At 42.6% G+C, this 61,360-nt stretch overlaps 4 protein-coding genes and 1 non-coding gene across 6 annotated transcripts; 3 read left to right on the top strand and 2 right to left on the bottom strand.

The window, feature by feature from the left end:
- Positions 1 to 11,109: 11,109 nt before the first annotated feature.
- dnaja3b (DnaJ heat shock protein family (Hsp40) member A3b) lies at positions 11,110 to 29,141 on the bottom strand. 2 transcript variants are annotated; one of them, XM_063198525.1, is made up of 12 exons: positions 28,890 to 29,139; positions 28,215 to 28,351; positions 27,576 to 27,659; positions 24,930 to 25,142; positions 23,667 to 23,819; positions 19,491 to 19,638; positions 18,832 to 18,896; positions 18,242 to 18,370; positions 16,261 to 16,376; positions 15,510 to 15,601; positions 14,339 to 14,460; positions 11,110 to 11,755 (listed from the first exon to the last, which is right to left on the bottom strand). In XM_063198525.1, exons 1-11 carry the CDS (start codon positions 29,131 to 29,133, stop codon positions 14,348 to 14,350), a joined length of 1,494 nt encoding a protein of 497 aa, XP_063054595.1. In that variant the 5' UTR covers positions 29,134 to 29,139; the 3' UTR covers positions 11,110 to 11,755; positions 14,339 to 14,347. The 2 variants fall into 2 exon arrangements, with proteins under 2 accessions (XP_063054595.1, XP_063054604.1); XM_063198534.1 differs by lacking the exon at positions 14,339 to 14,460 and having other exon boundaries at positions 28,890 to 29,141.
- Positions 20,374 to 22,912, top strand: LOC134448912 (complement C1q tumor necrosis factor-related protein 3-like). The gene is made up of 4 exons (XM_063198622.1): positions 20,374 to 20,584; positions 21,236 to 21,355; positions 22,026 to 22,151; positions 22,535 to 22,912. Exons 1-4 carry the CDS (start codon positions 20,413 to 20,415, stop codon positions 22,813 to 22,815), a joined length of 699 nt encoding a protein of 232 aa, XP_063054692.1. The 5' UTR covers positions 20,374 to 20,412; the 3' UTR covers positions 22,816 to 22,912.
- Positions 29,142 to 31,371: 2,230 nt separating the features above from the next.
- Positions 31,372 to 32,970, bottom strand: LOC134448866 (heat shock 70 kDa protein-like). The gene is made up of 2 exons (XM_063198542.1): positions 32,206 to 32,970; positions 31,372 to 31,759 (listed from the first exon to the last, which is right to left on the bottom strand). Exons 1-2 carry the CDS (start codon positions 32,968 to 32,970, stop codon positions 31,502 to 31,504), a joined length of 1,023 nt encoding a protein of 340 aa, XP_063054612.1. The 3' UTR covers positions 31,372 to 31,501.
- A 14,501-nt stretch (positions 32,971 to 47,471) lies between these two features.
- LOC134448844 (heat shock 70 kDa protein) lies at positions 47,472 to 49,893 on the top strand. The gene has a single exon (XM_063198516.1). It carries the CDS (start codon positions 47,644 to 47,646, stop codon positions 49,618 to 49,620), a length of 1,977 nt encoding a protein of 658 aa, XP_063054586.1. The 5' UTR covers positions 47,472 to 47,643; the 3' UTR covers positions 49,621 to 49,893.
- A 3,082-nt stretch (positions 49,894 to 52,975) lies between these two features.
- On the top strand, positions 52,976 to 53,047 carry trnaw-cca (transfer RNA tryptophan (anticodon CCA)). The gene has a single exon. It is a non-coding gene; the product is annotated as a tRNA-Trp (tRNA).
- Positions 53,048 to 61,360: the final 8,313 nt, after the last annotated feature.

The raw sequence follows: 61,360 nt of genomic DNA, 5'->3' as shown, positions 1-61,360 counted from the left end.
CGTGAGAGCATCTGCTAGTCCCATCTGGTTATGTCTGGTGCGAGTCGTGTTTACCAGAAGCACTTCCTGAAGGCCAGATGCCGCTATAGGGAAGATCGGCCATTACTGGTGATAGCAACATGGCACTCTGACATGCAGGGCCGGATTAAGATGGTGCGGGGCCCCTAGGCTACTGGCTGCCGTAGGCCCCCACTAAGTGGGGTTGGGGAGCTGATTATTTACGTATGTATTCTTTGGAGGATGCAACGCAGTCTCACCCCAAGTAGTCAATTTCTGACTACCTTGGACCAGACTGCAATTTTTGACGTCTTGGGTATTCCTTCCACGTCACATTTTGACTATGTGGCCTAACCCTAAACCTATTCCTAAACCTAACCTCAATGACGTTATGCTACCACAAGGGGGCGCCTTTGAGGACATAGTCAAAATGTGACGTGGAAGGAATACCCAAAGGAATACCCAAAGGTACTCAGATATTGACTACTTGGGGTGAGACTGTGTAGGAGGATGCCAATTAGGGCCTCCTTGGCAGATGGGGGCCCCCTAGGCTGCAGTTATGTCTTGCCCGTGCTTTAGCCTGTGTGTTAATCCAGCCCTGCTGATGTGCCATACGCCCTCTCTATTAACCCCACAAGGACATGCTTGACGTCGTCTCATATTACGACCTCGGGTCTTCTGGGAGGAGATTATTCTTGTTGCCAGATAGCAACCGATCAGCGGGCAAGCAGGGGACAAAAGATGGGGATGATTAATGATGCATTACATCAGGGTTTCCCAAACTGGGGTGCGTGCACCCCTGGGGGTGCGCGGCCTGCTACAAGGGGGTGCGCGAGTTGAATAGGGCAATGGCTGAGATGTGGGTTGTTATACAAAATTAAGGAACATTACGTAGTTTGTAATTGTTTTTTGGTGAATTGTATGCTGGAAGGATCCATCTGAAGTGTAATTTATAACTCATAGACTTGTCATGCAACAAGTTCCATTGTAATAATGGCAAAAAAACGTCAGGTCTATTGGAAATGAGCATTGCCCAAAATGTGCGGCTGTGCAACATTTGCTTAGGGGGTGCGCGAAGCACATTGAAATGTAAAAGGCGGTAAAAGGGGGAAAAGTTTGGGAACCCCTGCATTACATGATATGAGCAGGTTGTAATGTCGTGTCCGAACATTAGAAGTTGGGTAAAATTAGATCAATCAATCAATCAATGAATCAATCAATACATGAAAATGTGTTTGCATAGCATAATATCACACCTATACAGTCGACTTGAAATGCTTCCAAAGACACAAATACAGTACACATTCTCAAATTCATAGGAGCAGATTGCAATCTCACAAACAAAAATTACCAGCTGAATAAAATCAGATGCATTATGTCAAATTTTTAGCAGAGTTAATTCCTCACAGCAAAGCGGTGTCTGAATTCAGCCGTTCCAGACTGGATTTACAATGGAATAATTGTGAGGCTATGGTAAAACCAGGCAGTGGCCTTCATAATTAAAAGTAAGTAAGTTGACAGGGCCTAATGGCCGTTTGAGGTGAAAGGTTCCTCGGAAATGACTCAGTGTTAGTTCTTTCCACCAATGAACCAGTCATATCGCTTGTATCTAAAAGAAACTTTTGTGTGCTGTAACTACTGAAAGAAAATGGCTGATTTGTTTTATGGCACCCATTTCTTTAAAAGTATAGTCAGAGGGTGGAACAGCCAGTTCACTGTGGCTACGAAAGTGGTCAGGGTTTCCATTCATAAATGCACTGATATGGAACGGTGATTGAGAACTTCTCAATGATGATCGTGCTTCAAACATAGCAAATTCCCACAGTCATCAGCCAATCAGAGAAGAGAATACCGTTACTTATGAGTTAATAATAACTACGGTGTGGGCTCTGTTCGAAATACAAGGCAGATGCCTCCACGGCAACAAACTGCATTAAAAAAAGTCATTTTCTGAATTTAAATCCTTATTTCAGTTTCAGCTCATCAGTTATCACTTTGCTTGAACAGTACAGCATGTTCCTGTAGAGCTGCCCAGCTATCCAGGGTGCACTTCAGCAACTTTTTTGGTTGCAATGCTATTTCCCATTTATCCCATTTTATTCCAATTGGAAACCTAGTAGGTTGCTAACTGGTTAGCGACGATGCTTTCGAGAAACGGGGTCCAGAGTAACCGTGGTGGGAGTACTAAAAAGCTGTTGTTGACGTTTATGTTTTAGAGCTACTGTCATATTACTGGATTTATTATCCATCAATTATTGCGTCCATTATTTCTCAGTATCTTCTGAGTGTTGCTTCAGCCATAGCCAGAGTCGGTACAACTGTGCACAGGGCCCCCAGCACAAAACACTGATAGGGGGCCCCCCCATACGGCCTGCCAAAGTCATAATAAGGCCCCCTCCATTAATACGGGAGGGCCCTGGGTTCAGGGGCAAATGCCCTGCTCGCCCCTCCTACAGCTCCGTCCATGGCCAAAGCCATGCTTTTTGAAGACCTGAGTGGAGTAGGCTACAGTGCGCCCTTCTCCACAAAGGGAAATGAATATCGTGCCCTTGGGGCGCAGCACAGGAGATTTTCACATTGGCTCAAGACTCCAAGGCTTTATATTCATCCCCCTATCTATCTCTCTCTCTCTCTCTCTCTCTCTCTCTCCTTTTTCATTCATCCACCCCCCCCTTTCCCCTTTCATTTCATTTCATATCTTGGCCTTACTCGGACGTCTTTTTCCGAGTCAGCACTTCTGCTCTGTTCTTAACCTCCACCACCTGTGAATACTTGTCTTGTCTAGTCTCTCCTTCATGCTCACCTTTCTTCCTCTCTTCTCTTTTCTGTCTCTTTCTCTCTCTACCTTTCATTTCTTCATTCGCTATTTTTTTTTTTTGATCATCACATTTCCTCTTGAGCTTTAGTGTGGTCTTCACTCTGGGATCCCTCCTCTCATAACTTCTGGCCGTCCCCTTTTGCTGTTCTTTTCCACAGGCTTGTACGAAATTCCGAATGGAAAGAATTTCAATTCAAAGTAATGCCATAATACGAACACTAGGTGGTGGTGTTCTATATACTTTCAATGGGTGGTGTAGATTAAATTCAAAGAAATTCAAGGTAATGGTACCACCTAGTGTTTGTATTATGTCATTATTTTGAATTGAAATTCTTTCCATTCGGAATTTCGTACAAGCCTGCTTTTCCATTATCTCTCTCTCTCTCTCTCTACTCTTCCCTCTTCTCACTGTTCCCATCACCCGCTCCTCTCTCCCTGTTTTTCTCTTTCTGAACATGCCTTTGACTTCTTCTCTTTCCCTCCCCTGTCCACTCTTCTTTTTCCTCTCATTCTCTCTCTCCTCTTTCTCTCTCTCTCTCCATCTTCTTCACTCTCAATTTTTCTTCCCCTCTCTGTGTACAACTATCTCTCACCCCCTCCTCTTCTACCACGCTGTCTATCTTCCAATTTCCCCCCAGGGCCCTCTGCTCCCATCCTCCTGTCCATGCCTTATCTCCATCTATCTGCATCCGCGACGGCTTCTTCAAAGTAATATCAGCAAAAGTAGCAAAGCGCTGCAACCCCCCCACCCCACCCCACCCCTCCACCCCCTCTCCCATATGACACCAGCCATGCACCCCTCCACCACCACCACCACCACCACCACCACCACTCCACACACCCCCTCACTCACTCACGCTTTGTTTTGGAGACCTAGTTGCCAGTGTTTTGGATACAGGCTTTTGGCTGTCTGTAGTATTCACCAAAAAAAAGAAAAGAATTTCAAGGGAGAAAGAGAGAGAGAAAGAGTGAGAGGAAGACAATGTCAAAGAGAGTGACAGAAAAAAAACGTGCTCTTGTTGCTCCCTTCTTCAAAAGCTTCATCTGTAGGGAGAGAGAAGGAGAAAGCAAACAACCTGCAGTACCGTACTCCAGATCCAAACACACACACACACAAACACACACACACAATGGCAGACACTTAAGGATGTGCTTGTCAGCCACTAGAAAGGGTACTGCTCTCTCTCTCTCTCTCTCTCTCTCTCTCTCTCTCTCTCTCTCTCTCTCTCTCTCTCTCTCTCTCTCTCTCTCTCCCTCTATCTCTCTCTCTCTCTCTCTCGCGCACACACACGCACACGCACACGCACACGCACACACACACACACACACACACACACACACACACGCAAACACACAAACACACACACGGCGAGGCAGGAACTTGAGGCTGTGCTTGTCAGCCACTGGTGAGGATGCATGAGGCTCATTGAGCACTGATCTGCTCCAAGTGGCTGAGGGGAACAGCTGGGGGGGACATGACACGCCCCTGTGATGCGCACGCTGCCTCTGTGTGTGTGTGTGTGTGTGTGTGTGTGCGCGCGTGGTGTGTGTGTGTGTGTGTGTGTGTGTGTGTGTGTGTGTGTGTGTGCGTGGTGTGTGTGTGTGTCTTCCCACAAAAGCCATACTGTAGGCTACACACATTCACTGACACCAAGCAAGAGAGCCATGAGAGAGAGAGATAGAGAGAGAGAGACAGAGAGAGAGAGAGAGATAGAGAGAGAGAGAGAGAGAGAGAGAGAGAGAGAGAGAGAGAAAGCAAAGGAGACAGAAGAAGGCAGAGAGCAAGCGAGCGATGAAGCAAGAAAGAAAATACATGAAAGACATAGACAATGATAGACAGTGCAAGCACAAGTAAAAAGAAAGAGTGAGACAGAGGGACAGAGAGAGAGGGAGAGATGGATGGATTGATGGACAGAGAGAAATAGAGAGGAGGGGGCAAAGGGTTTCACCCCGAGGGGCGCTGCCATTGTCTGGTTATTAGCTTTGCACATCACTAGTACAAGAGGACACACTGTCTATGGCTCTACTTAGCTCTTTAAAGGGACACTGTGTGAGATTTTTTGTTGTGTATTTCCAGAATTCATGCTACCCATTCACTAATGTTACCTTTTTCATGAATACTTACCACCACCATCAAATTCTAAGTATTCATTATGACTGGAAAAATTGCACTTTTCATACATGAAAAAGGGGATCTTCTACATGGTCCGCCATTTTGAATTTCCAAAAATAGCCATTTTTAGCTGCAAAAATGACTGTACTTGGACCATACTGTTTAATACTTAGTAAACTTTCATGTAAAGATCAAATTTGGCAATAGGCAGCCCAATTTCAATAAGCAGCATAGTTGCAGTACCCTTTTTGACCATTTCCTGCACAGTGTCCCTTTAACAACTCACAACAACCACTATGCAGGGACTGGGGCATCTGCGGAATGCCGCTGTAGAACGGACGTAGAACTAACCAATTCATTATCTCTAGACATCCAGCACCAAAACAAATGGCATGGCGCAGTGTTCCACATAATGTTCTGATCTACTATTTCTCAACGGGGGTGCTACAGCCCCCCATGGGGTGTTGGGGAGCCCTAGGGGGTGTTGAGAAGGATAAAGCTAAGTGGGGGCGGCGCTTAGTTCCCATTGGAGAGCATTAAGGGGGATTCATACTTGGCGTGACTGGTGTAAGTCTCCTTCATACTTCACTCGCGACCTCACTCGCGACCTCACTCGCGCCGTCACGTGACCCAAAATGACGTCACACGCCGTGGCGCGAGATGCCGTGTCGCGACGTCGTGCACCCCACATTTTTTGTAACATGTCGTGCGCCACCAGCGACCATGCAGGTAGGCAGACAAAGCAGGAGTTGCGAATAGAGGCTACAACTACTGTAGGCTACTACAGAATGGATCCTGCACCATTTTAAGGATAATAAAATGTCATAGAGAGTTATTTTATCTTCTCTCTTAAATGTTGTTCAGTGAAACAATTGTTTACTTTGTTCAGAAGCACGTTGTGTTCGGCGATATATTTAAAAATTCTGCCGCCAGAACAATGCTCTCACATGGTCTTGGAATGATCTGGCAATGTAGGCTACAACAAAAAATATATGTTTCAATGTGGTAAGTCACAAGTCAGACGTTCAGTAGCCCTACAGCAGCCGTGTTTGGCTTTCTATTTTATACATCCGTAGAACTCACGCTGCGAGTTGCGAAAGAAACTGCCGTTTCTCTCATGAACAGCAGAGGGCACTTCCGACAATGCGAGCGAAAGCCTAAAATAGGGTGACTTCCTTTTTAACCCTCTATATCATTCTAAATGGACTGCATGTACACATTCCCATACACATTTCCATACTCGGCAGAAGCTCTTAAGGGTTTTTGACTTGAAAGCTTCATGGAATCTCTCTCTTTCTCTCACAAACACGCGCACGCACGCACACAGACAGACAGACAGGACCAGACAAACAGACCAGACACAGACACACGTGTGCAATCCAAGATCATCCAAATGGTTCTTAACTTGAATGTTCCACAGCATTCTTCGCTTCACTGCAAAGGCTGCCATCCATACTCGGCAGATCAGTGGCGTGCACAGACATTTTGGGGGGCAAGTGCTGAAGGGGGGGTGCTGGGGGTACTTGGAGCTTCCGATATCCTTACTAAGCTTATTAGAGGCTATACAGTATGTAATCTGGGCATTATTGTAATATGCATTTGATCGTAAAACAGTTGTACATTCTCATGTCAGTATGGACCACAGCACATAGTGACAAAAAAGTTTCTGAAAAGGGCCTTTTTTGTCCAGTAGGGCAAAGGGCAGGTGCTTTAGCACCACCTTGCCCCTATCTGTGCACGCCTATGCTGCAGATGATCCAAAGGGCTTTTGACTTGAATGCTTCATGGAATCTCTCTTCTCTCTCCCTCTCTCTTGCACACAGACAGACAGACAGACAGACAGACAGACAGACAGACAGACAGACAGACAGACAGACAGACAGACAGAGACACAGACACAGACACACACACACACACACACACACACACACACACACACATACACACACACACACGTGCGCAATCTAAGATCATCCAAATGGCATGATAACTTGAATGTTCCACAGCATTCTTCGCTTCACTGCAAAGTTTGCCATCCAAGGTGCCAATCAAGCGTACCACGAAGCGGAGTACGGGCCAAGAGGAAGGGGATTTGAACAAGCAGTCTACCGTTTGCAGGAAGACACCTCTAGTATGTCCTGAGGCCCATTATGGACAACCTACGCATTCCTTTCCAGGGGGTATACAATACTAAGAACATGGTTAAGTGATAAACCAGGCTAAGTTAACATGTAGGAAGTGGTAAACCCGCTGTGATGGGCATACCTGCAGCAGGCATCATTTAGTTAAGAAAATGAGGACTCAAGGATCTTCTATCAGATGATTTACCTCTACGAGAAGGTAAACTTCACCTGGTTTACTACATTACATTACATTACATTGCACTTAGCTGACGCTTTCATTTATTCAAAGCGACTTACAGTTATTATTTTTCAGGGTATTGGTTACAGTCCCTGGAGCAATGTGGGGTTAAGTGCCTTGCTCAAGGGCACTTCAGCTATGGATGGAGATGTAGGGAGAGGTCAGGGGGGATTCGAACCTGCAACCCCTAGATTGAAAGACCAACTCTCTAACCACTAGGCTACGGCTGCCCCTACTGAACCAGCTTTGTAGTATACAGACACAATTGACAAAATTGGGTTCTCATTACATTGCATGTATTGGGTGGGGGGTTTATGACTTTGTCCCGGGCCCCGGCCGGGCCAAGCGGTCAGTGGGCCTGCTGACTGAGGCTCCAATGGAGTCTACGGGCCATTCTCAAAACCTAGGACAGTGTCCTTCCAAGTGTATCAGCCTAATTAGTCACACTTACTGATTGGATACTCTTTATTAGTCACACCCAGTGATTGGATATTCTGTACAGTTCACCAAAGAGTATCCAGTCACTGGGCGTGACTAATTAGGCTGATACACTTGGAAGGACACTATCCTAGGTTTTGAGAAAGGCCCTACATCTCCACTGCTGTGGAGCCACACAGAACGCATTCCCCCCAGCGTGACAGGACAGGCTTAGATTCACTCATCCTACAGGACTGAACTGCCATGGGTGTCAACTGAGCTGCATGGAAGGGAAACAAAGACCCTAGAGCAGTATATAAAAGGTGCACTGTGTAGGATAATGGCCAGAGTAGGTAACTATGCCGATCATTGAAACTGTGCTGTCTATTGTCAAATTTGATCTTTTCATGAATACTTACCAAATACTAAACCAATATTTACTAGTATGACCAAAGTACAGTAAGTTATCTAAAAATGTCTATTTCTGGAAATTCAAAATGGCAGACCATGGAGAAGATCCCCCTTTTCATGTATGAAAAATTCAATTTTCACAGCCATATTGAATAGAATTTGATGGTGGGGGTAAGTATTAGTAAAAAAGGTAACATTTGTGAATGGGCAACATGAATTCTGGAAATGAAATACTAAAAATATTACCGTGTACCTTTTAAGTAATGGCGGATGATGAGAAAACACTGAAGTAATACATCATGGGTCGTCAGGCCAACGATTACCAATGCTATCTCTCGGGCTCTTTTTTGTCATGAAAAGATCATTAAAAATGAATTATTACTTAGTGCTGCTTTAATTTCCACATGAAAAGCCTGAAATCAGGCCTGCAGGTGTACAACTGTGGTTTAAGAGACCAAGCGCTCTACAGAAGAGTGGCAAGGCCCATCCAGAGGGAGGAAGTACAGAGATAATGTCCACCTGCTTTGGCTTTAACATGGCAACATCACTGCATCTCCTTTCCTGTAAATACTCCAAGAGTAAACCTTCATAACCCCCACCCCCCCCCCCACGAAAAAAAAAAAAAAAACCGTTGCAAAAATCCATCATGGACTTAATTAATTTTCTGTAGTACAAGTAGCCTTTATGTTGGGTACCTCATTATGATTATATAGGCCTACAGTAAGTAGGCTACCATGATGCAACCTGTCGGCTAGTACTACCATGCTGGTGGTGATACTGAAAAACACCACTTCATAAATAAATAACCCATGCATGAAGTCACTTTTTTAGCCATAGTAAAAGCAGGTTCATATAAGGACTAAAACACTTGGAGGAAAGTTGCTCCTGTTGTCCCGAGATAACGTCCACCTGCTTTGACAAGGTTCGTCATCTGCTGCCAGTGCTGTAGCGCGGCCGAGAGAGAGAGAGAGAGAAACAAAAGCATCGCAGGGTCATCTTTCTACCCAAGTGACGGTGCCAACAGCCAACCTTTTTTTTTTTTTAAACAAACGCTATCTTCAGCCGCACCTGAGTACTGGAGGTGCAGTGCAGTGCACCAAGTCTTGGGTTTGTTGAGCAAGGAAGACGGACATGCTCTGTGCAACACAAGGTAGGAAGGACGATAGATAGATAGATAGATAGATAGATAGATAGATAGATAGATAGATAGATAGATAGATAGATAGATAGATAGATAGATAGATAGATAGATAGATAGATAGATAGATAGATAATCTTCCGTCCTTGTGTTGCAGATAGATAGATAGATAGATAGATAGATAGATAGATAGATAGATAGATAGATAGATAGATAGATAGATAGATAGATAGATAGATAGATAGATAGATAGCAAGTGAATGACAGGGTAGAGAGCTAGACGGAAAAAGAACGGAAAGCCAGAGATAGAGTGAGATAGAGAGAGAGAGAGAAAGAGAGGGGAAAAAAAGAGAGAAAAAGACTAGTGTTTGCACTTCTGAATGGCAAACGGCAAAGGCACAGAACGACAACATTCCAGCAAGTCAAGCACAGCTGGGATGCTGTTTTGATGGGTTGCCATGGAGACGATAAGGAGCCCACTGATAGATAGACAAAGAGCAAGAGAGCGGCGAAAAAAGAGAGGAGTGGGAAAAGGAGAACATAAAACAAGGGGAGTAAAACTTTGGCTGCGGGGCGCGTAAATATTTTATAATTACCATTTTTCGCCCGCCGCTGCGGCCCTTTGTTCTTAACAGTTTGAAATGTATCATCTGAAAAATTGCTCCCATATTGCGGCTGTAATCCAATGTGATATTAATTGGGGGGACCTCCCAGTAGGCCCCCATCTGGAAAAAGGTCACATGGGGTCAAATTCCAACCCTCGCATTCCAGAGCACTCCAATCACTTGATTGTTTTATGGCTGTATCTGAAACGCTTAATTTGACTTCTCTGATCGTGCTGCTAACTGCTTTGGGCTTTGAGGCAAAACTTTCTGGAGGTTTCACGCACTGTGATGTTATGTGATCAATGGGTGCCCCCTAGTGGACTCTTGGGTGTATGGAACATATGTGCTGACAGCAAAAACTACTGCTGGCGATTATACAGTATTTTCAGGAATAAACAAGCAGTGCCCCCTCAATTACCTTTTTAATATTGTGCAAAACTGGTTTAAAGTTAAAGCTAAAGGTGCACTGTGCCTGAAATTGTCCAAAAAAAAGGTAGGCTACTGCAACTATGCTGCTCATGGAAACTGGGTTGCCTATTGCCAAATTTGATCTTTTCATGAAAGTTTACTGAGTAATAAACAAATATTTTATAGTATGGCCCAAGTACAGTCATTTTTGCAGCTAAACATGACTATTTCTGGAAATTCAAAATGGTGGACCATGGAGAAGATCCCCCTTTTCATGCATGAAAAGTGCAATTTTCCCAGTCATAATGAATACTTAGAATTTGATGGTGGTGGTAAGTATTCATGAAAAAGGTAACATTAGTGAGTGGGTAGCATGAATTCTGGAAATAAACAACAAAATCTTACACAGTGCACCTTTAATGTTGCCAAATCCTGTAGCTTAATGGGTAATGTTTGTTGTCAAGTGCCCGATACCACTTATGTAGAAAAAATAAATAAATAAATAACTTCCAATAGGGCTAATTAAAACACATGGAGAGTCATTGGGGCCTAATTTCAGTCTGCAGTATCTTCAATTTAAACTGTTTCAGACGGCTTGCACCAGCGGTATGGAGAACAAAGGCACTCCACCATTGCCTTTCTCCAACCTGGGGTTTCAAAGGAAGAAAAGGAAAACGTGGATGTGTGTGTGTGTGTGTGTGTGTGTGTGTGTGTGTGTGTGTGTGTGTGTGTGTGTGTGTGTGTGTGTGTGTGTGTGTGTGTGTGTGTGTGTGTGTGTGTGTGTGTGTGTGTGTGTGTGTGTGTGTGTGTGTGTGGTTTTTTTTTTAATCAAGCAGCAATATTGTGTTCCTCCATTTATTCACGTTTTATTCCTTTCTGTCTCACAGTGTGAGGTGAATGCTTCAATAGACATAATAGAGGATTACAGTACTGCAGTGCACACATACACACAGAGAATCTCCAGGCCACTCCAGTCATACCGTATCCAAGTTCTTCAACTTCAACTGTCCCAGACACCTACCTACTCCTTTCCATCCTCCATTCTTCTTATACAGTTTTTTTTTACTGATTTACTCTGGATCCTTTTTCAATATTGGCTAAATAGTGTCTTTCAGAGAGTTTATTGTAAACCAGTGAGTCAGGGATGTCGTCTTTTTATAGTGTTTATGTTGTAAACACTATAGAAAATGGAGGTGGATGAGAACCGATTATAGTCCACTAACTGGTTCTTGTTCGGACCTGGTCTGCCCATCATGTAGATATGAAGAGTCCCGTCTTCAACACGTGTTCAGTCTCAACCCAAACACCCTCCACCACCACCACCACCACCACTCGCTGCCTATACTGTGCACCTGGAGTGGGGTAGTTAGGTTGGAGGATGTTGGAGACCGGCCTCAAGACAAGGGGAGCGGAGAGCAATGTGTCGTCCCCCCTGTTCCATCTCCGCTACGTCTGTACGCCTCCTTTGTCACTTCGAGGTTTCCTTCCTAGAGAGACGAGACAGAGCAAGTTATATCATTCCTGTCCTCTATTTTTACGAGTCATTATTGTCAGTAGAGTTGTACAAAGTAGAAGTATTATTCCTCCAGATGTAATTACAGCATCAGGAGTGTGATATTACAAACTTGAAACCATGTAATATCATACCACTAGTGTTGCAATTAAATCTGTAGGAATACTTCTGATTCTAATACTTCCAGAGTATCCAGCTCTGACTGGTGGTGCACATAGGATGTACATAGGAAAACGATTTTGCTTTCATGTCTTTTTTATTCTAGAAAACACATGCGTTTGTAGACCTGCATAGATTTACATCCACTGACACTGACACTGAATATTGTATGGACCCTTTCAAAGTTTGACTTTGCGCTATCCAGAGGTAATGCAGGCTCTTGACCACATCCCGCTGCCTTATGCCTTGTGTACACCAAGCGCGACCTGTGCGACCCAGTTAGCTGAGGTGGTTGAAGAAGTTTTGCCATGAATTTGCTTTATTCGCTCTGGAGGGGGCATTGACGTGTTTGATTTAGCCAATCACATAACGGCTCTGGCTTGACAGCTGGGGATATTCGGAGATGGGAACGTTACAATTGGTTTTCGCCGAACTGAGTCATAGCTCATTACCGTAAAATTCGCTCTGGTTGCTCAGTTCACTTCGCTCCTATCGAGTTCGCTCTGGTAGCTTTATTCGCCTTCCCTCCATAGAGAACTAATGACTTCCGCCGCTCAGGTAGCGTAGGTCGCGCTTGATGCACACAAGGCATAACATGATACACGCGTGAGTAATGTTGCTGGGCATCAATTGTCTGGTTCACACCAAACCATGCATAAGTCGTGATCTATGGTCTAGACCAGGGATTCCTAACCTGTTTGACGTTGAGGCCCATTTTTTCCAGTGCGCAGCTTCCCGGGGCCCATAGGCTATTAATTTATATTAGGCCCTATATTACATTATATTATATTATATTAGGCTATATTATATTATATTATATTATGTTATATTATATTATATTATTGGGATAATATAATATAATATAATACCGTATATAGACCTATTATATCATGATATAAATCATAAATAAATAGGGAATTAATTAAGTCTTTTATCACAAGGGATAGAACTGTATTAATGTAGGCTGATATTAATCTCACTGAAATTAATTTCACTCCTCAAATTCACTCAGTTTAGCAAGCCAGAGTCATTCACACATTTGAATGCCTCTCTGACAGCTCAGAGCTTGTGTGACAGCTCTTGACTTGCGATTTGTAATGAGCTGATCGCAAAATCAGGACGCTTTTCTGCTGATGTGAAAACGCAACGTGAAGAGAAAGAGACGTGAAGAGAAATTCCACAGCCGGTTGGAAAACTTTCCAATATCAAGCAAAATTTGTGAAAGGACTGATGTGTAGACACTTGGCTAACTAGAATTATTTTGAGTAATCGTTGAACACCTAAGTTCTAACGACTAAAACGTCAGGACATTAGGACACAGAAGACGTCGCCAAATCAGCTGGAAAGCGGTTGGTAATTTCTCTTGTCTTTTTCCAAATAGCCTACAACGTGTGTTTCCATCTTGTTCTTGATGAATCTCCTACTCCCCCGAACACAAAAACAGCGGGGTGTGGTCATTGCGTTATGACAGAGTTGAATTTGGGAAAAGGCTCAGACTATTCTTAATGCGTCGGAAGCATTTGGGCATAATAACGCTACTCGCCCGTGCAGTCCCGCGGCCCTGTCGGCCCACTGGTGCGAAACTGAACGTTTTCTGCGGCCCTGGAGGTTGTGCGCGCGGCCCAACTTTGGTCCGCGGCCCTATGGTTAAGAATCCGTTTATTGGCCATTTCCCATGCTAGGCCATCAAGATGATTGGCTCCTAATTTTCTGATAGAATGATTGGCATAAATTGTCTGCTGCTTGAGGTCAATGATGCAGAGAAACACCCAAAAATCTCACCACACTCTGGCACGCTTGTGGGCAGTATGATTCGAAAATGGATGCAATCCAATGTGTTCATGGTACCATTGCCCAGAAACATTGCTGAAAAAAAAGTCACCTAGTGTTTCATTATCATCTTTAAGTGATGGTCATTTGAACAGTGACAGTTAGGTTGCCCAGCCTAAGTTTTTTCTAACTCGTTCGGTAACTCGGCCAATGTTTGGCCAAGGTAGAAAAAACTATGCCTGGGCTACTTAAGTTGACTGGAGACTGTAGGGTGAATCTATGACTATCTATCCATGACTTATGCTAGGCCCAGCCACTATGGACCTTACGCATCTAAGAATCCTGGTCCTAACCTACGTTGACCTTATGACTCTACAATCTCTATCTATCTCTTCTTCCTCTGCCTTCCTGCTATTTCTGCCTCTCCTCTATACCTCTCCTTTTAAATCCATCTCTAACAATGATGTTGTTTTCCCATTTGTTAAGCACTTTGAGTTACATGCCTTGTATGATACAGTGCTATACAAATACAATTATTATTATTATTATTATTATCATCATTATTATTATTATTATTATTATTATTATTATTATCATCTACTCCGAACCATCACTTTAAGGCTCTCACCTGTGCCCCTCAGCTGCTGAACATCTTCTTCAGCTTGGAGAAGAAGCCTCCCCCCTCCTCCTTCTTCCCCTCGTCCTGCGGACCCATCTGCTCTCCTGACGTCTGCTGACCCTGTGTCCTGGCTGCAGAATATACCCATGGGTTTTGGTTACTTCTTAGCTTGACTAATGTCCTTTTAATGACAGTCGCTTTGCAAAAGTTTCGGTTGAGTGTACATTTGCTATGCTAACAGTTATGCATTTCTGATGTATTGTACTTCATCCAAATCTAACAGTGGGGATCCCTTAGCCTGGCTCTCACGCAGACCCTTCGTGCTTCGTGCATCTTCGTTAAACTTCATGAGCTCACACGAGGGTCTGGAAATCTTAGACGAGCCCGAACGTTATCAGATATTTCAGGCCTGTCCAATCAGACTCGCGGGTGGGATCGCGGGGCAGGGTATATACAAGTCAGCGGTTGAAGTAGTACGTGATTCAAAGAAAGCCATGTGAATTCTCCAATCAGGTTCGAGCTGTTTTGAACACACCTACGCCTTTCCAGAGTTAAGCGATTGACAATGTTCCCAACCATCGCGTGAGGACCAGGTTAGGGATCCCCATGATCTCTATATTTGTCCTGAGCTTCCTTCTTTCTGAGCATGAAGAAGCAAGATGGGCAGTCACAAGACAGAAGATGCGTCATGAAGACTAACCTCGTGTCTACCCTCATTTCTAAAGACATATATCGGATTAGCCACAAGAATACAGCCACAAGAAGTAGGCCCCTTGGGCATTGTGAGTTAATCATAAAATCTGATTCAGACCTCAACTTGTACATTCTGGACACCAAAAAAAAAATGATTGTGAAAAAAATACCTTAGTAGTAGGAAATGGATCGCACTCAATTTTTCTTCTTTCTTGTTGTTTTCTTTTTATTTTAACATTGCATGTCAGTCCCTGCAATGTTAAAATAAAAAGAAAACAACAAGAAAGAAGAAAAATTGAGTGCGATCCATTTCCTACTACTAGATTACTTCAGAGACGCACCAACAAGACAGAAGAGCGCGGTGTGTGGAAGATAACCTTGTGAAAAAAATACCTTTCCTTCCTGGTCACATATTCCCTTACGGTCTTCTGGCTTTGTAGGTCATTACATGTTACAAAGGTGTGAATGTGTATCCACTGTACTGTACCTGCAGGGCTGACGCCGTTGACGGAGCCTTGGACGTCCACCTCCTCCTCAGCAAACTCCAACAGGAGCGACCTCTGCCTCCGCGTCAGCTTTCTACACAAGAAAGACGGCAAGTTGGAATGAATGAACAAAATGAATTGATCACAAGGTAAGAGCAAGAGGACAAATTGGAAAACTAAACTATTAATAAATGCATACTGCTAAGCTGGAAAGAAAAAAAAACAACTAAGACTTTCTAGGAGAGAGAGAGAGAGAGAGAGAGAGAGAGAGAGAGAGAGAGAGAGAGAGAGTTAATAACTATTACCACACAACAGTAGGTTTATGATAGGCAGACAGGTAGACATAGGATCTCGTTCAAGGCAACGCCTCTCATCATTTGACCCTGGGCTATAAGTGGCAAAAGAAAAAAACCCACTGATTTGAGCAATGGTTGATGAGTACTACTCTGAGTGCGGTTTAATATGCGACCTTGCCTCCTCCACTTGCGCTTGTCTCCTCGTCACGCCTCCTGGCCCCTCCTCCGTGGAGAAAACAATGAAGTTTCCCAGCTGTCAGCCTAGCCACAACAACTTTTGAGGGACTGTTTTTCATTCACCATCCCAATTGCAAATGAGAAAAAGATTCTACAATTGAGCTTTTGCAAGATATTGAAATATAATGCTGTTGTCAGTGATGTCATCATGACGAGAAGCAAGTGGAGGAGGCAAGTGGAGGAGGCAAGGTCGCATATTGCAACGCACTCTCTGACATACTTGGGTATTTTGACTTTGATGTGTACGTAGTGGTCTCCGTGGCCGAAGCTGTGCATGCGCTTGATGCCCTTCCCCTGCAGGTGGATGCGCTGGTCTGACTGCATGCCGGGAGGAATCTGGCAGGGCGGGAAGAGGGCAAACATAACATTTTTGACCCTGCTGTGGCAAAACGGTAGCACACTGGGTTATTACGCCGGCGACCTGGGTACGATTCCGGCCCGGGTCATTTACCTATCCTTCCCCATCTCTCTTCCCACACTCACTTCCTGTCAAAATTTCCGCTTTCCCATCGATAAAGGCACATGAGGCAAGATAAAAATATATTTTAAAAAAAACAAAAAACATAATTTTTAAAAATGTATCCAGGAAAGGCAGAAGCCTTCAAAAAACGAATGTGACAATAAATAAATACAAATACAAAAAAAATACGGACACGAAAATACAAAATAAAATAAATAAATGCCCAAAAATAGAATATTGCGTAAAAAGTAAAAAGTAAAAAACTATAATTCCAGCAGACACTGTAAAAATTCATAGATTATTAATTCATGGCCATCATTTTCAACTATTTCGAACCATTTAGTTTTTTAATCCACAAAGTTCAGACTGAGATCCTAATCTGTCATCTTCCAGGTACTCCTGGTCAAGATAACTTATTGAACATAAAAAGACAAGACAACGTGGTCATCTCCTACAGTATGCACCATTCTTGGCTTGGCCATTTCAATTTTTTAAGAGCCAAGTTGACAGAATTTTGCCATAGTGTACAAACCGTGCAGTCTCACAACCAATGCACAACCAAAGGGCAGTATGGGTGAGCGGTTAGGGCGTCAGACCTGCATCCCAGAGGTTGCCGGTTCGCCTCCCGGCCCGCCAGGTTGGTGGGGGGAGTAATCAACCAGTGCTCTCCCCCATCCTCCTCCATGACTGAGGTACCCTGAGCATGGTACCGTCCCACCGCACTGCTCCCCATGGGGCGCCACTGAGGGCTGCCCCCTTGCACGGGTGAGGCATAAATGCAATTTCGTTGTGTGCAGTGTGCAGTGTTCACTTGTGTGCTGTGGAGTGCTGTGTCACAATGACAATGGGAGTTGGAGTTTCCCAATGGGCTTTCTTCTTCTTCTTTTCTTCTTTATTAATGCTGTATTGTCATCCCCCCCAATATGTGATGCCAAGAGTAGGGATGCATGATGCCACATAAAAAAAAAGAAAGAAAGATATGAGTAGGAGTAAATCAGTGTCTGTACTTGCCGATTCCGAGTACCAATACCAATACTACTTTTACCCTCGACATACAATGAAAATAAACACACAGCCTTATTTTTTCCACCAGTGATATTTGTTTTATTGTCCATTTTAATGAGCAAGTATCTGTATCGGTGCATCCCTAGCCAAGGCCTTATGTCGGACATCATGCGTTAAAACTACAGTATGTGATGCTGCTATGCACTTTCAAATAAAATATGACACGTTTTGTAAAGCAATCTTAGAAATTACATTTGCAATACAATACCCAACCTAGTTCCCCCTATGCCACGCAAGTTGGATGTGAGACTATGTATGTATGAGTCCACATCATACCTCTATGTTGATGGGGCCTCAGTAAAAGGAATGTGTTACATTTTCAAGCGTCAAAGGGTATGTTGTAGCTGTACATGGTGGCAACTGGTGGCTAGCATGTGTTGAGGAATGTATGCCGTGCCCTGGAGAGGTGAAACTGAACTTCCTGCATCCTCATGGACCATCTCCATCCTTCACTTTCTCATTCAGACCAGATAGACTTGTCATGGATCATCAGGATGTGCTTCTGGTAGTGGAACCCGTTATTGCAACGAGACGTACTTATACATTATGTACAAAAGACACAGCTGCTGCATCAAATGCACTGGTGGAGTACAAAATGAGTGTAGTCATTGTTTCTCTCTTTAAGGTAAAGGGAGGATGGCACAGGTACATAGAGAAGGAGTGTTCAACATCATACCTCTATGCTGATGGGGCCGTGGAGGCCCTCCGCCCGGGCCGTGCCCCCTAGGATGGCCTGGGCCACCGAGATGTTCACGTCAGAGTGGATGTTAGGGCCGTCTCGCCGAAACAGCGGACTCCTCTGGACCTGTGAACAAGAGTGTGTGTGAACGTGTGTGTGCGTGTGTGCGTGCGTGCGTGCGTGAGTGTGTGCGAGTGAGAGTGTGTGCGAGTGAGAGTGTGTGTGTGTGTGTGTGTGTGTGAGTGTGTGTGAGCGTGTGAGCGTGTGAGCGTGTGAGCGTGTGAGCGAGTGAGCGAGTGAGCGAGCGAGCGAGCGAGTGAGAGAGAGAGAGAGAGAGAGAGAGAGAGAAAGGACAAGTCAACAGTTAATGAGTATGAGTCAAAGACACAAAAATGTCAAAACTGAATTTAGACTGGCTATTCTTTTTCAATAGGCATTATGAGAAAAAGCATTTTTCAGTTTATAAGCAGACAGTTTCTGCACTCTGCTTCTGTAGGGCAGTGCTGTCTGTGCCACGGCTCAGTGATGAGTGCCGCTACTTGATCAGGAGAAGGGTAGCAGTATGAGATCATCAGTGGCCGACTCACTTTAAATGTGATGTGGATCTCCTTCTGGCCAACGGGCATTCGCACTGTCTGTCCATCGTCCACACCTGCAGGAGCACAAGTGGAACACAAAAGACGAGTCAAGACACGAGTCAGATGGCTGCTTCAGGTGTCGCACAAAAGCTGGAATGAAAAAGGCAAAAATAATAAAAGCCACCGACTGAATGTCTGTATTTGGCTTTAATTATTTTCAGCATTTTTAATAGTTCTTCCTGGGTTGCATCCAGCTGGTGTATGAGTTCTTTCTTTTTCTCCTGCATTTCTTGTTGGAATTACACACCCAGCAAAACTCTCCAAAAGAAAAAAAGTTCGGACGCTACCTTCACCTACTGTCTATTAACAATGAATCTTAGCTAACGCTTTTATCCACACCAATTTACAAGAACATTACATTACATTACATTGCACTTAGCTGACACTTTCATTTATTCAAAGCGACTTACAACTATTATTTTTTAAGGGTATTGGTTACAGTCCCTGGAGCAATGTGGGGTTAGGTGACCTGCTTAAGGGCACTTCAGACATGGATGGAGATGTAGGGAGAGGTCAGGGGGGATCCGAACCCGCAACCCCTAGATTGAAAGACTAACTCTCTAACCACTAGGCCACGGCTGCCCAAGAACATGGCTAAGCAGCTGTACCTGCGGGCACGGGCACCATGACGGTGTGCTTCTGCTTGACCTGGCCGCGGCCACGGCACATGATGCACGGCGTGATGACGATAGAGCCTCGGCCTCCGCACCGCCGACACGTGGAGCGCATCATGAAGGGACCCGTGCTCACTGACTCCTGGAAACCACCAGGGGGGGAGAGAGGGGGAGAGAGAGAGAGAGAGAGGGGGGGAGAGAGGGGGAGAGAGAGAGAGAGAGAGAGAGAGAGAGAGAGCGAGCTTAGGTCAGTCAAGGTCAACCTGCACCTTTCAGAAGCAGTGTGGGTGATGACCTGCGTACTAGTGCTTCTACTGTGGTATTACCATATGATTACTAGGTGATCTGTATGATGCCATATTTTTGAGTCCCATTACCTCTGAACAAAGAATAAAGAACCAAATACCAGCATTTCAGGCGTTGTTCATGGCATTGCAGGCTACGTTTAGACAAGGAACTGGCCATTTTAAAATATAAGCTTTTTTAATATTCAATTTGTGTAATTTGTAGAGCCAGAAAAGAGCTTTCAAACAACACCACAGACATCTTTTCGTGAGTTACACTGACTGATATAATCAAGGCTGAATGTATAGTCTCCTACCCTCATATGTAAGCCTTTGCTAGTCTCTCCCTTAATATTGGTGTCAGATTATCACAAATGCAGTTTTGGGGTTCTACCTTGCTACTAAAAAGGCACACCAAGTACGATTGAAATCTGTGTCGGTCGGGTCTCAAAGTGTCAGATTTCACGTGAAGTGACCCCAATACAAAATAACCTTTGAAATGCACACAAGACCAAGTCCATGTCAACAGAGATTTTTTTTGCAAGTTTGTAGGGCCTACACCCAGAATTGCCCGACTTAAAACTGAAACCCTTGTCATTCCCAGTCAGTCAGGGCTGCCTTTGCTATTGAAGATGGTGTCCAAAGCAATGATTCTTGTGCTGCTGGTCTCTGTGCTAGGAGCACATGCACATGCACAGGCACCACCGCCTGAAGAATTAAATTTCGAAAAGCTCTGGAGAGAAATTCAAGGCATGAAGGCCCAGATAGCTGTTTTGGAGCAACAGAACAAAGATCTGCAGTCACGTAAGAAAGAGCTGACTATTGGAATCAAAATCACAGCTTATGAATTTTTGAAAAACCTAGAAACCTGCCTAACAGGCATTGGTGATGCAAGATAGGGTCAAACAACATGCGAGTAATTGTAACGGAGGCTAACTAGCACAGAGTTGGCGTGGAACGTTGGTAAACCTCCCTCCGATAGCTTCATACAGTCTCGTGCCGTTGGGCCGAGAGACTAGTCTCTTGGCCCAGCGGTATCGTACTGTGTCTCCCATTGCCGGACCGTTCTAGTTGACGAGATCGCACGTTCGATCCCCGAGGTGGGGTGAACAGATGCAAGATGAGCTCTGTCACATAATCAGGCAAAAATGGGTTAAGGGCATTGTGCACACTATGCACTAACTGCAAGTGCAATGACACAAGAGCGCACATTTGAGACGCCGAAACAGGAGTAGGCCTATTACGGCACTTCTGCGAATACAAAATAACCTTTGAAATGCACACAAGACCAAGTCCATGTCAACAGAGATTTTTTTTGCAAGTTTCTAGGGCCTACACCCAGAACTGCCCGACTTAAATCTAAAACCCTTGTCATTCCCAGTCAGTCAAGGCTGCCTTAGCTATTGAAGATGGTGTCCAAAGCAATGATTCTTGTGCTGCTGGTCTCTGTGTTAGGAGCACATGCACAGGCACCACCACCTGAAGACCTCAGTATCGAAAAGCTCTGGAGAGAATTTCAAGACATGAAGGCCCAGATGGCTGTTTTGGAGCAACAGAACAAAGATCTGCTGTCACGTAAGAAAGAACTGACTATTGGAATCAAAATCACAGCTCATGAATTAAAAAAAAAAAACTAGAACCCTGCCCAACAGGCAGTGGTGATGCAAGATAGGGTATGCGTACGGTACGTACATACAGTACTTCAATGATATTTTTAGTAAATACTTTTAACCAAAAACAGACACATTTAAATGTTTTTTTTTCCTGGTCTGTCTGTTGGTTTGTCTGTTGGCTTGTCTTACTACAGTGTTTCTCAACCTGGGTGCCGCACGCCCCCCTCAGGGCGGACAGTATGTGAAATTGACCTAAATGAATAAATAAATGATGTAACATAATACATATTTGTCTAAATGAATAAACTGATGCTTAGTCAGTGGAATCTTTCATCTACCATTTACGCACAATAAAGTAAATTTAGGTTGCCCCAGTATGGCCTACACATAGCCTGTCTAAGATAAAGCTGCAACTTCGAATGTAGGTTGTGTTACTTTTCTAAGCTTGTGCGCTATCAGATGGGATGCAATGCTGCGGCCTGTTGGTTTGGGGTGCCTGGAGATTTTTCATGAATTGAAAGGGTGCCGGGCTTAAAAAAAGGTTGAGAAACACTGTGTTACTACATGACATTGTTGCTAAGCAAGTTGAAAGGGAAATTATTTGTGTTCATGAAATTTTTTCTGTCACCCAGAGAAAAAGGTGGCTTTCTCAGCCTCGTTGCTATCAACTGGTCAGGGTAACACCTATGCAAATGATGGAAACCTCATCTACAAAAAAGTCTACACAAACGTTGGGGAAGGCTACAATTCTGACACAGGTACGCTGCACACACCCATTTTTGCAGAGAATTTCCCATTTCTTCCAGGAAAACAATACAGGGTTCTTGCAGGATTCAGTTGGTTAAATTTTAGACCATTTTTAGACCTTTTAAGACCATTGTGAGCAACATATTAGATCAACCCCGGCCGGGGATCACCATTATATATGAACAGCCTGACCATGCTCAGCAATCAACACTTTAGCATTTTTCCATAATATGAAGAGCAGAAATTCACAATGAATACTGCATTAGGAAAAACAAAACCTTCAGAGGATACAATTGCAAAATAAATAGGCTACTCGGAATTTGGCAGACAAACAAACATAAACAATACAACATGTACTGTATTGATATTATATCATGGCATCTTTCCTCCACAGGTGTTTTCACAGCACCAGTGAGTGGCGTTTACTTCTTCCGCTTCTATGCCCACTGCCATACTGGCAACAAGATGGCAGTCTCCCTGTACAAGGGGACCAAGGTGCAGTGCTCTGTGTTCTCTGAGCGGCCCATCACCAATGGCAACGCTGCCAACGCGGTGGTGCTAACTCTGGAGAAAGGAGAGGAGGTGTACACTCGCCTGTGGCCGGGGACCTGGGTGTATGACGACGAAAGTAGCTACACCAGTTTCACCGGCTTCCTGCTCTTTGAAGGACATTGAGGCTGGGATTTAACTACTGCATCTCATACCTTCTGATAGTTGGAATATAAATGAAATGAACAAAACAAAAATAATAATAAAGGCTTTATTGACTTTACGTTATCATTCATTATTAGTCAGGATATACTGGATTTACTAAATTTATTTACTTAATGTTTTTTGAACAGCCTGTAGTTACGGTGTATGTGACTTGGTGAAACCATGCAGGATCTCATAATACACTGTTAATTTGGGGGACTGCTGTTCATAACAGGGTTAGTTATTACTTCAAATTGGATTTATTCCGAAGTATAGTTTTAATGCAGTTCATTGTTAATCCTTCAGATCGTATAACCCATTATAACATTATTCAGAGTAATATTATGTTTATTATTTTCATAATTTGCAGTTATGGGATGATAAAAAAAATATTTGCCCAAGGAATATCACCGAGCACCCTCTTTAATCTTGAAGAAACTACCTAAAATCTATGAGATGAAGCGACAACAAAAAATGTAACCAAAATTCTGGGTTCAACCCCATGCATAATAGTGGCAACAGGTAAGCAAGTAATCCCTTAAAAATCCAGCAGGGGGCAGCACAAACAGCACCATTAGCGGTTTCGCATACATATTCCATATTTCCAAAAGTATTTCCAAAAGTATTCTTCAACCTGCCTTTACTAACATATGAACTTAACTGCCATCCCATTCCTAACTCACATGGTTCAAAATGATGCCGGTCCACGTTTTGCAACGATTACTGCTTCAACTCATGTGGGAAGGCTGTCCACAAGGTTGAGAAGGGTGTTAGGATTTGTTCATGCTTAAAATTTGTTTTTTTTGTCCTTGACTTTGAAAGTATTTACTCACCATGCCTGTGCCATTGCAGTAGTGGCAGTGTTGCACTTTGGTTCCCGGGTCGTTGCCTTTGCCGTCGCACCTGGGGCAGGTGTCCTCGATGTTGACCGTGATCTCCTTGTTGACGCCCTTGGCGGCCTGGGTGAAGGTCAACTCCATCATGAACTGGGGAACAGAAAGCAGATGGGGACAGATGCTGATAAATGGCTCACACTGTGTCAATGACATCCATCATGTACTGTATACATCAGTGGAAATGATGTGGGTGATTTGTTTCAAACACCTTCAACCATGGCTGAAGTACAGTACTGTCTGTGTCTAAAGCAATCATGTTGGAAATGTCCAAGCAATGTCAGATGTGTAGGTTCAAGGCTGATGAGAGCAAAGTGTCCTGCAGTACTTTTGACAAGTTAAAACGTTCACTTCTCCATTAATATGGACATAAAGTCCAGTGCATTTGTGGCTCATACACAGCAAAGACGTTGTCAAAACGTGCATGACCCTCACTTTTTGACAAAAGTTGATTGACCCAACGCTATAAATAACAAATGCAGCCAGCAACTCATTGACATTTAACACACAAGCAAAAGACGACGAGGAAACAGGCCAATTCAAGCCAATGTGTGTCAGGTTGCATGCATGTTATAATATCAGCCCAAATCACTGGAGATTCTAGCAGGGTATGTAAACTCATAAGAAGCACAGTATGTAATGTAATATTAGAGTAGAGTAGAGAAACTTGATCCCCAGGGTAAAATTCAGGTGTCAAGTAGCTACATAAATAAACACACAGACACACAGACACAGACACAGACAGACACACGCCAAGAGGTTTCCCGATCTGGGCCAGCTCTGGCATCTCAGGCAGTCCAATCCCCAATGATGATGTCCTTCTTAGTGTCCTTCTGTATACTGTTAAACAGTTGAATGGCCCATGGGAAAAAGGACCTCCTTAACCTGTCTGTCCTGCAAGTGAGAGCATGGAGTCTGTGGCTGAACAGACTCAGCTGGTTACTGAAGGTGGTGTGAAGGGGGTGTAGCTGATTATCCATAATACAGTCCAGGCTGTTCAGGGCTTTGCTCTCAGCTGTTGAGGTGAGAGTCTCCAGCTCCATGCCCACCACTGACCCTGCCTTCCTCACCAGTCTGTCAAGGCGTCCCGCAAATCTCTTACTAATGCTTCCACCCCAGCAAGTCACAGCATAGAAGAGCACGCCGGCCATGACAGACTGGTAGAACATAAGCATATTATGCTAAGAAAACAAAAAGACACACCTCGGGAGGCTGCTCGAAGACGGAGCTGAAGTTGCCGAAGCCCTGGGCGCCGGTGAAGTCTCCGAAGATCTTGCGGAAGAGCTCCTCAGGGTCGATGTTGGAGGAGCGGCTCCAGTGCTGCTGCTCGCGGCTGCTGCTGCCGAAGCCCCCGCCGGGGCCGTCCGCCGAGCCGTACGTGTCATACTGCCGCCTCTTCACCTCGTCGCTCAACACCTAAAGCGTACAAGACAGGACACATGAAGAATAACCTTTATTATACTTTTACAGGGGTGATGATGAAAAAAAATCCTGAGCCTGAACTTTTTCCCCTGCTCTAACGACGACAAGATACTGCATAGTGACGTAACGTAGGCCTATTTTGACATATTATTCAAACATAGCCTGTGTATGACCATTATTCAAGCCTGATAGTAGAAGAAAACCCTGAACCTGTAACACTTTCTGAGATAAGAATAACCCAATGGCTAATTATTAACAATATTTTTATTTTTGCAAACTCTGTCAAGCCTGAAATCAGGCATGGAGCCTGAATGCTATCAGCCCTGCTTTTACAAAATGGGTCTTCATCTCGTCGCTCAACACCTGAGAGGGAACGTGAAGAACTACTTCACTGGCCCCCCTACTGTGGCCTAACGGTAGGGCACTGGGTTACTATGCCGGCGACTCGGGTTCGATTTCGGACCGGGTCATTTGCTAGTCCTTCCCCGTCTACTCGTTTCCTACCTCTCCTTCACAAAAAAAAGGCACAAAAGCCCTAAAAAAAATATCTAAAAAAAAGACCTACTTCACTGGGATGAGGGGACAGTAATGGCAGGTATTTAGCTAGGGCAGGGGTCAGGAACCTATGGCTCTAGAGCCACATGTGGCTCTTTTGGGAACTGTATCTGGCTCTTGGGGACTGCATCTTGCCAACTGTCCCTTTAAATACGGAATCTTCCCATATTTATAAAATAAAAGTAAGGGTTCTGTATTGAGATGAAACGGGACAAATGACATTAAAATGCAGGAAATGACAGAAGAAATGCAGAATATCGGGGGGAGGAAGCCCAGACCCTCCGTTATAATGAAGTTGCCAGTTATCAATGAAAGTAATAATAACTTGACAGTACTGTACAATTGTTGGGCTTAATTGAAATACATGTTTTAAACTGTATTCAGTGTTTTTTTTAAAGTGGTATGGCTCTCACTATTTTTTTTTTTTTTTATTTGGCTTTCATGGCTCTCTCCACCAAAAAGATTCCTGACCCCTGAGCTAGGGTGTCCGCCCACTAACTAGTTCCGAGCGTCATGAGGCCACAAGCAAAAGGAAAGGATAGGAGAAACTATGAGAAGACACTAAAGGGCTTAAAGCGCTCAGGAGACTTTGCAGGGTAATATTACTCAGGTGCTCATCTGTACCAGGTGAAGTGTAGGTCCAAAAAAGGAAGGAAAAAGCAGAGGCACTCTGAGATTTGAGAAAAATATTTTTAAAAGCCTTTAATTTAACATGGCAAATTCAGTTTAAAAGCACATGGGCCTACGCGTTGCGGCCATATTGGCCTTCATCAGGGCATGATAGGAGAAATTAGTTTGAGTTGCACATCATTGCTCAACACCTACACCAGAGGTGGGAAACCTATGTCTCGTTTTATCCGGCCCCCAATATAATTTTAATGTTGTGCAGCTTCACGTGAAATATGACATATTTTGAAAAGGAATCTTAGAAATGACATTTACAATGCAGTTAAGTTATATTCAATGGACCTAGAAAAGGTGGGGTATATTTTAAAGGTGACTGCCTTGAATATAGGCCTAAAGTGCAGGGGGAAATCCTGTTTTTTGTTCATAGTATGGCCCTCGGAGGACTTATACGGCCCTTGGAGGAATTTGAAGTGGCCCCTTGGATGAACAAGGGTCCCCACCCCTGACCTACACCTACAAGACAGGGCACATGAAGAATCATTTCATTTCAGCCCATTTCATCTCAAGTGGGCTGGACTACTAACCGTAATTGCAAAGTATCACAAATTTCAGCTTCATACCGCAATCACAATTGCTAGTCAATCATTTTGACATAGATGACAGCAGGTGTCTCAGACACCTGCAGCAAAGTTGTAATTTCTCTACAAGTCTGGGGCTGGATTGAAGCATCTGGCAGGCCACATTCACAACAACAAAAATCAAACACTTAACAACATACGCATTACACTCAACACTTGAAAGGGAATATGAAGAACTACTGTAAGATACATCACTTGCTGGGATCACAGACAGGATTGCCCCAGTGTTTAGGCTGTGGTGTACAATGACTTAACCCATTGATGCCTGATGTTGCGTTCTGCAACATTGGCCCTGGCGCCTGGAGCTGCATCACGCAGCATTCAGGCTCATGAGATTTGAGACTACTTTAGTAAAAATCTCTGTTTGTTTGAGATGAATGAACACATTCTAATGAAAGTTGAGGGTCTTTAAATGCAACTTAGTGCACATTTTTATGTGCTTCAGAGTCTGAGATATTTAGGTTTTTATATGCTGAGGGCAGCTTTTCTTAAAAAGGGTCAGGCATTCAGCACCCTTTTTTGCAGGTGCCTTAGGCGTCAATGACTTAAATGACTATGGTTCTTCTAAGCTTATACACAGCGTTGGTGCGTGAAACATTATACATACCTCATATGCCTCTGCCAACTTGGCAAATTTCTCTTTGGCTTGGGGATCGTCTGGGTTGGTGTCTGGGTGGTACTTCTTTGCCATCTGAGAAAGGGTAGCACAATAAATTCAGTAAAATATTGTCACATTCTCACCATTATCAACTCAGCCTGAGGAAAGTGCTTAAGGGTCAAAGACGTGCAAAATGGCATTGTCATTCAGTGTAACGGATGCCTTCTGCTGATTGTAACTGTAAAAAACATGACTCTTTTTATTTATTTATTGTTACAGGGAATTCATGAAAACCTCGGCTGTCATCCATTCACTTGAAACAATTTAAAAATCATGTTTTTTTGCAGTAACAGTCGGCGGAAGGTGTCCGTAACACTGAATGACAAAGACGTCTTTGACCCTTAAGCTTAATTCTTAACGGGTCTACCAATGGGGGTAAGAAAACCATGGGTGAGTGATCAACCTGGATGAGTTAACATAGAGGAAGTGGTGAACCTAATTATAGATATGTCTATGTTATTTAGTTAACAAAATGAGGACTCAAAAGGTTCTTCTCCTTGATGATTTACCACTGCATCAATATTTACTGAGCCAGGTTCTTGTAAGACCCCCCTGGTTGGTTCCTTGAGACCAAATAGTCAAGCTCACCTGGTAGTATGACTTTTTGATTTCCTTCTGTGTGGCATTGCGAGCAACACCCAACACTTGGTAGAAATCTTCCTTGTTCTGACAGACGGCACTTGTGTGAAAGGCCTGCGTACAGAGGACATGGCGAGCCTTTGACCCTGTAGACATTGAGGAATGCGTGAAATCACGTCAGCTGAGGTTCAATGCCCAACTTTTATTCAGGTTTTTCCGACCTGCTGTGAAGGAACCCTGTCAGAAACCTCCAAGCAAATGAGATCCTTTTCTGGGCTAGAAAAGTTACCATTACTGAAATGTCAGTCAATAGCCTACAATCATAACACCTGAACGCAATGGGCTTGCTTATCAAGCTAAATGTGTAACTGACTACTATATATCTATTTGGCTAAAAACTAAACAATGCTTCACGTGCATCATCTATTACATACAGTGAACTGAAAACGTCTGGTTGTATACTAAAATGTTATCTTTGGCTTGCATAAGACTGTTGCATCATCCCAGCGTAATTATGAATAGAGTTGCATGACAGCTATTTAAGACCACTTGTAATACCGCGACAGACCGCTTACAGTTTGTTTATTCCCTTGTGAGTAGCTGTGAAAAGTTTATTCAGCTGTAAATCTACTGTATTAGCTTACATCACATCATAGCAACACAACCATTAGCCAGTTTGCTTACATGACAACCTCCTCAATGTCAAGCTGCTTGCTGCTTTCCAACACCTCTCGTGCCCAACTGCGGAATAATAGCGTAATCCTTTAGATGACAGCACTCTAACATCCCCATAACAAGACGTGATCAAACCAGAAACTTTAAGGGAACAAGGGGATAAGGCAGAAGATATTAGGCGTGTTGCACGATTCACAGTGGACGCCGCCATCTTTACGTCATGATGAGCATCAGCCAGAGATGTACTGCGCATGTGTGAGATACCAGCTGATTCTGGTTGAGGGCATCTCGTGGATGTCAGGTCAGTCTTATGCAATGAACTTCAGATCTCAGAAATACCATATTTAACATTGCCAAATAAGTATATTTAGTACAACACAATTTAATCATCAATTGTCCCAACTCGACACTTGCTACAGTTCATCTTGCATTTTTGTAGACCTATTATGGGGCATTGCTTGTTGTATTCATATTTTAATTGAATTCAATGGAGCTGTCTTTGCCATTTTATCACTCTGCCATGCCAGATGCAGTCATGGAAACATTCAGGCATGCAGGACATGTCCCGATGGCCCAGCTATCATAAGGGGTACATTTTTAATGATATAATCTTATACATGGGTTTACGGTTTGTAAACAATCCCTGGCTGCGCACTGTTCAACCTTTGATTGTTGGAAACTGCTGTCAGTTAAAAAAAAAATGGTAGTTGGCTGCTTAGCATCTTGCCCCTCCTCATAACAAGTGGTTGTAAACGAAACCTATGTATAGACTAGACAGGCCCAAAACTTACAGGGGGCGGCACAAAAATGCCCAGGCTTCTTTTGTCCAGCCTAGACCTGACGGCTGCGCACTTCCCACCAAGACTTCTCCAAGTGAACATTGTTACCAATGTATGGAATGGTGATATGAAAGCACATATCAGTAGGTTTGCTCTGTAAACAGAGCCAGCTCTCCATGACCCCCCCTGCAGTATTTCCTGCCCATGGCCGTAGCCACATATGAGAACTTAAGGGAGGTCCGGACCTCCCTTATTTTTAGAGAAAGTAATATTTTTCATACATGAAAGAGGGCATCTTCTCCATTGTCCGCCATTTTGAATTTCCAGAAATCTTTTCAGCTTCAAAACATACTGTAAACTGTGGTCATGCTAGTAAATATTAGTTCATTATTCAGCAAATATTCATGAAAAGACCAAAATTGGCAAAAGACAGCATAGTTTCAATGAGCAACATAGTTACAATAGATACTCCGGGCAACATCCTACACAGTGGACCTTTAAAAAATGTATGGCGCGCTGTGCGTGCACTATGGGCCTCCCTTATTTCAAATTCCTGGCTACAGCCATGTTCCTGCCATGTCCCCCTACTCCCCAATTTGGGAACCACTGGCTTCATACATCCACCTTTGTCCGTGCCCCCCCCCCCCCCCCCCAATCTATACAATGTAATGAGAACCCAATTCTGGGGCCCCCTCTCTCCCTGGGCCCGGGAACACTGACCCCTTTGTTCCCCCCTGTTGACTTCCCTGAATGCATCATGCATCATACCATACATAGTGTTTTGTTGACTGGCCTCAATGTATTATGCCATCTTGTTTGTTAATATTTTTTTTCATGTAGGCTTAAGCCTATAAAATCATACACATGTATATGTAACTTTAGATTTGACAACAATTCTGAAGGTGGAAAATAATAATGTAACTTTACATGATATTTTTGCAGGTACTATTTTAGACAAGCAAGGATGAAAATGACAGAATCCTTTTAATAGGCACATTTTATTTACGAAGTTAAAAGAAAACAGATTGACAATTTCTAAAAAGCCTCATTACTATTAGATTACGTAACACAACTGATAAAACTGATGTAAGTAGATGGATGTTAATGAAAATATGCAAACATTAACATCATGATACTATAAGTCTAGCCTAAAAATCTTGAAGAACTGGAGGAACAACAAAATACAATTTAGAAGAAATCATAGTGAGTGAACAAGAGTGCATTTCTGTTAATAAGACATTTCCAGGAAATTAGCTACGCCAGGGATGTAGCTATTGCTTGGCTGATTGTATACTACATCCAGCCCGTGGTGGATGATATGGTAGAGAGCATTTTCTTAATAAAAACATCCAATGTTTTATTTTTTAAAACAGATTTAAATCTAATATTATTTATTATTTATTCCTTTTTTGTAGAATCTGTCACTTTGTTGCTGCTGCCTGCCTCAACTGATGCAGTCCTCACAGCTATGGGACTTCTCTGTAACCTCTACAGCAGGGCTATTCAATTAAATCTCAACGAGGGCCAATTTTCCAAATTCCACCCAGTAAATGGGCTGAACAGTACATATGTATGTATTGTCGTTGTCAACTGTCTATGAAAAAAGGACAGAACAGTTCATTGAAGTGGGGGGTCTGGTGGTCCTCCCCCAGAAAGTTTTGCATTTCTTAGATGTAGTTTCCTGCATTTTAACGTCCCATGTCCCGTTTCAGCTCCATACGGAACCCATACTTTTATCTCTAAATTCCGAAAGATTCCATATTTCAAGGGGCTTGTGGGGGGCCAGAATCTTGCCATCCAAGGGCCCCAGGGCCACCATTTGAATAGCCCTGTTCTACAGCACTAATCCACCTCCTCAATGGTGGGGCCCTGTGAGGCGTTGGTAGAGCTGGAGTCAGTGCGGGCCTGCTGAGAGCCACAGCCGCCCGATGGCACTCCGTCCTGGTACAGCTTGGAGATGATGGGGCTGCACACCTTCTGGAGTTCCTTCAGGTGGTGCTCAAACTCCTCCTTGTCAGCCATCTGGTTGCTCTCCAGCCAGGAGATGGCCTCGTCGCACTTCTCCACCACCGTCTTCCTGTCCTCCTCACTGATTTTGTCCTTGAATGAATGAATCAATGAATGATTGAGTTAATTTATTGATTTATTTATTTATTCGCACCATTATTTAAGTTGTAGCCTAGGTAAAAGCTTGCACATCCAAATGTCTGACCTGGGAGCAGGACCAATAAATAGCCAGATAAAAGGAAATGTCACAGAAAAAATCCGTGGGAGCAAAAAATCCTGGTTGCAGCGGACTTCTCTCTCTTTTTATTTCGTACCATTATTTATCCATCAATTAACTGTGATAAATAAAAAAAAGTTTATCAGAATGAAGAAAATGGCTTCCAAACGAAGCTAAGTAAAAGCTTTTGTTATGAGACGGGGTCCATGGTACAGAATAGGCAACTGGTATAACAACAAGGAAAAAAATAGTAAGGCATATACAATATGCAAAGCAATTGTCTCAACCTGCCATTCACTCATCACCACACGACATACCTTACCTTCATGTTCTCGTCCTCGACGCTACTCTTCATGTTGAAGGCGTAGGACTCCAGGGAGTTGATGGCGGTGATCTTCTCCCTCTGAACGTCATCCTCTGCTTTGTATTTCTCGGCTTCCTGCAGCATTTTTTCGATCTCCTCTTTGGTCAACCTGCCTTTGTCGTTTGTGATGGTTATCTTGTTCTCTTTGCCTGTGCTTTTGTCCACAGCTGACACGTTGAGGATTCCATTGGCGTCGATGTCAAAGGTCACTTCGATCTGGGGCACGCCGCGTGGGGCTGGGGGGATACCTGTCAAGTGGAACTTGCCCAGCAGGTTGTTATCCTTGGTCATGGGTCTCTCTCCTTCATACACCTGGACGAGAACACCTGGCTGGTTGTCTGAGTAAGTGGTGAAGGTCTGGGTCTGTTTGGTGGGGATGGTGGTGTTGCGTTTGATGAGGGCGGTCATGACTCCTCCGGCCGTCTCAATGCCCAGAGACAGTGGGGCCACATCCAGCAGCAGCAGGTCCTGGACGTTCTCAGACTTGTCACCCATGAGGATGGCAGCCTGAACTGCAGCGCCATAGGCCACGGCCTCGTCAGGGTTAATGCCTTTGTTCAGGTCCCTGCCATTGAAGAAATCTGAGAGCTGCTTCTGGATTTTAGGGATTCTTGTGGAACCACCCACCAAGACAACATCATGGATCTGTGACTTGTCCAGTCGGGCATCTCTCATGGCTTTCTCCACAGGCTCAAGTGTTCCTCTGAACAGGTCGGAGTTCATTTTTGGGGGCCCCCCTTTCTTGGGGGGGGGGGGTTTTTCCCCTTTCCCTTCCCCCCTTTCCCCCTTTTAATTTTTTTTTTTTAATTTTTTTTTTTTTAAAAATTTTTCCCTTTTTTTTTTTTTTTTTTTTTTACAATTTTTTTTCCCTTTTTTCCCCCAAAACCTTTTTTTAAAAAAAAAAAAAAAGGGGGGGGGGGGGAAAAAAAATTTTTGGGGGGTTTTTTCCTTGGCCCCCTTTTTTCCCCGGGGCCAAAACCCCCGGGATTAATTTGGGGGTTTCCCCCCCGGGGGGGGGGGGGGGGGGTTAAAAGGGGGGGCCCCCCTTTTTTGGGGGGGGGCCCTCGGGGGTTTTTTTTCCCCCCCCCAAAAAAATTTTTTTAAAAAAGGGGCCTTCCCCCCCCAGGGGGGGTTTTCCCCCCCCCCAAAAAAAAAAAAAGGGGTTTTGGGGGTTTTCCCCCCCCCCCCCAAAAAAAAATTTTTTGGGCCCCCGGGGGTTTTTTGGTTTTTTCCCCGTTTTCCCCCAAAAAGGGGGGGTTTTTTTGGGGCCCCCGGGGGGGGGGGCCCCCCCTTTTTTTTCCCCCCCCCTTTTTTTAAAAAAAACCCCCCCGGGGTTTCCCGGGGAAAACCCTTTTTTTTTTTAAAAAAATTTTTTTTATTTTTTTTAAAAAAAAAAAAAAAAGGGAAAAGGCCCCGGGGGTTTTTAAAAAAAAAAAAAAAAAATTTTTTTTTAAAAAACCAAAAAAAAATTTTTTAAAAAAACCCCCCCAAAGCCTTCCCTTTCCCCAAAAAAAGGGGCCCCGGGGAAATTTTTTGGTTTCCAAAAAATTCCCCCCAAAAAAAATTTCCCGGGGGCCCTTTTTTTAAAAAGGGGAAAAAAATTTTTTTTTTTTAAAACCCCTTTTTAAAAAATTTTTTAAATTTCCCCAAAAAAACCCAACCCCAAAAAAAGGGTTTTTTTTCCCTTTTAAAAAAATTTTGGGGGTTTTTTTAAAAAATTTTGGGAAAGGGGAAAATTTTAAAAAAAATTTTGGAAAAATTTTGGCCCCCCTTTTTTTGGGGCCCCCCTTTTTTTAAAACCCCCGGGTCCCCGGGGGAAAAAAAAAACCGGGGTTTTTTTTTCCCCCCTTTTTAAAAACCCCTTTTTAAAAAAACCCCCCCCCGGGGGGGCCCCAAATTTTTTTTTAAAAAAAAAAATTTTTTTTTTTTTGGGGTTTTTTTAAAAAAAAACCTTTTTTTTTAAAAAAAGGTTTTTTTTTTTTTTTTTTGGGGGAAAAAAAAAAAAGGGGTTTAAAAAAAGGGGAAAACAAAAAAAAATTTTGGGCAAAAGGGGTTTTTTTGGGGAAAAAAAAAAAAATTTTTTTTTTCCCCCTTTTTTTCCCCCTTTTTTCCCCCCCAAAAAAAAAAAAAAAAACCCCAAATTTTTTTTTTAAAAAAAAAAAAAAAAAGGGGAAAACCATTTTTTTTTTTTGGGGGGAAACCCCCTTTTTTTAAAAAAACCCCTTAAAAAAAAAAATTTTTTGGGAAAAAAAATTTAAAAAATTTTTTTTCCCCCCCCTTAAATTTTCCCCTTTTCCCCCAAAAAAAAAAAACCCCCCTTTTTTCCCCCAAAAAAAAATTTTTAAAAAAAAATTTGGGCCCCCCCCTTTTTAAAAAATTTTTCCTTTTTTTTTTGGGGCCAAAAAAAGGGGGGGGGTTTTTTTTTTTTTTTCCCCCAAAAAAAACCCCCCGGGGGGTTTTTTAAAAAAGGGGGGGGGCCCCCCCTTTTTTTTAAAAAAAAAATTTTGAAAAGGGGGGAAAAAAAAAAAACCAAAACCCCCCCTTTTTTTTTTTTTGGGGTTGAACCCCCCCCCCAAAAAACCCTTTTCCTTTTTAAATTTTCCCTTTTTTTTTTTTTTTAAAACCCAAAAAATTTTCCCCCCCCAAAAAAAACCCCCCCTTTCCCCCAAAAAACCCCCCAAAATTTTAAAAAATTTTAAAAAATTTTTTTTTTTAAAATTTTTAAAAATTTTAATTTTTTTTTTTAAAAAATTTCTTTATTTGGGTCCCCCGGAAAATTTTTAAAAAGGGAATTTCCCCCCCCCCCCCCCCCCCAAACCCCAAAAATTTTTTTTTAAAAAGGGGGGGGCCCTTTTTTTTGGGGGAAAAAAATTTTTTTTTTTCCCCCCCTTTGAAAAGGGAAACCCCCTTTTTTTGGGGGGGCCCGGGCCCCCCCCTTTGGGAAAAAAAGGGGGGGGTGCTTTTTAAAAAAAAAATTTTGGGGGGGGCCCCCCTTTTTAAAATTTGGGTTTAAAAAAGGGGGCCCCCCCCCCCTTTTTTTTTTTTTTTTTAAAAAAAAAGGGAAAAAAAAAAAACCCCCAAAAAAAATTTTTCCCAATTTTTTTTCCCCTTTTTTTTTTTTTTCCCCAAAAAAAAAATTTTTTTTTTCCCCCCCAAAAGGGGGGAAAAATTTTTTTCCCAAAAAAAAAAAAAAAAAAAAACCCCCCCCTTTTTAAAGGGGGGGGGGTTTAAAAATTTTTTTTTTTAAATAAATTTTTTTTTTCCCCCAAAAAAGGGGAAAAAACCTTTTTTTTTTTTCCCCCGGGGAAGGGGGCCCTTTTTTTCCCCCCCCTTTTTTTTTTTGGGGGGTTTTTAAAAAAACCTTTTTAAAAATTTTTTCCTTTTTTAAAAAAAACCCCAAACCCTTTTTTTGGGCCCCCCGGGGGTTTTTTTGGGGGAAAAACCCGGGGGGGGGGGGAAAAAAGGGAAAATTTGGGGTTTTTAAAAGGGGGGGCTTTGGGGGTTTTTATTCCCCAAATTTTTTTTTTTTTTTTTTTTTTTTTTTGGGGTTTTTTTTTTGGGGGGAAAACCCCCAAAAAAGGGGGGGGGAAATTTTTAAAAAAAATTTTTTTGGGGAAAAAAAAAAGGGGGGGTTTTTTTTTTTAAAAAAAAAAACCCCCCCTTTTTTTTAAAAAAACCGGGCCCCCTTTTGGGGGTTTTTTAAATTTTTTAAAACCCTTTTTTTTTGGGGGGGTTAGGGGGGCCCCCCCAAAAAACCCCCCCCAAAAACCCCGGTTTTTTAAAAAGGGGGAACTTTCAAAAAAATTTTAAAAAAAAAATTTTTTTTTAAAAATTTTGGGGGGGTTTTGGGGGGGGGGGCCCCCTTTTGTTTTTTTTTTCTTTTAAAAAGGGGGGGCGATTTTAAAAAATTTTTTTTGGGGGGGGTTTTTTTGGGGAAAAAAAATTTCCAAGGAAAAAAAGGGGGGGAAAATTTTTTTTTTTTTTTTCCCGGGGGGGAAAAATTTTTTTTTTAAAAAACCTTTTTTAAAATTTTGGGGGTTTTTTTTTGGGGGGGGAAAAAAAAAAAAAAAAATTTTTTGGGGGGGGGGAAATTTTTTTGGTTAAAAAGGGGGGGGGTTTTTTTGGGTTTTTTCCCCTTTTTTTGGGGGTTTTTTAAATTTTGGAAAAGGGGGAAAAACCTCCCAAAAAAGGGGGAAAAAATTTTTTAAAAAACCCCTTTAAAATTCCCGGGAAAAAAAAAAAATTTAAACCCCTTTAAAAAGGGGGGTTTTAAAAAACCCTTTTTTTTTAAAAAAGAAAAAAAAAATTTTTTTGGGGGTTTTTTTTGGGGGGGTTTTTTGGGGGGTATTCCAAAAAAATTTTTTCCCCCAAAAAAAAAAAAAGGGGGGGGGGGCAAAAATTTAAAAAAGGAAAAAAATAAAAAAATAAAAATCTTTAAAAAAAAAAAAAAAGGGGGTTTTTTTGGGGGGGGGGGGGTTTTTGGGGGGGGAAAAAAAAAAACCTTTTTCCTTTTTTGGGGCCAAAAAAAGGGAAAAAAAGGGAAAAAATTTTCCTTTAAAAAAAAATTTAAAAAAAAAAAACCAAAAGGTTTAAAAAAAAATTTTTTTTAAAAAAAAACCCCAAAAAAAAAATTTTTTTTTTTTTCCCCCCCCTTTTTTAAATTTTTTTGGGGGGGGAAAATTGGAATTGGGGAAAAATTTAAAAAAACCCCCAAAAAATTTTTTGGGAAAAAAATTTTAAAAAAAAACCAAAAAAGGAAAAAAAAAAAAACCCCCAAATTTCCCAAAATTTGGTTAAAAAAAAAAAAAAATTTTTTTCCCCCAAAAAGGGGGGTTTTTGGCCCCCAAACCTTCTTTTTTTTCCCCAAAAATTTTTAAAATTTTTTTTAAAACCCTTTCCCTTTTTTTTTTCCCCCCCAAATTTTTCCCCCTTTTTTTTTTTTGGGGGTTTTTTCCCGGGCCCGTTTTTTTTTTTTCCCCCCCCGGGGTTTTTAAAAAGGGGGGGGGGGGGCCCCTTTTTTTTTTCCCTTTTTTGAAAAAAACCCCCCCCCAAATTTTTAAAGGGGAATTGGGGGGCCCCCAAAACCCCCTTTTCCCCCGGGGGTTTTTTTTTAAAATTTCCCCCGGTTTTTTTTGGGGGGGGTTTTTTTTTTTTTCCCCGGTTTTTTTTTTTTTTGGGTTTTTTGGGTTTTTTTAAGGGGTTTTTTTTTTGGGGGGGGTTTTTTTTCCCCGGGGTTTTGGGGCCACCCCCGGGAAGGTTCCCCCCCCCTTTAAACCCCTTAAAGGGGGGCCCCGGGGGGGGTTCCCCCCAAAAAAACCCCCCGGGTTTTTTGGGGGGGGCCCCCCCTTTTCCCCCCCTTTTAAAAATTTGGGGTTTTTTTGGGGAATTTGGGTTTTTGGGGAAAAAATTTTTTTTTTGGGGCCCGGCTTGGCCCCCGGCCGCCCCTTTTCCCAAAAATTTCCCACACCCAACCCCCCCCGGGGGGGGGGCCCCCCCCGGGGGGCCCCGGGGGGGGAAAAAAACCCCCCGGGGGTTTTTTTTCCCCCCCTTTTTTTTTTTGGGCCCCTTTTTGGGGGGCCCCCCCCCCCAAAAATTTGCTTTTTTTTTTAAAAAATTTTTTCCCCCCGGGTTTCCCCCCCCCCCGGGGGGGGTTTCTGGGGTTTTTAAAAATTTCCCCTTTCAAAAAAAAAAAACCCGGGGGGGAAAAAGGGGGCCCCAAAATTTTTCCCCCTTTTTTAACCCTTTTTCCCAAGGCCCCCCCCTTTAAATTTCCCAAAAAACCCGGGGCCCCCCCCCGGGGGGGGAAGGGGGGGAAAATTCCCCCCAAAAGGGAAAAAAAAAATTTCCCCCCCCCCCCCCCTTTTTTCCCCCCCCCCCCAAAAAAAAAGGGGGGGGTTTTTTTTTTTTCCCCCCTTTTCCCCCGGCCTTTTGGGTTCCTTTCCCCCAAAAAAGGGAAACCATTTTGGGAAAAAAAAAATTTTTGGGGGAAATTTGGCCAAAAAAATTTTAAAAAAAAAAGGGAAAAGGGGGTTTTTTTAAAAATTTTTTCCCCCCCCCCGGGGTTTTTTTTTTTTTTTTTGGGGGAAAAAAAAATTTCGGGTTTTTTTTTTTTCCCAAAAAAAATTTTTTTTTTTTTTTTTTAAAACCCCCCTTTTTTTTTCCCCCCCCCCTTTTTTTTTGGGGGGAAGGCCCCCGGGTTTTTTTTGGGCCCGGGAAAAAAATTTTTTAAAAAAAAAAAAGGGGGGGGGCCCCAAAAAAGGGGGGGGTTAAAAAATTTAAATTTTTTTGGGTTTTTTTAAACAAAAAAAATTTAAAATTTTTTTTCCCCCTTAAAACAACCCTTTTTCCTTTCCCCCCCTTTTGGAAAAAAAGGGGGGGTTTTTTTAAAAAAAAAAAAACCCTTTAAAAATTTAAATAATTTTTTTTTTTTTCCCTTTGGGGTTTTTTGGGTTTTTAAAAATTTTGGGGAATTTTAAAAAAATTTAAATTTTTAAAAAAAAAAATTTTTTTTTTAAAACCCAAAAAGGGAAAAATTCCCGGGAAAAAATTTTGAAAAAAATTTTTTTTTGGGGGGGGGCCCCCTTTTTTTTTCCCCCCCCCTTAATTTTTTTGTTTTTTTTCCCCCGGGGTTTTCCGGGGAAAAACCCCCCCCCCCCCCTTTTTTTTGGGCCCCTTTTTTCCCCCCCGGCCCCCCCCCTTTTTTTTTTAAAAACCCCGGGGGGGGGGGGAAAAAAAAACCCACCCCCAAAAACCCCCGGGAAAAAAATTTTTTGGGGAAAAAAAAAACCCCCCAAAAAGGGGAAAACCCGGGCAAATTTTTTTAAAAAAAAAAATTTGGGGGTTTTGGGGGGGAAATTTGGGTTTTTTGGGGTTTTAATTTTTTTTTTTCCCGGCGTTTTTTAAACTTTAAATTTTCCCCCCCCCCCTTTTTTTAAAAAAAAAAAGGGAAAAAAATTTTTTTTTTTTTTTTTTTTTCCCCCCCCCCAAAAAAAAAAAAAAAAAAAACCAACAAAAAAAAAAAAAAAAAAACAAAAAAAAAAAAATTTTAAAAAATAAAAAATCGCAAATTCAAAAAAAAAAAAAACACAAAAAAAAAAAAAAAAAAAAAAAAAATTAAAAAAAAAAAAAAAAAAAAAAATTAAAAAAAAAAAAAAAAAAAAAAAAAAAAAAAAAAAAATTTTTTTTTTTTAACAAAAAAAAAAAAAAAAAAAAAAAAAAAAAAAAAAAAAAAAAAAAAAAAAAAAAAAAAAAAAAAAAAAAAACAAAAAAAAAAAAAAAAAAAAAAAACCCCCCCCCCTTTTTTTGTTTTTTTTCCCCCAAACCCCTGGGTTTTAAAAAACCCCCCCAAAAAAAAGGGGGGAAATTTTTTAAACCAAAAATTTTAAAAAAAAAGGCTTTTTCCCCCCCTTTTTTTTTAAAAAAAAAAAAAAGGGGGGGGGGTTTTTTTTTTTTAAAAAAAAGGGTTTTTAAAACCAAAAAAGGCCCTTCCTTTTTAAAATTTAAAAAGGGGAAAAAAAAAAAAAGGGGTTTTAATTTTTTTTTTTTTTTAAAAAAAAAGTTTTTTTTTTAAAAAAAAAATTTTTTTAAAAAAACCCAAAATTTTTTTAAAAAGAAAAAATCAAAAAAATTTTTAAAAAATTTTTTAAAAAAAAAAAATTTTTTTTTAAAAAAAATTTCCCCCCTTTTCCCCTTTAAAAAATAAAAAAAAAAAAAAAAAAAAGGGGGGTTCCCCAAAAAAAAAAAGGGGGGAAATTTTAAATTTTTTTTGAAAGGGGGGGTTTTTTTAAAAAAAAAAATTTTTTTTTAAAAAAAGGGTTTTTTTTTGGGAAAAAAAAACCAATTTTTTTTTTTTTTCCCCCCTTTCCAATTTAAAAAAAAAAAAAAAACCCCGGGGGTTTTCCAACCCAAAAAAAAAATTTTTCGGCCAAAGAAAAACTTTTTGGGGGAAAAAGGGGGAAAAAATTTAAAAATTTTTTTAAAAAAAAAATTTTTTTAAAAAAAAAATTTTGGGGGAAAAAAAAAACCCCCCCCAAAAAAAATTAAAAACCTTTTTTTTTTGGGGGGGTTTTTTTAAAAAAATTTTCCCCTTTTTTAAAAACCGGGAAAAAATTAAACCAAAAAAATTAAAAAAATTTTTTTAAAAAAAAAAAAAAATTTTAAAAGTTAAAAAAAAACAAAAAAAGGGGAAAAATTAAAAAAAAAAAAAAAAAAAATTAAAAAAACAAAAAAAATTTAAAAAAATTTTAAAATTTTTTTCCTTTTTTTGGGGAAAAAAAAAAACAAAAAAAAATTTTTTTCCAAAAATTCCACACCAAAAAAACTTAAAAAAAAAAAAAAAAATTTCCAAAAAAAAAAAAAAACCCCCCCCCAAAAAAAAAAAAAAAAAAAAATTTTTTAAAAAAATTTTTAAAAAAGGGAAAAGGGGGAAAAGGGAAACCCCCCCAAAAAAACCAAAATTAAAAAAAAAGGGGGGGGAAAATTTTTTAAAAAAATTTCCCAAAAACAAAAAAAAAAATTTTTTTTAAAAAAAAAAGGGGAAAACCCCCAAAAAAAAAATTTTTTAAAGGGGAAAAACCTTTTAAAAAAAAAAACCCCCCCCCCCCCCCCCTTTGGGCCCCAAAAAAAAAAAAAAATTTGGGGGGGGGGGGTTAAAAAAAAAAATTTTTTTAAAACAAGGGGGGTTAAAGGCCAAAAGGGGGTTTTTTTTTTTAAAAATTTTTTTTGGGGGAAACCCCCCCCTTTTTGGGAAAGAATTTTTTCCGGGGGGCCCCGGGGGGGGTTTTCCCCCCGGGTAAAAAAAAAGGGGGGTGGGGGGGGGGTTTTTTCCCCCCCAAATTGGGGGGAAAAAATTTTTTGGGGCCCCCCGGGGGGGTTTTGGGGGAAAAAAATTTTTTTCCCCCCCGGGGGGGAAAAAATTTTTTTCCCCCCCCCCAAAAATTCTCTCCCCCCAAAAAAGAAAAAAGGGGGGGGGAAAAAAAAAACCCCCCCCCAAAAGGGGGGGGGGTTTTTTTTTTGGGGGAAAAAAAACATTTTTTTCCCCCCCCCCAAAAAAAAAAGGGGGTTTTTGGGGCCCCCCCCAAAAATTTTTTTAAAAAAGGAAAAACCCCCCCAAAAAAAAACCCCCAAAAAAAATTTTTAATTGGGGGCCGGGGGAAAAAACCCCCCCCAAAAAAACCCCCCCCCCTTTTTTAAAAAAAAAACCCCCCCAAAAAAAAATTTGGGGGGGAAAAAAAAACCAAAAAGGGGGTTGGGGCCCCCGGGCCCCCCCCCCCCCCCGGGGGAAATTTTTTTTGGGGGGGGCCCCCCCAAAGGGGAAAAGGGAAAAGGGGGGGCCCCCCCCGGGGGCCCCCAAAAAAGGGGGAAAAATTTTCCTTTTAAACCTTTTTGGGGCCCCCCCTTTTCCCCTTTTTTTCCCCCCTTTTTAAATCTCCCCCTTTTCCCCCCCCCCCTTTTTCCTTTTTCCAAACCCCTTTCCCCCCCAAAACCCTTTTTCCCCCCCTTTCCAAAAAACCCCTTTTTTTTTTTTTTCCCCCCCCCTTTTTTTTTTCCCCCCCTTTTTTTTTTTTCCCCCCCCCCCCCCCTTTTCCTTTAAAATTTTTTTAAATTTCCCCCCCAAAGGTTGGGGGAAAAAATTTTTAAACCCCCCCGGGGGCCCAATTCCGGTCCCCCCAAAAAAAACCCAAAAAAAAAAAAGGGGGAAAAAAAATTTTTTAAAAAACCCCCCCCCAAACCCCAAAAACCCCCCCCCCGGGGGAAAAAAGGGGGCCCCAAAAAATTTTCCTTTCCCCCCCCAAAAGGGGGGGGGGGGGGTTTTTTTAATTTAAAAAAACCCCAACCCCCCCCCCTTTTTTTTTGGTTTTTAAAAATTTTTTTTTCCAAAAAAAAAACCCCCAAAAAAAAAACCCCCCAAAAAATTTTTTTTTGGGAAAAAATTTTTTTTTTTTTTAAAAACCAAAAAAGGGAAAAAAAATTTTTTAAAAAAAACCCAAAAAAAAAAATTTTTTCCCCCTTTAAAATTTTTAAAACCCCCCCCCAAAAAAAACCCCCTGTTTTTTTAAAAAAAAAAAAAAACCCCCCAAAAACCCCCAAAACAAAAAAAAATTTTTTCCCCCTTTTCTTTTTTTTTTTTTTTTTTTTTCCCCCAAAAAAAACCCCCTTTTTGGGAAAAAGGTTTTTTTTTTTTCCCTTTTTTTTCCCAAAAATAAAAAACCCCGGGGGGGTTTTGGGCCCCAAAAAAAAAAAAAAACCCCAAAAACGGGCCACCCCAAAAAACACCCCCCCCAAAAAACCCCCCCAAAAACACACAAAACCCCCCCAAAAAAAAAAAAAAAAAATTTTTAAAAAAAAACCCAAAAAAAAAAAAAATTTTTCCCCCCCTTTTTTTCCTCCCCCCCCAAATTTTTCCCCAAAAAAAAATTTTTGGGGCCCCCCCCCGGGGGTTGGGGCCACCACTGTGCAAATGTGGCCTACTGTACACCCTCTGTTTGTTTTTGTGTGCACTATTGAAGCTTTGAATATCATTGCATCTGTATGATGATTACACAGGCTGCTATTCTATTCACCTTGTGGAAACACTAATGACAGTTCAGTTCACACAGACATGCACAACACACCACAGGAAGAAATCGTTGTTTACAACATACGTATTGGCCCAGTGTGTAACTTGTATGGGGTAAATACAACATATTTCATGATCGTATCGTGGTAAAACAAGCAATCAAACCTCCGACTGTCATCATAACAGTCTTAGAATATTTCAAACGAGTAGCAAACCTAGCTAGCCCCTCGTAGTGATTAATAAGAGGTATTTGCTTAATGGCTTCGTGACGAACATCATCAATAATGTAAAGCAAGCAATCACAACATCTGCGTATCGTTGCAAAGACTTGTCAACACGTTTAGCTTTACAAAGATTTGTTAAAACGAGTGGAAGCAAGCCCTTAGTGTAATTGCTATTGCCATTGCCTTCGTGTAGCTTTCAAAAGAAGAAATGTTCAACACCCTTGTCATGTTAACATCTTACCTACACGTTGTCTGCCCATAACTTAGTACTGTACTGTACAGTGTGACAAATAAACACAACGTCTGAAATAAACAGAAAATTACGAAGTGAGTTCCGTTAGCTTGAAGCTAAAATATTAGCCAGATGAGCTAGTTGGTTGTCCCGAGGTGGTTAAATGTTTGCTCTCCGACTGAAAGTCAAGTTGTAAAGCAAACGAGATGTATATTTAAGCATTTACATCGAAAGCTTACCGTCAATTGAGTGATAGCTGCAGTAAAATCCATCCAGTACTTTTGAAAAGTCCCGCTTGTGTTGTCGTTTCGTCGGCCTGTAACTGACGCGGAGTGCACTGAAATCTCTGTCGCAACTCGAAACGCGATTGGTCAAATCTCTGTAGCTGCCTGGCAAATCTCTGTCGCAAAACGAACAGTGATTGGTCAATTCTCTGTAGCTCAAACTCGACTGACAGGCTGCAGGCAGAGCCATTCATGACTCTGGCTGCAGGATAACCACGTAGTTACTGTACCCTGTACAAGGCGGATGAGAATTCCGGTGCATATCACAAAAGCTGCCGTTCCCTGGTTCTGGTTCTGTCGCGGCCGTCCCCGCCCCTGTGCAAAAATGCCAACGCAAATGCCAACGCATGCATATCGTAAATCAACCACGTAGTTTTCAATGCATATCGTAAATCAACCACGAGACTGAAACCGTAAATCAACCACGAAACACGGGCAATATCGTGAATTCACCACGTCCTTGTACATTCTGCCTAGAATTTCCCCCAGAATTTCCCACATTTTTTTCGTGAACACTTTACGACTGGCGCGAGATAGGGCTCCTGAAAGTGAACTTCTACCAGCTCCTCGATTGTTCCAGTACGTTCTGGTGAAGACAAGCGGCTATCCAAAACTCTGCTACGTGGTCCGACTCAATATTGTTGAGCAGGCATGTTTTGTGAAATGTGCCGTCAAATTGTGCCCTCGCGTGAATTGTGCCGTTGTAGTTGTAGTGTTGGAATGTATCCTAAATTGCAGTTAGAAACATGAAATCTTCATCATAAGATCTATGCGGTTCGAACCACAAACATTATCTATTTAGTTTACCAATTCATTTCATACAGGCTGATTGGTTGTTTTTTTTTTAACCAATTAGGCCTACTCTAAAGTTAGACTCAATTTCTGTGTAGGCTGCGAATTCCATGCGCTTTGAAATAGCTTGCGTAAGGCTACAGCATATTCGCCTGAAGAATACTGCAATAGATATTCGTGTTGTCATGATCAGAGAGGCCAGCGCGTTTACCAAAAGATATTAGTCAGCTTTTTTCTGTGGACGTCTGTCCTCATGTATGTGTGAACATGGAAATTCACCGTACGAAAGGCTAAAAAGAGACCAGTAGCGCCCTCGTCTGATTTTAATTAGATAGTTTCTCTTACATTCAGGATGGGGTGTTTCTGAAGCCAACGGTGGAAGTCCACTTTAGGCTTGCAGAATAAAGCTGGTTTATGAATATGTGTCAGTGTGGGGAGAGGTGACTTCATGTATCATATATATTTTAATATCACACAGTAGCCTAGCCTACATTGCTTTTCGATGTTGCCATGTGGGATAATGTCAATTACACCTTTACAATAAAGATGGAAACACATTAAATGAAATTCATTTTTATTTTCACAATCCCATGTTTGCATAGTATTTTTGTTTTCAGTTAGGCTACCATTTTCCTGTGACTGAAATTATGATGAACATGAACTTGACCTTTGCTGTCTCCATCAAACATGGGCCTCATCTTTAACCCTATTCAGACTGGGCTTTTTTGGCATTCCCGGGACTGGGGGGGGGGCTCTTTTGACCCCCCCCCCCTCATAACTCATGAACGGAATACAGTATCACTACGAAACTTGGGGGAGATGATCTACATATGATCATCTATGAATGACATAATTTTTGTGTAATTATCTGGTATTATGACGTCATTATGACATCATTATGTTATTATGCCCAAAATATCGCCATAATGAATTTTCCAACAAATTTAGGTAATGCACTTAAATTTTAATGATTTTATGCTTCAAACCACTTAGATGCTCACAAAGTTGGCTGATGCTAATGGAAAAAAACTAAAAAATATGAAAAAATATGGCGTCTTAGATATGGTAAAGTGATTTTTGGTCAGACATACCTGTCAGAAAACCGTTGCCATGGCAACGGCAAAAATGATAAACCTAATTTTTCGGTACCTAACTGTAGCCAACTAAATGTTAGGAAAAGTCACAAAGTTTCGTAGTCGTAGCTTAAGTCGTTAAGGAATTATACAACATCAAAGTTGGTGCGGGCACTTTTAGCCCCCCCCCCAGTCTGGATAGGGTTAATCAATCTCCTTTCTTCTGGCCAATTAGGTAGCTACATGGCCCTTGTTTATTCCTGTCCTAACTGACAACTCACTTTAGCCAGGGACAAGTTATGACTATGTGGGCCCCGGGGCCAGACAACAAGAGAAGCATTAGGCCTACAGTAGTCCTATAGCCCACTGCAGTTCTAAACGAGGGGTCGCGGCTGCATACTGGAGGTGGTCGGTGAACGCTGATTGTTTTATGTTAGTAGGAAATCCTAGACTGGCTCTCACGCAGACCCACGTGCATTCTCGCATTTTCACCCTCGTGCATCGAATATGGGCGAAAATGTACGAGGGTCTGCGTGAGATCCAGGCCATATCTGTACAGTAGAGGCGGAAACCGCCTTGCGTTCAGCTGTGGAGGAAATTGAGAACGATAAATGTCTAGCTTCGGGACTGCTCCCTGCGTCATGTTACATTGGCTACCTAAAATACTTACAGCAGCCTAACAGTACCCCCTATCCATAGCATAGGCTAGGCCTACAATTGGACGGCAAATAATGTATCCGTTACGTTTTGCAGGTGGTGCGCAGCGTAGGCACTGTCGGCGACCCCTTTGAACTGTAGGCTAACAAGTTTATCTACGGGCAGACATTATGTTGACAGCCTACCATATTATCAGGAATATGATAGTTTGTGCCATCACGACGTTCCTATTTTGCCATTAGACCTGACCAGCTACTCTTCGCACCGTCACACTAATTATGAGAAATTAGTCATTGTGTTGTGTCTAGATTTGATTAACTTTGGATCTGATATAGGCCTACAACAAAATGAGCACACGGATGCAATGATTCGAAGCCAAACACACTTGATCAAAGCCATTTAGCCTATTTGTTTAAATTACCATTTGTTTTGATTGATCCTCCCATTCGGCTGTGCAGCAGCCACATTCTGGGGACATTTAGTTGACATTCGTTTTAGTCCATTTTTCCACGAGAAAGAGGGTAGTCTAGAATTACCTTTGAAAAGAGAATGGCGAAGTGGTAAAGCGTGTGACCATTCTAAAGACCCTAGTAGCTACACAATTTAGACATTCTGCTCCCCTATTCTTTCCTGACTTGCAGTAGCCTACGGAGAGTGTGCTCCAATCCATTCCCTTCATTTCAAACGTAGGATAGGCTACAAGATTTCATTCATGATTCATGAAGAATATCCAATATCCAGTAGCCTAAATGGCACTCATAAGTAGCCCAATTCACAGGTATAACACATCTGTGGTAATAACCTGCTGTACAACCTTGCGTCAGTTAGACCAAAATAGCTTTCTGCTTCGAAGGTGCTGGAATAATCGAGGAACTGTCAGAAGTTTCAGAGGCGCTCGGAGTGTAGCCTAATCTTCCGTCAAGCAACATCTCGTCACCGTATTGGCCATGCTGAAGAGAACTCGGCGTTGCGATTGGCTGGAACCTTGGAGAGCCTTCCAGAATCTCCGCGAGCGCAGCGCTTCAGATATATAAAATCTGCCGGAGAGTGTAGAGACAGAACAAGCAGCAGAGCGAGTGTGGAGGAGTCGAGACACGAGGACAACGCAGCAAGAGAGGCAGCCTCTTCATCCATTCATCACAGAAGGGCACACAGAGACATTCGTCGCGTCTGTGAGTATTTTTGTTTGTAGAACAGCTGGTATTATAACCATGATATTCTGTCTAGCCTCCTCTAGGATTCATAACTGCGACTGGGAGGCGTGCGCTATCCTTGCAACTCCTATTTCTGGTGCTATTCATTTTCAGAATATTATTTACATAACTGCATGTTGACTAAAATTTAGAGAGAAAGATAGAGTGTAGAAAGAAAAGCTATTGTCAACTCAGAGTATATATATATATTATTATTTATATTGTTATTATTATTAGTAGTAGTAGTATTATGTCTAACATGTGAATTGTGATTATTACGTTTTTTTCTTGGGGTGGGGTCTACTGTAATGTGACTGGTTCTTAGATAATTACATCCTCCCACAATGGAATGAAGTATCTTGTCATCCTAATCCACATTATGTATGTTTTACAGACCCAACGACTTGAAGATGTCTTCACCTAAGGGACCTGCCATCGGTATTGACCTGGGCACCACCTACTCCTGCGTGGGGGTGTTTCAGCATGGAAAAGTGGAGATCATTGCCAACGACCAGGGCAACAGAACCACCCCGAGTTATGTGGCCTTCACAGACACAGAGAGACTGATCGGTGATGCTGCTAAAAATCAGGTGGCCATGAACCCTAACAACACCATCTTTGATGCCAAACGTCTGATTGGACGGAAATTTGACGAGTCAGTTGTACAGTCTGACATGAAGCACTGGCCTTTTACAGTCGTCAGTGATGGAGGGAAGCCCAAAGTCCAAGTTGAGTACAAGGGAGAGAACAAAACATTTAACCCTGAGGAGATCTCCTCCATGGTCCTGGTGAAGATGAAGGAGATTGCTGAGGCCTACCTGGGCCAGAAAGTATCCAATGCGGTCATCACCGTTCCTGCCTATTTCAACGACTCCCAGCGCCAGGCCACCAAGGATGCTGGAGTGATCGCTGGACTGAACGTGCTGAGAATCATCAATGAGCCCACGGCAGCAGCCATTGCTTATGGACTGGACAAAGGCAAGACTGGTGAACGCAACGTTCTCATTTTTGACCTGGGTGGTGGCACTTTTGATGTTTCTATTCTAACCATTGAAGATGGCATCTTTGAGGTCAAATCCACAGCTGGAGACACTCACCTGGGTGGAGAGGACTTTGATAACCGCATGGTGAATCACTTTGTGGAGGAGTTCAAGAGAAAATTTAAGAAAGACATTAGTCATAACAAGCGGGCACTGAGGAGGCTGCGCACAGCATGTGAGAGGGCCAAGAGGACCCTGTCCTCCAGCTCCCAGGCCAGCATTGAGATCGACTCTCTTTATGAGGGTATTGATTTCTACACCTCCATCACCAGAGCACGCTTTGAGGAGATGAACTCTGACCTGTTCAGAGGAACGCTTGAGCCTGTGGAGAAAGCCTTGAGAGACGCCAAGCTGGACAAGTCACAGATCCATGACATCGTCTTGGTGGGCGGTTCCACCAGAATCCCTAAAATCCAGAAGCAGCTTCAAGATTTCTTCAATGGCAGGGACCTGAACAAGAGCATCAACCCTGACGAGGCCGTGGCCTACGGCGCTGCAGTTCAGGCTGCCATCCTCATGGGTGACAAGTCTGAGAACGTCCAGGACCTGCTGCTGCTGGATGTGGCCCCACTGTCTCTGGGCATTGAGACGGCCGGAGGAGTCATGACCGCCCTCATCAAACGCAACACCACCATCCCCACCAAACAGACCCAGACCTTCACCACTTACTCAGACAACCAGCCAGGTGTCCTGATCCAGGTGTTTGAAGGAGAGAGAGCCATGACCAGAGACAACAACCTGCTGGGCAAATTTGAGCTGACGGGTATCCCGCCAGCTCCACGTGGCGTCCCCCAGGTCGAAGTGACCTTTGACATCGACGCCAATGGAATCCTCAACGTGTCAGCTGTGGACAAAAGCACAGGCAAAGAGAACAAGATCACCATCACCAACGACAAAGGCAGGTTGAGCAAGGAGGACATTGAGAAAATGGTACAGGATGCAGAGAAATACAAAGCAGAAGATGAAAGCCAGAGGGAGAAGATCACTGCCAAGAACTCCCTGGAGTCCTATGCATACAACATGAAGAGCAGTGTTGAGGATGACAACATGAAGGACAAAATCAGTGAGGAGGACAGGAAGACAGTTGTAGACAAGTGCAACCAGGCCATCTCCTGGCTGGATAACAACCAGATGGCTGATAAAGAAGAGTTTGAGCACCACCTGAAGGAGTTGGAGAAGGTGTGCACCCCCATCATCTCCAAACTGTACCAGGGAGGAATGCCTGGAGGCTGTGGTGCCCAGGCAGGAGGCTGTGGTGCCCAGGCACGCAGTGCCCCAGGTGCCAGCTCTCAGGGCCCCACCATTGAGGAGGTGGACTAGAGCGGAGAGGAAGGACATGTGGATGTTGTTACTGTTTGTAAATAACAGAGTGTTGCTTAACAGCTGTGAAATCCTGTCAAGTACAAGTTCTGGAATGTTCTTGAATTTTCCTGATGACTATTACACTGTATTTGTAATGTGCCATTTTATTCCTCATCAGCTGTGGAACAGTTGATATTTTGTGATGTTTAACAAGGGTATGTGGCTTTGTAATGTCCTTTTTACATGAATAACAAATTACTTTTATAATAAATTAATATTTTAAAATGATAACCATTTTGTTTTCATCTTTTTAGTACTACATCACATTCCTTTTTTCAGTTATTTAGCGTATATAATATACTCAATATACTCTATCTCTTTCTCTTTTGCGATGTGAGTCTTTGCAGTCTGTCAATCTGAAATGCTTGACATGGCGTTAAAAATGTACAAAAAATGTACAGACCAAGTAGTAGCCTATGTGACTTACCCTATAGTTTCCTAATCTCAATCAATAAGGCTCAATCATTAGGCTACTAACAAAGCTATACTTCGCAGAGTATGCCGTTTACTTTTGGTGGCAGTGCTATGTTGGCAGACATGTTTCGTCTGACAGTTGATCAACAGACAGTCTTTGAAATGTAACTATAAGCATCTCTACTGTTTGTACCACAGGCCTACATCTTACACACCATGGGCCTATACTACAAAGCAGGTTCAGGAGTAAACCAGGTTAAGTTAAGAGGTACGTAAGTCACGTAATAGAAGAGCCTGGACTCCTAATTTTCTTACACATGTTGCATGCCAATTTCTATAGCCAGCTGTTAGAACACCCAGTCCTAACTCCTAACTCAACAATATTATTCAGGATCATGGCTCTAAATTGACTTTTTTCATCACCAGCCAAAATGGCTAGTTGATGTTAATCTTACAAGCCAAACACACACTCACCAATGGGTCAAAGTGGCTAGTAAGCTGGTCTTTTCTACCAGTCAAACTGAAATTTCACCAACATTTGGCCAGTTTGCGGGTGTTAATTTACAGCCCTGTCCAGGATCATTCTAGTGTCTATCTATTTGAGTCATGGCACTGCCACTACCGGTACTTAAAAGTAGTCAATACAATTCACTTCACTCAAATGTCAGACCAACTTAACTGTCCATCTTCAAACTCCAACACAAAGGACAAAAGTCCAACTGATGCAATTAACAAAAGCAGATGGGCCTGATGGAGTAAAGAGATACAGTTGAAATGAAGAGCTTTGGTGCAAAATGAAATGTATCTATTTTTATCTATTTTTCTATTTTGGAACATTTTGGGAAATTGACATTTTTGTATTGGCCATTGCATTACATTGCAGTGGTAGTTTAAAGGTTTAAGAAGCATTTTCTCAAACTATTTGAATGGCAAGAATTTACTCATGTAAGGATGTCTGAATAGTCATTTCCAATAATAAAATGCAAAAGTTAAAGGGGTGCATGAGTCATATTGCAATGGAACTCTTCAAATCTGAACTGGGGTGATTATAACACCATGCGCTGTACATGGCAAGGATGTATATGCATATGTGGATGTCATCCACTAAAGAAGCTTCTCCTAAAGCCCAGTCACGACAAAATGTCCACCAAGAGTTAATTCTGACAGAAATGAGGGCTCATCGGCAGGGCCGCAGACAGCTTTGGCTGGGCCCGTGACAAAGACATCTGAAAGAGCCCCAAAGCCAATACAATGTAATGAGAATCCAATTCTGGGCCCCCTCTCTCCCTGGGCCTGGGATAAGTGACCCCCCTGTCGCCTTCCCAGCTCATCTGACTCTATACTCTTGCCTCATGAGCAAAATATCAATCTTTTTTTTTAATTATGGCATCAAAACTGTAGGCCTATGGTGTTGGAGATGAAAGCGAAGGAAAATGCATGGTGGTTAAAGTGAAACATTGCAGGGAGGGATAGGCAGCCTACAGCGCCTCTGTGGAACTGCACGACTGCTGATGATGTTTAGATCTGTATTCATCCCGATGCCTGTTTTCTCAGAATGCATTACAAGATTTCCTATGCTGTTTATATATTGTATAGCCTACTAGTAGGCCTATTGGTATTTATTTAATGCGGCTCATTTTTAGTGTTCAGTGACCAACACATTTATGAGTAAAATAAATGGGCCTAGTATTATTAGCCAATGTCCCAGTCCCACATGCTGCATCCATTTTAATGTCACAATATTTAGGCTCCCAGTTTATAAGGCTACTCATTTGGGCGACCCTAGTAGGCTATGACCCATGTTGTTTTGCTTGTTCACACTGTTTTGAGAATGCAATTTACATTTTGCAAATTGCGAGAGAGCGAGAAGTGCGGTGCGCCACATGGAGAAAAACTGTGGGTCAAACATCAGTGGCCCTCCTCTGACATCTAGTGGTCCTTGTGAAAACAACAGCAACGACGACAACAACACCAATGGTTTGACACAGAAACTTTTAGGCTATGATGATTATTCACAGACAAGGCAATGAGGGAATGCGCGATTCAATTAGGGAAGGATCATCAAATCCGATCCGAGCATAATGGCCTACAAATTAATTGGCTCATGCTGAAGGATCCATTTGTTTTCCTTGCTGCAGCTTTCGCACACCACTACGACTGATCCGCTTTCCACCCGGACTTTCCATAGCAGATGAAACTTGACAGCAGTTTCTCGTTTCGGATTGAATATAGCCTACGGGCCGTATAAACAATGTTACAATGTAGCCAAACAGTGTTGCCACGTTTTGAACGCATGAACGACCACCCGGGTACTTTGCTCCTAAATGTGCGTTACGCCCCTTTATGGGTGAAAACAAACCGAATGTCTCATCAACTTACATGCTACATCAGCTACCCTAAATGAACACAGTATATGCTTCAGGCACGGCTGTTTGGCAATATTATTTGAACAGCCGGCAACACAACACGTTTTCGGCATGTTGCGCGTGAACAACGCTTGTCTACAGTTCCTTGTCTATCGTTTATTAAACCCCAATAACACCAATTGACTTGCATTGCCTGTTTTCCCCCACAAATGGGCGTAACGCACATGGAAAACGTCACGCCGTTCATGAGTATAGGCTATAATTCCAGGCTTCTGCTCTACCTGTCCCATGAGCGCTTTTTTCGCAGCCTCATTGGTATGAATAGGCTCTCTGGGCAGGCTGTCGTTACCTGTCTCCGCGCAATTCCATTTTACTCCAGGAACAAGCACCAGGCCACCAAGAACACAGGCTGTGTATGACACATGGTTTGTAAACCTGACGCACATTAGACCCATTTAGATACATATTCAGCTGCAATCGGTGGAATAGGTCTACTGGTTAAATCCACATATAATCGCAATGTCGAACAGCTGGACCTCGTGGCGCAACGGTAGCGCGTCTGACTCCAGATCAGAAGGTTGCGTGTTCAAATCACGTCGGGGTCAGTCATTCTTTATCAAACTGAGGAAATGGTCAAGCGATATGGATGAAACTAATGTTTCACCGTATTGGTAATACAATGGAATCGCCACGGTAGTTCGGCACTGTTGAAGTAGCCTACTGACAAGGACCATGAATTCTAAACACCAATCCTTTCCAGTCTTCTCCCGCTATTTCCTACCAAATCATGTTTTTCGGCACTAGGGTACTTCTGTTGTCTAATCGGGGTAACCAAATAGGCCTAATACCTGTAAATGTGATAAAGTAGACCAGAGCAGCCTAATCATTCACACTTCTAGTGCGTAAACATCTCGGAGTGGGCCATGCACTACATAAGTTTGGCCATGGTGCGGCAGTATTCAGCCAATTGAACGCTTTGGTGTAACAGTTGTGGACCATGATGTAGCCTAACTTCTCAACAATATAACAATACCCCCCTCTGTAGGCTATATTGCATATGGGTGAGTCAGCAAAGATAGGTCGTCAGTGCAGTTTTATTTATAAGTTTCACAATTGGATAGTTAGATGTATGAATGGGCCTATACTGAATGTACATTAGTCAGGACTTCAGAGACAAGACATCTCCATCCATGGCTTAAGTGCCCGCAAGGCACCTAACCATTGATCCAGAGACTGTAACCATTAACCTGTGGCCAAAATAGCTGCAAGATACTTTGGATGAAAAGTGTAATGTAATGTAGTGTGATGTGTTGTGTAAAATGGGTCATCCACTCAATGATTGATCATACAAAAATATAGGCTAGGCTTATATCTTTAAAAAATATATACATAGGCCTATGCATAATATTCGGTCATTCAGGTTGCAGATCTAGTCCAGTCACTCACAAACTTGTACAAGATAGGCTTACAGGCTTACAGGCTGTAGTTCTCGGGGAACAAGCCGAAGAACTCCGCGATGATTTTATCGTCAGATTGAGATTGAGAATGTTTCGTACCCATGGTGGTGATGCTGTGAAGACGAGACGAGAGAACCAAAGGTGAGAAAAGAACTATCTGTACATGACAGGCAGGGGAAGTCTGGAGTGTATTTGAAATGTTGAGGCCAGTGCAACTAAAAACAAATATTGTGAACCAACTGTGTGGCACAAAGGTTACTCCTTTATTTGTCTGCGCATGTTGCGAAAACACAAACGTTTTTGTATGCTTCAAGGCCTAGTTGGCAGATGATATTTTATCATAAAGATGTCAGAGGCATGTTATTGGAAAGTTGAGATTACATTTTAGTTATTGAACCTGGGCCTACATGAAAGTGGTTTTAGCGCATTACCTGCTATGCATTGCACCTCATTTCACATGCTTGTCTCCTCACTTTGGCAAGCCTGTGTGTGTGTGTGTGTGTGTGTGTGTGTGTGTGTGTGTGTGTGTGTGTGTGTGTGTGTGTGTGTGTGTGTGTGTGTGACAGAGCGCAACGCGTCTGTCACTTTAAGAGCGGTTCCTCCCGCTTATGGTTTCAATGTTGCCAAGGGCATGGACTAAAACTACAGTTTCCAAAGACACTTGAAATACAATCTGTGTTGTATATGTTTGCTGTGGGTTTTGTGGGGCTTTAGAAGCACATTTTGTGCGGGGACATTTGTTAAACCTTTTCATATTTAAAACCAGAAATGTTTGTTACACACGTGGTCAGAACAAAAGACGCGACACAGGTTTTTAAAACAGCGCAAGCATTTATTAACGTTCATTGCAAACACAGTAATGTTAAGATTCTTTCAGTGCGCACAATTTATCATCTGAATCCTTTTCATGCTGAAGTTTAGTTAACATCATGGTTAGCCCAAATGTTTGTTGATACTTACCTGTCGTTGTCTTCCGTGGGCAGGACCAAACCAGACTGAAGGTCTGGGAGCGCTTTTCACTGTGTCTCCGTGACGCGCGGGAAAGTGGTAATTAGTCCGGAGGAAATTTAGTTTTAAAATCTTACGTAAGTGTTCTATGAAATATTTGACGTCAGCACATTGTTGTTATATTTGTATACATGTGACTAAAATGTTTAGAGCTGTTAAAATCTGTCTAGTTTCATTGATTGATTTTAATTGTGTCACGACTGTGAGAGAGTCTTTTAAATATGCGCAGCTCGGCTCATTCGAGAGATGGCCGCTGCACTGTGAAGACGCATGTCTTGAGCTCTGTGTGAGTAACCCTGACAGACAGAAGTAGCCTAGCTTCGTGGGCTTTTGTCCCAGTTTTTGTTTTATGTTTTTCATCAGTGTTTTTGTTTGTCCTGTTTGTTGAAACTGCCGGCTTAAAGAAAATAAAAGAAAAGCTATTTTTGCACATTCCTTGTTTTGCCTATCATTTTGACTGACCACTCCATCTGCTCGGCACACTCTATTACATTTGGTGGCAGCGAAAACTACTAGTGTGCGCAGGTCAGTCTTAATGATAGCAAATAATGGGAACTAGAAGAAAGGCGCAAGCTGAAGCAGCTGAGGAGAAAGACGATGCACCTCAGCAAAATCTGGAAGGCTCTGTGCAGGAACTGCAGTCAATGTTCCAGGCATTCATGGTGGCGCAGCAGAAGCAAGAGGAGCGGGCATTGGAAGACCAAGCACGGCAAGAGCAACGCTGGAGAGGTATCGTGCACCAATTCAGCATGCTCCAGGATGAAGTGCGGCAGGAGAGATGGGAGCTCGGCCGGGGCCGGGGAAGGTCCAGACTGAGGGCAGAGCAACATGACGTCTCAAGGTCAGCACCAGTGTCGACAGCGGTCAGTCCATCACACGTCACACAGATGGGAGCACAGGCAGAGCTACAGAGGTGGGCATCAGAAGACCAAGGAGAAGAGACCATGCCAGCAGCGGCAGGTCCAGGCCCTCCAGTGCGGCAAGCAGCAGCAATCTCAGGTGCAGCGGCGGCGACGATGACTGCAGGCCCAGTAGCAGTTTCGGGTTCAGCAGCGATGGGGGTCCAAGCGGCGGCGGTGTCGGGAGCAGGCCCAGGTGCGTTGGTGGTTCCAGTTCCAGCGGCGATGGGGGTCCAAGCGGCGGCGGTGTCGGCAGCAGGCCCAGGTGCGTTGGCGGTTCCAGTTCCAGCGGCGATGGGGGTCCAAGCGGCGGCGGTGACGGCAGCAGGCCCAGGTGCGTTGGCGGTTCCAGTTCCAGCGGCGATGGGGGTCCAAGCGGCGGCAGTGACGGCAGCAGGCCCAGGTGCGTTGGCGGTTCCAGTTCCAGCTGCGATGGGGGTCCAAGCGGCGGCGGTGACGGCAGCGGTCCCAGGCGCGGGGGCGGTTCCAGGTCCAGCGGTGACGGGGGTCCAAGTCACAGGCTGGAAAGGGCCGAAAATGCAAAAATACTCGGATGATGAGGACATTGAACATTTTCTTACAACTTTCGAACGCATTGCTACGGCTAGTTGGTGTCCCAAAACACAATGGGCACTGCATCTAGTCCCACTACTTACCGGCAAAGCAAGAGCGGCATACATTGCCATGGACTTCACAGACTCAATGGACTACGACAAGGTCAAGGCAGTTATCCTTGAAAAATATGAAATCAACCCAGAGACATACAGGCAGCGATTCCGGTCGACGCAGATGTTACCTGGTGAGTCACCCAAAGAGCTCTTCACCAGACTGCGCGAGCTGTATGAGAAGTGGACACAGCCACAGACCCACACCAAAGAGGAAATCAACGACATGCTCGTCCTAGAGCAGTTCCTGAGAATGGTGAACAGCGACGTCCGGCTGTGGATCAAAGAACACAACCCCAAGACGGCGAAGGAGGCGGTGGTGCTCGCGGAGTCCTTCATGGCGGCACGGCGCGGCGCAAGACCACACCAGATGGCCGGGGGAAGAGACGACACAGCTGGGCGGCCCGGTAAGTCTGAGGGTGGTTGGCATGGTGGTTCCACTGTTAAAAGCCCTAGACCTGTTAGCGCTGATGTCAAATGTTTTTACTGTGGTGAGGTAGGGCATATAAAATCCAAGTGTCCCCACAGAAAACCCAAAGTATCTGCTGTATCCGTTGTCCCTAGTACTAGTGGGGGGGAAGCCACACTAGAGGAGGGGGAGGCCATGACAGTAGTGCGGGTGGATGGGAAGCAGGTGCAGGCCCTGATTGATACTGGCAGCAGCCAAACCATTGTACGTTCCGACCTAGTATCCCAACACAGTGCACCCAAAGAAAGGAAGTTGCTTATCCGTTGTGTTCACGGTGACGAACGGTCGTACCCGACTGCTGAAGTTTACCTAGAGGTGGATAATGTTTTGCCTATCATTTTGACTGACCACTCCATCTGCTCGGCACACTCTATTACAGTGTGTGTGTGTGTGTGTGTGTGTGTGTGTGTGTGTGTGTGTAGTGTACACATACACCCACACCCAATGCATGCATCTGATCATTCATCATTTGGTTCCTATTGATATTAACTTGTAATGTGGAATCAAATTAAATACATAAAATATGTGTGTGTGTGTGTGTGTTTGTGTGTGTGCACGCGCACACTTGGGTGCATTTATGTGTGCGTCTGTGTCTATTCCTGTGTTAGTGTCTGTGAGTGTCTCTGTGTCTGTAAGTGTGACATAGGCTTTAAAAAGACTACAAGACACCAGAGCCAACCTGTTTCCTATTTGCTGGAGGCTTCCTGTGGTGTTGCTCTCTCGTGATCGCTGCCATATGCTGACGAGGTCATAGGCTGCCAAAGGTTACGGGGTCAGGACTATATCTTCAACATTGCGCTTCACATTGCACCATTATAGAATTGCTCACACATGGTGCTGTTTGGATTGGACTGATCAAGGCTCTGAATAGATAGATAGATAGATAGATAGATAGATAGATAGATAGATAGATAGATAGATAGATAGACAGATAGACAGATAGATAGATGTGCATTCATTCATTCAGTCAGCCAGTCAGTCAATCAGTCAGCCATTCATTCACTCATTCATTCATTCATTCATTCATTCATTCATGCATTCATTCATTCATTCATTCATTGACATCTTCTCCATTTAGTGAGAAGAAAAATAATGTTATCCATTTCGTCCACTAGAGGGCCTTAGTGATCCATGATTGAGGCTCCCTGACCCTGGAAATGGTATCAGAGGAGCTTGCTTGTTTCCTTACCAACGAAAGAGTAACATGCTATCAGATAAGGTGGTATTAATAAAAGCGAATAAAAAAACCAACAAAATTCTGATCTATAAAAGACACACTTAATCAACATAAGAAGATAGAACATTACATTAAATTACATTACATTACATTACAAAATTGCATAGAAATGCAAGCCACACCTAACCCACAGGTGTCCACTGTATCTTGGGATATTTGCACATTTGCTCTGAAGTTAAGTGTGCTTGTCACACACACTACACTAATCAACAGGTAGGCTATATATAAGCTGTATCATGGTTTAAACTGCTGGGTTCAAAGCATGGGGAAAAAGGAGTAGTTTTAATTACAGAAGTCTTGTAACATGTACTGAGTATTTACTACTAATCTACTGGCTGGACGGGAAATTTTACTCAGCGGATATTAAAACACAGGAGTGTTTCATTGCAGTATCTAGAATGTGTGTAATAATAAAGACTTTTCTAAACATCCTAAACCCAGCTCTTCCATTGGGGCCGACAGGGCAGGTGCGTTGGCAGAAGATGAACTGGTGCTGCCCTGACGACCGAAGACACGGTGCAGCCGAGGTGTCTTTGGAACAGACACAGTTTACAAAATTGTCAGACAGATGCACTTACTGTATCCAGACTGTGCATGGCCAGATGTTTAACCCCTTTGCGCAGAGCCTCTGTTATAACTTTATTGGCACCAAAATGGTAATGGCCAAGTCATACTAAGCCAAGTCATGTAAGCCTCTCTGCATTGTCACAGCAATGTTGGTATGTTGTAGTTGAGTGTTTTCAGCAAATAGGCCCATCGATGGACCCATCTGCAGTTTGAGGCTACAAGGACAACTGAAGCGTCTGCACATACTTGAATCACTTTTACCGCAACTCACTCTCAAATTGAAACATATTGAGTCCTACGAATAACAACACACTACAGAGAAATCATGGTAACACTTTACTTAAAGCCAACATTATAAGCGCATTTATAACAAATTATAACGCACATTATAATTACTTACAACATATTATGACTACACTCATAATGCTTCATGATGCTTTATATTAACAGTTATGAATAACTATGAATCTAGCTTATAATGCTTTATAAATCGAAGGGTATCATGAGTGCTCATGACTGGCTATAAACTACAGGCTGCCTGATGGGGCTTATAGTATATGAGTACCTATACCCCTCTATGCACAGACCTGCATGATAAACTGTCATAAGGGCTCATACGATGCTATAATGTTTCATGTAAGATCATAAGTTGTCAATGTGTGCTCTAAGTAAAGTGAAGTTCATATGGATGCATCTATAATGCACTGTATAATGCACATCTATAATGCATCATATTGTACTGTAAGCCCCATCAGGCAGCCTGTAGTTTATATCCAGTCATGAGCACTCATAATACCTTTGGATTTATAAAGCATTATAAGCTAGATTCATTGTTATTCATTACTGTTAACATAAAGCATCATGAAACATCATCGGTGTAGTCGTAATGCGTTGTAAGTAATTATAATGTGCATTATACTTTGTTATAAATGCGCTCATAATGCGCTATAGATATGGGCTTCATAGAAAGTGTTACCGAAATCATATATATAGCCTAAACATTTTTTGTGCGGTGCGTCTGAAAGTAGGCTACCCAAGGTCTCTTTACAATGGGCACAGTAGGCACAGTTGTTTAAAGGGACACTGTGTGAGATTTTTAGTTGTTTATTTCCAGAATTCATGCTGCCCATTCACTAATGTTACCTTTTTCATGAATACTTACCACCACCATCAAATTCTAAGTATTCATTATGAGTGGAAAAATTGCATTTTTCATACATGAAAAGGGGGATCTTCTCCATGGTCCGCCATTTTGAATTTCCAAAAATAGTCTTTTTCAGCTGCAAAAATGACTCTACTTGGACCATACTAGAAAATATTTGTTTATTACTTAGTAAACTTTAATGTAAAGATCAAATTTGGCAATAGGCAGCCCAGTTTCAATGAGCAGCATAGTTGCAGTAGTCTACCTTTTTTGACCATTCCCTGCACAGTGTACCTTTAATGTAGAAGTAGAAGTACTCTTACAGTATCGATATTACAAAGTTGAAACCATGTAATACCACTAGTGTTGTAATTACATTGGTAAGAGCACTCTTCCTACTTTATACAACTCTGTGTTAGGCATGTGTGTATGGAAAGAGTGGGACTAACAACCAAAGGCCTCTGTAAACACATGTGCTTTGAGAATCAACAACAACAAAAACAACAAACAACAACAACAACAACAAATCTGTCGGCATATGACACATTTTTTTCATTCAAGTTACTTTTCCATTTTAAAAAGGTGAATGTGACAATGTCTTACCTCATGTTTTCCCTCCCATTTCCTTTTATATTAAATGTATTTTGAAAACAAAAAAACACCAAAACACAAAAAACATTGGACATAAGGTTTCTGTACTGTTTTAATTGGATCCATGAATTCAAGTATGATCAAGTGGCTGCCTGCAATATTTTGTCTGTCTATTTTGTCTGCCTGCAATATTTTGCAATATGTTGTTCCTGATCCCGTTTCTTCCCCTTGTTAATTAGCCGTTCGCAAAACCCCTCCCACAAACGGCCGCCAACCAATCCGAGCTCAGCAACGGTAACTAAGGAGTGTAGAACTTGAGTTGTCGGAGGTCCGTCAAAATCCTGCGATTTTAGGGAGACATTAAACGTGTGCCTATGGCACCGTCACGGTCCGACACCATCTGAAGATTGATTAGGGCTCTCTGTAAAACTACTCTACTTCACTCTACTCTGCTCTGCACACAGCGGCTGTTCACTTTCCCTTATCAGTGACCCCGCCTGACGGACAGGGAAAGGCATGGGGACAGTTGGGTAAACACTCTTGGGGCACATTTCTCAAAAGAGAAGTTGTTAGCCTGTTAGCAACTTCGGTAGTTGCCAATGGGAAAATGCATTGAAAACAACAAAGTAGCTAATGTAGTAAGCAACTTTGCTTTCGAGAAATTCACCCTTGGTTTGAAAGAAATCATATGGTCGGTGCACTGTAGGCCTATTGCCTCACCCGTGCAAGGGGGGGGGGTGATGGCAGCCCCCAATGGCACCTGAAAGGGAGCAGTGTGGCAGGACAGTATGCTCAGAGTACCTGTGTCATGGAGGAGGATGGGAGAGAGCACTGGTTAATTACTCTCCCCACCAACCTGGCGGGTTGGGAGTCGAACCGGC

This window comes from Engraulis encrasicolus, chromosome 1 (genome assembly GCF_034702125.1).
Source record: "Engraulis encrasicolus isolate BLACKSEA-1 chromosome 1, IST_EnEncr_1.0, whole genome shotgun sequence".
Lineage (NCBI taxonomy): Eukaryota > Metazoa > Chordata > Actinopteri > Clupeiformes > Engraulidae > Engraulis > Engraulis encrasicolus.
This window is presented reverse-complemented; position numbering and strand designations above follow the sequence as displayed.

What these genes read in the sequence shown, in the direction of transcription:
- LOC134448912 (XM_063198622.1), top strand. Translation starts at nt 20,413, where the DNA reads ATGGTGTCCAAAGCAATGATTCTTGTGCTGCTGGTCTCTGTGCTAGGA. An exon ending in GAACAAAGATCTGCAGTCAC is followed by an intron (nt 20,585 to 21,235) that starts GTAAGAAAGAGC and finishes TCTCTGTGTTAG; the next exon opens with GAGCACATGCACAGGCACCA. An exon ending in GAACAAAGATCTGCTGTCAC is followed by an intron (nt 21,356 to 22,025) that starts GTAAGAAAGAAC and finishes TCTGTCACCCAG; the next exon opens with AGAAAAAGGTGGCTTTCTCA.
- dnaja3b (XM_063198525.1), bottom strand. Translation starts at nt 29,133, where the DNA reads ATGCGCAGTACATCTCTGGCTGATGCTCATCATGACGTAAAGATGGCG. An exon ending in AGTTGGCAGAGGCATATGAG is followed by an intron (nt 25,143 to 27,575) that starts GTATGTATAATG and finishes TGTACGCTTTAG; the next exon opens with GTGTTGAGCGACGAGGTGAA. An exon ending in CAACGGCGTCAGCCCTGCAG is followed by an intron (nt 14,461 to 15,509) that starts GTACAGTACAGT and finishes TATATTCTGCAG; the next exon opens with CCAGGACACAGGGTCAGCAG.
- LOC134448866 (XM_063198542.1), bottom strand. Translation starts at nt 32,970, where the DNA reads ATGAACTCCGACCTGTTCAGAGGAACACTTGAGCCTGTGGAGAAAGCC. An exon ending in TCGAGGACGAGAACATGAAG is followed by an intron (nt 31,760 to 32,205) that starts GTAAGGTATGTC and finishes CATTCATTCAAG; the next exon opens with GACAAAATCAGTGAGGAGGA.
- LOC134448844 (XM_063198516.1), top strand. Translation starts at nt 47,644, where the DNA reads ATGTTTTACAGACCCAACGACTTGAAGATGTCTTCACCTAAGGGACCT.